Source organism: Trifolium pratense, linkage group LG3 (assembly GCF_020283565.1).
Source record: "Trifolium pratense cultivar HEN17-A07 linkage group LG3, ARS_RC_1.1, whole genome shotgun sequence".
NCBI lineage: Eukaryota > Viridiplantae > Streptophyta > Magnoliopsida > Fabales > Fabaceae > Trifolium > Trifolium pratense.
The window spans coordinates 56449-110894 of NC_060061.1; the positions used below are offsets into that span (position 1 = coordinate 56449).

Below are 54446 nucleotides of genomic sequence, written 5' to 3' on the forward strand. Positions count from 1 at the left end.
GTGTTGTACCAATTTTCACATAGTGTTTATTCTCTGGTTATCGGTTTTGACAACGGCCGTGGTTTTTTCCTCCGGTTTTGGAGTTTCCACATTATATTCTTGTGTTGTAATTACATTATTTTATTTTCTCTATTCCGGTTTTTCTCAACACAAATGATATAGTTTTTCTTTTAAAAGATAAAGATGATTTTTTTTTATGGAACAAGATGGAGATTTTGAGTTTTGAATAGGAAAGTGAAGTTTTACAGAATATATTTATAAGAAAAGGGGATATTCACAAGAAAATTCTTTTACTCAAAAAAATATAGTTTAATGCAAATAATATTAGTCAACTTGTTGTTAAAAAAAGCATGAATTATTGACATATCTTTAGGAGAAACGTGTACGGCTAGGATTGTAACAGAATTCACAATATTATTGGTCGACTGTCACATCCCAACTTCCAACCTCTTTTCATTGGCACACGTACCCTGGTCGGCAGTAGTATGCCATCTCCATTATTATGCTCTTTCTTTTTCTTTCTTAAAATATATTTTTTCATTTCCCTAATTTCTTCATCCTCTTTCACATGAACAAAATCAAAACAAACTGCGTGTATTCTTTACTCCAATTACATTACATTTATTTATTTCATCAATCAATTACATTACATTTGATTTTTATAGAAAGGGAAAAGCTATGCACTTGTTAGTATACTAGTATTTGAAGTATGTTATAAGAGCCCAGGTTGACATAATCTGTATAGAAAATATTAATTAGTATATTCGACACAATTTTAAAAAATTAAAAATATCCATAAGTCCCAGTTTAACTAAAAAAAATATGTTAAAATTGTTAGATTGAACACTATGATCAGAGTTCAAATTCAGATTCTTTCACTTACGCGTATGAGTTTATGATAACTTTGTCATTTTTGTTTATCTACAAAAAAAAGAAAAAAATTAAAAATAATAAAATTATTTTAAAATTCATATAGTCAATATATTTAAAATATAAAAAGCAGTAATTCAAAAGTCTCCGTTTGAATTGACATATTTTGAGTTTATGTGAAACAATTTATGAAAATAAATAAGCTTTTATGAATTATTATAAGCTTTTGAATGTAATATATGAGAAAATAGTTTATAATGATACGATTTTTTTTTTTTTGACTAAATAAAAGATATTCATTCATTCAAATTGATAAGAGTACATCGATGCAATACAAATCAAAATCGCTAAAAACAAAAAGGATGAATCTGCGAACAAACTCACAGCATCCGTGTTAATAGCATCAAACGGCATATTGCAAAAGCCTACATATTTGACTATATTGATACAATAATTTATATCAATGAAAACTTATGAATTAATACAATAATTTATTTATTTACATAACCTATTTTCATAAGCTCAAATAACATAACCCTAATTTTACATAGAAAATTCATCTCACAATAACAAGTTCATCATTGAAAACAAGAAGTATTCCAATACCAATTTTTTTTAATTATTATTAAATTAAGTAACAAGAAGCTAAAAACACAATGACAACAATAAATAACCATAGTTTATTATTACATTCCAGTAAATTCTAACAATATAATAATAAAAACTAAAAGTATAGTACTATAAAAAAAATGTGGCCCTAATGAGTGTGTTGAAAATAAAAAGCTCAAAAAGAGAAAGCAAGAAAGTGTGAAGAGAAATTGGACACTTGGCACATTCACCAAGCTCTTCAAACCAAGGAAGAAGGAACGCAGCCAAACCAATTTTTTTCCCCAAAAACATACCAAATCAGGAAATACCTCAAAATATTATCATTAAAACCATACAATAAAAAAAAAATATAACACAGGTTTGTTATATCTATATACTCTCTTTAATCCTTCCTTTTTCTTTCTCCAGTTTTTTCAATTTCTTTCTTAAATTTTTCTTAAGTTGTTAATTTGTTATTTTTTACCTAAAAAAAAAAAAAACACACTTAGTGTGAGGTTTTTTAGCTGTAGATTATTTCGAGAAAGATATTTTGCACTAGCGTTGAAATTTTTGTCTATTTTGTTATTATCATTATATTCATTTCTTGTAATTTTCTAACACTATTAGGAATTTATTATTAGCTTAAAAAACAACTAAATGCATGTTTAAATTTAACTCCAAAATTGAAATCCACCTGTATCACACTCACAGCAATGGATTAAACTTTTTTAGTTTTTTATGATTTGTGCAATCTTAGCTCAGCTTAGTTCTGTTCTTTTTTAATTAAAGAAAAAAAAAATAGTTAGATGTAAATTTTATTTTTGGTTGAATTTTAATCTTATGTTTGAAATTTGAGGGTTAAGGGATTCAGATTTGAGATTATGGTTGTGTTTTGCTTCAGATTTGAGGAAAATTGGAAGTGATTTAAAAAAGCATGAATTTCAAGGGTTTTGGGAATGATCCGGGGGCGTCGGCCGCAGCAGCTGGTGGCGGAGTTGGGAGGACAACGCCGGGGAATTTTCCACTTGTGAGGCAACCGTCGGTTTATTCGTTGACGGTTGATGAATTTATGAACAGTATGGGTGGTTCTGGGAAGGATTTTGGATCAATGAATATGGATGAATTGTTGAAGAATATTTGGACTGCAGAAGAGGTTCAAACAATGGGTGGTGAAGAAGCTATTAATCAGTTGCAAAGACAAGGTTCGTTGACGCTGCCGCGGACGCTTAGTCAGAAAACAGTTGATGAAGTTTGGAAGGATATTTCAAAGGATTATGGTCCTAATTTGGCTGCACTACAGGCTCAGAGACAGCCAACTTTAGGAGAAATGACTTTGGAAGAGTTTTTGGTTAGAGCTGGTGTTGTTAGGGAAGATGCTAAACCTAATGATGGAGTTTTTCTTGGAAATAATGGTAATTTGGGTTTGGCTTTTCAGCCTCAGCAGATGAATAAAGTTGGTGGTTTTATGGGGAATAATAGATTGAATGGTAATGATGATCCACTTGTTGTTGGTCTTCAGAGTCCTACTAATTTGCCGTTGAATGTTAATGGGATTCGATCAACAAATCAGCAACAGATACAGAATTCACAGTCTCAACAACAACACCAGAATCAACAACTTCAGCAACTTCAACAACAGCATCAACAGCAACAGCAGCAGCAGCAGCAGCAGCAGCAGATATTTCCGAAGCAACCTGGTTTGAACTATGCAACGCAGATGCCTCTGACTAGTAATCAAGGAATGAGAGGTGGAATTGTGGGGCTGTCTCCTGATCAAGGAATGAATGGTAATCTTGTGCAAGGTGGAGGGATTGGTATGGTTGGTTTGGCACCTGGAGCTGTTCAAATTGGTGCCGGATCACCAGCTAACCAGTTATCTAGTGATCAAATGGGAAAGAGTAACGGTGATACTTCTTCTGTGTCACCGGTTCCTTATGTTTTCAATGGTGGTATGCGAGGTAGGAAGAGTAATGGAGCTGTGGAGAAGGTAATTGAGAGGAGGCAGAGAAGAATGATCAAGAATAGGGAGTCTGCTGCTAGATCTCGGGCTCGTAAGCAGGTATAATTTTTTTTGCTTACTGTCTTGTTATTGTGATTTTATTGTTAATCTAAATCTAGCAATCACGGTTCTCTAACTTGTTCAAATGAACACTTATTTGGATGCAAGAAGACTAATTTGCACAACTACTTTTACCTACTGAGAATCTTCTCTAGACTGAAGAACGGATGAAAATCTGTGCTTGTTTGTAACTTAAATTTGTATCTGCAACCTCCATGTACTGGTCTGACCGATACAATTGAATCTCGGCCAATACAGGCTGTAGATTTTACTCCTAGTAACAGAAATGGGAGAAGAGTTCCTCTGGCCTTCCTTTATTGTGAAAATATAATTAATTCGCCACTAATAGAGTTTGGTGACATTGTGAATGTGCAATCATTTCAGAAAATATCAAAAGAATGTAATGGTGATTTGAGTCATGTTATGATTTTACTACTTGGAATACTACTCAATCGGCCATTGACATTCTGTTTTTATCCTCTGTGAACATGCTGTGTATGTGCAGCACAATGGTAATATGATAGCGATCTGGCCTAGGAAAGGTGAAAGATTTTTGACAAGTTACAGTCATGAGAAGTTGTAAAGATTCAGGTTTTAACAAGGTAATGGTGCAGCTGGTTGGGGAACATAACTGCAATTGGATCGTCATAAGATCCATGAAAGCATATATAATAATTAAATACACATTTCCGGTAAATGGATTTTGTGGGAACATGACATGGGAATGAAGTGCAGTTTTGAATTTTTTGTAAAATGTATTAAGATATATGTTGTATTTACTAATTTCAGTCTCACATTTTTCTTTTATTTCAGGCTTATACCATGGAATTGGAAGCAGAAGTTGCAAAGTTAAAAGAAGAGAATGAAGAACTTCAGAAAAAGCAGGTAATTCTTGCAATTGCCGAATATCATAACGAGATGCAAGCTTTTCATTTGTACATGAATTTATGGCTTAAGGTCACTTGCATTAAAACATTCCCTAATCGGCCATTATTTTGAATACTGCAGGAGGAAATCATGGAAATTCAGAAAAATCAAGTAAGTTCAGCTTTCAGAAAAATCATGGAAATCACTCCTTTTTGGTTTTCCATCATTGCATGTATTTGAATTTACCTTAACTGTAGATGTCACAAGTTTTCAAACGACAGAGAGTATTGTCCTTGTGCCCTGTAGTGTTTTGTGACTATTTGGTCAAGATGTCACGAATCATGGTTTCAAGGACAGAGAGTCTTTGCCCTTGTGCCCTGTTTCATGACTATTTGGTCAGGATGTCATGAATCATGGTTTTAGCTTCCTACATATAACATGCTATTTTTTCAATCCTCCACCAACAGCAAATGAGGGTTTGACAAAAGTCACTATGAAGGTAGCATTTTGTCGAAAGCTATGCCAATTAACGCATTTTGGTGTGCTTGTCTTGTCATGTTCAACATAAGATCGGTTGGTTTTGTGTTAAGTAGTGAGTGCTTTATTGAGCCTTTGTCTCTCATAACAGGGAATGGATCCCCTCCAGGGCACTATTCACTGTTTTCTTCTCCATTGTTAATCACAACCATTAAAAATCACCTCTTTCATTTTTTATATTTTTAAAATTCTCATTTGAAGGCTAGGATTTGCCTGGAGGGACTCTCACAGGAGAGAATCCACTCCCCTCATAACATGTTTGATCTTCTGTCATGTATTCAGTTGATGGTTGTAGAATTGATTTGATGGCCATTTTGCATAAAGCTAGTAAGAAACATGCTAAGGGTCTCACAAACCACTACCAGTCCCCTTAAAGAATGATAAAAAAAAATTTCATGCATTAGTGGTTTTGAAAGCTACAGAATAAAAAATTACATTTTTCGAAAGCAACAGTTTTTTTAGCTTCATTGATTTCAAACCATATAAATTAGTTCATCGTGCCCAAAAAAATCAGTATTTAACTATTAACCCATTTCTCGGTGAGATTGCTTTTCTCACATTAATTTTGGTTACATTTCTTTGTTAGTTGTAACTGGTGTGTGAATTAAGGCTTTCGGAATTTCCAAAACTCAGAGTTTAGGATTTCTCTTCTCATGAAATCCCAATTTAGAGAGTATACTTGTCTTCTGTATTACTTCTTGCATATCTATAGCTAACTATTACAATTCTGATTGTTTCGTCATATAGCATGTTGGCCTGCAATTTAGTATTCTCAGCATGAAAACAGTAGGAGTGATTATGTACTAGCCTGTGATGTCGACTAATTTTTTATGAATGTTTTGGCATCTGCTTAATGTTAAACATACTTTTGGAGCATTTTCACTTGTTCCAAATCTGCTTTCTGTTTAAACATATTTTTGGACCATTTACACATGTTCCATAGATGGTCACAACTATGAATTAATACAACCTTAGTTCTGAATTCTCTAGCACTTCGTGAAATCGCAGGTTAAGGAAATGATGAATTTGCAGCGAGAAGTCAAGAGAAAATGCTTAAGACGAACACAAACTGGTCCGTGGTAGATTGAAGATTGAATTATGATTGCTCAGTTAAAAACATTATGTATATACACATAAATACATGTTTTTCTGTAGATTGAGGCTTTTGCAGTTTAGATTAGCACTTGAACACTTTGATGTCTTGCTAACAGTTTGCATAGTTAGGGAGGATATGCACAGTAGTAGCGTGAGAATATGTGGTAGCGTGAGAATATGTTTCAGTACGCGTCCAACTTCATGACACCATTGGTCAGACAATCTCCTGCAGAACACTTTCACTGAATTCAATTCAGTGAGAAGTGAAGCATTTGTTCATCATGTACTTACTTCTATTTAATGCACTACTCATGACTTTGGACCAGTGGTTTATGAGTTTTTATGAGACCACACATTTTGCTATTTGTATCAATATGTTACTGAGTAAATCGAATATTTCATCTGCAAGCAGTATTAAAAATCAGATTGATAACATATTCACTATTCACTGTATCAATAATTTTAAGATACTCCGTACTTCCCTTTATACAACACCTTATGTTTTTCTTTTCGCATAAATCAAGAAAAGTGGGTAGTGAAACCGATTATCCTAAAAGTTTAAGCTGTTGGGATAGAGTTATATCAATGGTTTTATATTATTTCCAATACGCCCCCTCTCGCAAGAGCCTACTTAGGCTTAAAGCGTGGATAATGCATAGGTCCACCTACTATATGCTTAAATTTCACTTCTTTTTAATTAAAAAGTGAGGGGAGCGGGGATCGAACTCTAGACCACTTAGTCATAGAGACTCTGATACCATATCAAATAACCGATTATTCCAAAAGCTTAAGATGTTAGGATAGAGTCATATCAATGTTTTTTATATTATTTCTAACAAATTTAATGTGTAGAGATTCTTAAAAGTTAAAATACACCCTTTGTGTATTAATGCACTAGCTTAAAATTTTCATCTTCCCACATAAAGCAGTAGTATCAATAAGGATATATTATATATATTTTAAAAAATAAAGTGTTGCAGTGATTGGAGTTGCACCATGCACAATTTTTATGAACTGTAGGATTAAAGAGTTTTACAGATCCTATTGTAGACTTAATAGGATTCTGTCTTCTCCCTCCCATATCAGTTTAGTTTCTTCTACGTTGAGTTTGTCCGACCTCAACCTGCTGAGCTAAATCAACTGAATCACCTCGGCCACCCGTTCCACCATCCTTAAAGCCACAAATATAACAAACAATAATAATAGCGAACAATCCAAAATGGCACCCTCTTTCCCCATTTCAATGCCTATGTATAAATCACCGTTGAAGCTTTCTCCGAGTCTCCTACGGGATTTTCTTTATATATCTAAGACAAAAGGCCTTATTTATAATCTTACATACAAAATCGTGAGAATTGAAAACAAGAATATGTAACAAAAAACTAATTACTCCCTACTGAACGTTTTATTATGAACAATGTTGGAAGGGTTTTTGTGCTTCAAATCAAAAGAAAAAAAACACATCAAAAATCCAATGGCAAAGCCATTTGTGAACCTGTTATACGATAGAACTCTGCACAAGTGAGCGAACTATTGAAAATTTGAAAAGAATACTATTTAGGTGCTATAGAACTATACACTCTAATGGTAAATAAAAGTGCTGCACGATACACAACGTACATAATTTGTGCATGCAGACGCAACATGTATTTAGGGATGATATTGTTTTCAAAAGGAAACTTAAAATTAAGGACGGAATGGAGTATGTGCCAAGAAGAAAAAAAAAAATCATAGAAAGTTACAAACTCAAACAACTTGAAAATTTGGGTCACCAAAGTTTCTCTTATATTTAGGACCGGAGAAAATCTTATCTAAACCAAACTGACATCCTACAAGAAAACGTTGCAGCATAGTTGTACGTCTAACTTCAATAATGTGGCTAAACTTTCAAAGGTTATAAACCACAATAACAGACTCATGCGATGAGAAACTCTACAAGGAAATGTAAGTACCCAGAAAGATGTCCTGCAGTACAATCAATAAGTTACAATGAACTTGAAAACAATTACTGCAGCCACCATTCAGGAGTTCTCGTCACAGTAGGGTCATTAGAAATCCCACCTTCGATCCCTGCTCATACTTAAATCCGTGCAGCTGCACTTGCCAAGCATAGAATTAGAGTAACCAATAATCAATGACTGAAATGACCCCCTTCAAAATCTACCAGTGTCCCAACCAGTTTTGCAGCTGTGAAGTCCAGGAATGATGGTAGGCTAATGCACACAATGGATAAAAATTTCCTTATCCTTACAATAGTCAACATAAGCACTATATATTCAATGTCCTCGCAGAAAAGGTCAGTATTGCGTTCTTCTCCTCTGAAGATCTAGCTGGGAACCTACCTCTACTGGGATCAGCCTGAAGTAAATTTTGTGTCTTTCCAGGCGATCGTCTTCCGGTGATCCCTTCCTCTAAAAGATCTTCCCAGGAACCCACCACTAACAGGCTTGCATAAGCCAACATCAACCAAGGTGGTGCAATTTGTCCTTTCAGATGATGACCCCTCATCTAAATAATAGTCAAACAGCATGGCAAGACAATTCACTTGATGGGCCAATACGTGATTATGTTCATTGGCAGGTAGTGTCTTTAGCATGTGTAAGTTAACCTACAATTTAGAAAGGAAAGCATTAATGGGTAACATGTAGGAGAAATCAAGGCAATAGCAATATTTGTGATGATGCAGGTATATTAAGGTTTTTTTCTCTTCTATTTATTTTTTAACCTTTGGACATTTTGGCGAGGGGAAAATGAATTTCAGACTCGCCTTAAGAATAAAAAACATGTGATTATACTAGTCCCATTCCTTGAAGAAATCACATCACAAGATATACAGTCTTAATAATTTTACTGCAGTAACATCTCGAACCATCATTTACTCACCTCCGCTTCTATTGCGCGAAGTTCATTGTACCATTCCAATCCATCATTCTCCAAATGGTTCTCCCCAGAAGGTTTACAGCAAAGACTCAGTGCAAAATGTGGAGGCCTTAGAGGATATTCCATACTGATCTTGATCTGTCAAAAAAATAAAATCTAGGTGGAAATGCCAATAGATCCTTGAATACATTTTGTAGATAAAAAGGGGATGCTTCTTTACCTTAGCTTCTAAATTCACATTTCTCTCAACCACATTGGTTTTACTGCTGAGAACAAGCAAAAATTCCTTCACACCAGATTCCATCCACGAAAGAGACTTTCTGGCAAGGTACTCTGATATGATATTTTCATGTTCACTTTCAATTTGTGCAGGCTCATCAAAATCGCTATCAGTGTCAAGCAAGAAATCAGAACTATCATCAACTTTTTTGAAACTCTGTGACCTAACTTTATTAAGCGAAGGAGTGATACTTTTTGAAATTAAGCTAGCTTGTGTGGAGTGATCAAACTTAGTCGTCTTTGGAAGTAAAGTGGGAAGCTCCCCATCTTCCGTCATACTATCCGGTTCTTCTTTTGTGACACCGGAATTTTCAATTACATCAACATCCATTGATTCCTGAACATGCTCCTCTTTATCAATGATATTCGGAGATGAAGCTTCACCAGGTACAGGTAGGGCTCTTATTGATGACCAGCCATCCAATTTGCACAAAGGAGTGTGCAAAGCCCATGGAACACTTTTGCAGGACAAAACAGGCCACTCAAGCTTTGTAAGTGATTCTAGCTGTTCCCTGTAAGCCAGCCAAATAATTCCACAAATTTTAACTTAAGCATGCCAAATCACATCGATAAGCAAGATACACTAGGGATCCTTGAAAATATAATGGAATTTCTGTAAATGGACTAAAAAAAATCTGACATGCAGCATAAACACTAAAAGGATTCAGAACAGGGAAGCAAACAAAGAAACATTACTAATATGTCAGTAATGAAAACATAATCAAAGCAAATCCCGATAGCAAATCTTAGGTTGATCAAATTACAGTATTTATCTATGTTGACCATCAAGAGAAGGTCCTTGATATTCTAATATTGAAAACATGCTAGAGCCTTGACTCACAGAAGAGCCAACTGAGCTTTTCTCCTCGAGCGAATTCTCTGCAGAATTGTCTGAACTCGGTTCTGTTGGCGATATAATGAAAGACCAGATACAACATCTTCACTCTTGTCAGCGGGAAGCAATGGAGACACCTCAGGCAAGAAATCAATTCCTGCCAGGTGCTGAGCCCATTTGTAAGGACGTGAAGTTCTTTGAGTATTGAATGTTGTAACATCTTGAACAAAGAGTTTAGCTGACTGCATCATCATTGAAATGAAAGATAATAATGAGTTGGAGAATACATCGAAGATGCTAATAGCTAAATGAAAAACATGCCCATAACATGAAAGCACTCAAACCTGGTGAGGAAGCTCAAGTCCTGTATCATTGGGGAATAAATTGCATAAGATGTCATTGTCAGGACCATCACTAGATCCTTCGATTCCAACACATACAATATTCAACTTCACCAGGTACTCAAACTTCAGAGTGATGAGTTTCGCAGGCTTAGGATCAGAAGACTCGTCTTCATACACATGGATAATGATCTTAAGTGGGTGACTTTTGAATAGACCCCCTTGGTCATGGTTCTCCTTGACTTCTACCCTTCTTGGCCTTTTTCTACGTCTCTGACCATCTTCTTCATCATCATGAACATCATCTTCCAATTTGGAACTCTCCATAACAGTGGAAATGCCTGAGTTATAAAAATGAAATCACATCATATTGAATATTATTTTCATCGAGTCAAAGAGAATAACAAATAAAATTATGATTCAGTGTTAAAATATTCAAATGCTTAAGAAATTCTAGAGCCACATAGGGTGCTTGCATAAAAAGTGAAGGATGCACATTTAAGACTAATAATAAACTCAGCAACCGTGGCAGTAATTCAATGTTTGCAATAAACTTCCTTTCATTTACTTGTTATCTTGATGTTAGCATTACAACTACTTATAACTTTCCAGAGCTAAGAATGTCCTGAATAATGCCTTTGCAGTGATACACTGGTTTGAAGTTAAATCATAAAAGAAATGATGTTTATATAAATATAATCCAGTGTCAGATATAAACTGCCAGCGGCAATAGAGCTGGTAACATACAGTGTGTCCAAAGAGTACTAAAATTCATGTATCAGCTCTCACTTACCAGTGTCCTTGTTGGCTTGATTGCGAGCAAAAGCTTGAGCATCTTTCAGGCTTCCTACAATCTCCAGATCAATGGGTTCTACAAAGGCCTCCTTTTGAGCCAATAGCTGTGAGTAAATCACATAAAGAGCTGGCGGAAGCAACTCTGCTGAATGATGCTGCTTTAGTTTCTTTGTATGCATCATTCCTAGTTGGTTTTGAACAGGCAATGATGCTTTCTTGAGAGACTTGAGATGTGAAGGGAGACTTGTCAGGAACTTCTTTCGGTTTGCAATAGTCTCCAAAAGGATTTTCTTTTTCTGTTCCAGTTTCGCATGATGCTTGCAAAGCTCTTTACGCTGATAGAAATATCATATAACAATTGTAAGCATATTTAATGCTATTTGCAAGAAAACTCAAAGAATGCATATTAGCAATGCAGTATAAATGAATGAGCGGGATAATTTCTCAACTTCAAGAGAGCAGAACTAGCATATTTTTAAAGACCACATGATATAAAACCACATTCAGTTTGACAGATAAACACAACACACACTCCTAATTTCACAACAAAATATCAAGTAACTTTTCCCTCAAGATGATAAAATTAATACATTTCTAGAAGAACATAGATATAAAATAACACAAGCACACCTTGCATGTATCCTACAATCCTTTTTACCGCAAGAGCAGTAACTTCTAGCTTATCAATACAAATATTTTGGCAAACACAAAAGCATGATATATTAAGAGGCAGTATAAACTTTTGCCAAAACCCAACTGTTAAGAGTCCTACATTGTATGAGAGATGACTTGAATATGAGTTTATTTATATGTGAGTGCAAATCTCACCTTACAAACCGGTTTTGTAGGGTTGGGTTAGACTCAATCCAAATTCTGAGATGGTATCAAAGTCTCTCCGAGATTCGTTGGGCGACCTCCTATCATGTTTCCGCACATTGGATGATGGATGACTTTAACATGGGTTTATAAGTAAGTGCAAACCTCACATTACAAACCAATTTGTTAGGGATGAGTTAAGCTCGACCCTCGTTGGATGTGAGATGACTTGAGCATGGGTTTATAAGTAAGTGCAAACCTCGCCTTACAAGCCGGTTTTGTAGGGTTGAGTTAAGCCCAACCCAAATTTTAAGACCAACAAACCAATATATTCTCATCTAAATATACACTATATAATGCACACCCCATTTTCAATTATCATCTCATTGTCTAAAATAAAATCAAGCTAATTATGAAATGCCAAATATACTAAGTAGAATTTCACGGCAAAATATCTAATTATCACCTGGTATAGCTCAAAATTGAGCCTCTTGAGCATCAAATTATGAGCATTATCTTTCGACAAAACCGAATCCTTAATATCTTTAGGAGCATCACGAAAAAATTCTTCCTCAGGCACAAGGTCAATGTCAGGATACTTTGACTTAAAGTCCTTACAAGCCTTAATCGCTTTAAGGTAATGACTCTTCTCATAGACCAAATTATGAAGCTGCAGTGTCGTAAAATCCACCGGCGCCTTGGCCCGTTCCGTTTCCATTTTAACACGATCTTCCTCAATCAAAATAGAACGATTCGCCTGAAAAAATTGAGGTTATTGAAATTGTGATTTTAGGTGAATGAATGGTGAAATTATGTAAAACCCTAGGTACCTGACGGAGAGTGATGAAGTGAAGGAACATTTGAGTAACGAGATCTCGAAGGAGTTGTTTAGGTTTAGCTTGTTTTTTGATGGAGAGGATATCGGAGATGATGGATTCGATGGAAGATTTGCTGTTGTGAAGTGTTTCGTATGGTGATTCTTCTTCCGATTGGTTATCTTCTGAGGAATGGGGAGGAAAGGTTTGTTGCTGTTGTTCTTCCTCTGCCATGGGGAATGATCCCTCTTCTATCTCACCGTCTTCCATTTTCACTGCTACTTTTTTTCTTTTCTCAATAATAACCTAAGCCCTCTTCTTCCCCTAAATTCGGTTCTTCAGTCTTCACCTTTTTTTTTTTTAATATCAGAATTAAGCTTATAAAAAAATATTGATTTTTTTTCTAAAAAAAAAAATGTATTGTTTTCAAGAGTTTTATATACTATATTCAATTTTTTTTTTGAGAAAAATATATATTAAATTATTTGACCTACTAAATATCACACCAAAACTTTTAGTAATGATAAAAATGGAGAGAATCTTGATTCATATCTAGTGGTCAGAATATATTTTATGATTTTCATTTCACTACCATCTCTTTTCTTCAATAATCTTGTGCATTTCACTTGATCTCTCCTCAACAATCCTATACAAAGACCTTCCTTTAAATTTTGCAGCCGCACACTCTACTATCCTAAATGGGAGACAGGATTCTTCATTGTACTGTTCACTAGAGAGGATTTGGTGTCCGCTCCATCCTAGTCTTTCATTTACCTTTTAATTAGGTTGACTATACAAAATAATACAATGATTTAATTGTACATAAATTACAATGGGGAGGATCTGCTCTCCCTAAATGGATAGTCATTTACGGTAAAAATAATAATACTACGTAATAGTAAAATCTATTATCCGAATGATGAAGAGAATGACAATCTTTAAAAAAGAATACTCCAAGATATTAACGTAGAGTTATAGAGACTAATATTATCAACAAAAAATTAATAGAAGTTGAGGTTTATAAGAAAAATATATTAACAATAACAGTGCTACTTAATTTAGGAAAAGAAGGACATGTAATATCATTGTAAATTACTTTTACACTTACGTTCAATAAAAATAAAAATTAAGTATTTGGCAATTACTTTTTAAAATGATTATAGGGTAAATAGGGTTTTACCATCCTGCAAAATGAGCGAATTTTGCATTACCCCCTGCAAATTATTTTTTTGTGATTACCTCCCTGTAATATAAAGATTCATTCAGTTACCCCCTAATTCGCCAACTAGACATGTAATCTTTTTTTTATGATGTGGCATGCATATGTGGATTTTCTTAGAATTTTTATTTATTTTTATTATTATAATTATTCCAAATCATTGTTATTTAAAATATAAAAAAAAATAAAAAAAATCTTCATCTCAAATCCCACAATTTTTTTTTTCTCCAAAAAACAACCTTCATATCAAATCTCAGGAAGCAACTTTCATGTCAAATCCCTAAATCGAAAAAAAAAAAAAATCATCATCTCCACAATTCCTCCAATTCAAACTCTTCCTCCACCTCCTCCATAACCACCACCACCAACAACAAACCTAACATAATCAACTCCTTCATCCCTCTCTTTCCTGGTCTCTACCTCTCACGTGTTCATTCCTTTGATCTTGGTGAAGGATATGGGTTGGGTTAGCAATTACAAGTTCAAGAAAAATAACAACAACACATGTTCTCCAAACATCATTAATTCTGATTTAATTATAATTTTTTGGAAAATTAACAAACAACAAAATTCAGATCTGAAAATCGGCGGAAATTAGTGAGAGTGATGCTGCAAGGAAGAGAGATGCAATTGGTGGGAAAGAGAGATGGACGACGGGGGTGGTGGCTGGTGGTGGTGGAGAATGAACTGTGAGATTTTATGTTTTGAGAAACTTATGAGTTTTTTATGGTTTTTGATTTATGAGTTTGAGATTGAATTGATGAGATAAAATTTAAGATTGAAGATGAAGTTTGTTGTTGTTGTTTTGATTTTTTTTTTTTATTGAATGAAAGAATGGGTTGTTGTTGTTTGTTCTTCCCATGAGAGTGGTGAAGATTGTTGATGTTTCTTGCGGTTTGTTTTTCCCCTTTTTTGTTTTTTATTTTTTATTTTTTTAAATGACATAGCTCAATATGCGGCAAAATAAAAATTAAATAAATAAAAACAGTAAAAAAAAAGCCATGTGTAAAAAAAAAGCCACGTATGGTTGCCATGTCAGCAAAATTAAGATTCCAAATCCAAGTTGTCAATTCAGGGGGTAAAACAAAGAATTTTAATATTACGAGGGGGAATCACAAAAAAAAATTTTGCAGGAAGGTAATGCAAAATTCGCCCATTTTGCAGGGGGGTAAAACCCTATTTACCCATGATTATAATATAAACTTATATCATATGGTAATATATGTGAGTGCAGTGTAGACAAAACCAGTGGTTTTTTTAGTCATTTTTTTTCTTCCTTTTTTTCTAACATGAAAAAATGACACGGACTTGTTTAAAAAATATATGGACTGGAAATTATTTGACAAGGCCCAACAATCTTCACAAATTTAGCCCACACAAAGATTTACCCTCATTTTTTTCCACAAGAGACTTTCCACCTCAATTAGATATATTCTTCTTTTTTTTGTTTATAATGAGTGAGAATTGAACTCATGACCTATTGCGTATTACCCAAATCCCTTAATTAGATTTTAGAGTAATGCAAATATCTCATTTTGTCAAAAAAAAATAATATATAGTGTTAACACGCAACTTATATAAATTTGATAGAACATGTATGAATTTCAACCAAAGTGTCGTAAAACTAGCCATCGACCACAACCTAATTAATGATCCCGTTGATTTGGCAAAAGTGTAAAGTTGAACTAAGCAAGAGAACGACCCAATTCATATGCTCATTTGAAGATATAATAAATTTCCACACACCAAGCTAACTAGACGGCAACAATTTTATAGTAGGGAAGGTGGCAATGTTGATTTGGGTTTTATGGAATAATAGGACAAATTGGGTGTGGAACAACACAAAGGAAAGCGGACAACAGCTGGGATACAAAGCGAAATGTTTATGGAACGAGTGGAATGAAGTTCAAAATCTCAGAGGCAGCACGCATGAATGACAACAGTAGGTCCAACATTGGCAGAAACCGTAGTAGCAGTGGTATACGTGTGACGTCGAAGCGGGATTTCACAATGAGGCGGGAAAACAAGCGCATGCAGGTGTGTTAGAGACAGTATGGGGCGATTTGTAATAGCAGGAAGCTCTTGGATTAATGGTGGATGCTCTATAATTTAAGGTGAAGCCATTGCAATTCTTGAAGCCATGAAAGAGGTACAGCAAAGAGGCTATACAAATGTGATATTTGAGACAGATTCCCAAACTGTAGAACAATATTCTATTCATTATATGCATTCCGGTGTGTCGAAATTTAGCTCTATTGTTTGTAAAATTCGACGCATGTTGCCCCATAAGTGTAGCTCAAATGGTAGCTATCAGGACATTATTGGAGTTGTCAGATTTCGAATCCCAGATTCCACACTTCTCCGCATTTAAATGTGTGAGAGTCTAGCCACTAGGCTACTTGACAAAAATAAAATAAAATTTGACGCATGTTGTCATTACGTAACGACTTTGAGGTGAAGTCTATAAAACGACAAGCGAGATTCATTGGAAGTGAGAAACACATTGGAAGTGAGATTCATTGTTCGTCTTTATTCTTGAGTGAAGAGCGAAAAAGTAGAGAAAATGAGTACTATTCTTGAAGAGTATTTGTAATTGTGAGCGTTTTATTGGTACATTTTGTCGAATCTCTCAAAGAAAGAGATTGAGAAATGGGTAGAAACTATGATTGCTCTTGGTGAATAATTTTAGTTAATTTCTTTCAATTCATTTGATCTCTTGTAAACATTATTGAAATAGTGACTCAGATAGCTACTTTCTTTTTAGACGTAGGTCATTGTTGGATCGAACTTGACAACGAATCTCCTGTGTGTTCAATTTTTCTTTACCATATAATCGTTATTTGCTTGATATTTTCGTGCATGCATGCACTTTGATATAGGCATGACAATAAACCTCATATATGTGGGTACTCGCCCAAACCCTACCCGTTTTGACGGAGAAAACTCGAGTTGACTGGGTTTGAGTTCGGGTTTGGGTTTTCCCCGATTTCAAAATATGGGTTTGGGGTAGGTAATGAGACATTGATACCCACCCGAACCCGTCCCCGAACCCGCGCCGTTTATACTAAAATTATATTTTACCTATTTTACATTAGAAACTCTTAAACAAACCATTTTCTCTATTTATTTTTTTATTTAAAAACAATATTGTTGAAACAAAATAATTTTGGATATTTAAGTTCTTTTTTTAATATTTTTTTTAAAAAATATAATCCAAATTCATGTCGAAAGAGGCGTAATGAGGATACCCGAATCCCGTCAGGATACCCGATTCTCTTTGGATATGCGTTTGGGGTATACTTATTGTTGATTTGAACAAAGCTCTTTCTTATTGTTGATTTGAACAAAGAAATTGCGAATTTACGATAATCTCCACTCTAGATCAAATGAAATATATATACTTGTTAGCCTTGCTTCTATATACATATTTTGAAAAGAGATAAAGGCAAAAATAAATAGTGAGAATTTAAAAATATTCATTGCATGTGTGTGACTTTAAATTTCTTTAAAGTAAATAAATAGCAAAACATAATATTATAAAGTGCACATATTAATGTGATAACATATTATATTACAGTGGACCAATTCACAGGTGATCTACTGCATACTTTGAATATAAAAACACTACTACACTGTAACATTGTCTGGTCGAAAAAAAAATGAATTTCCGACGTGGAACTCCACGTAAGATGAAATGGTTGACCAAGCAGATGGGTATCACGTGTCAGGGGTGTTGAGAAGTAACAACGTCATCGCCGTGCCTGATTGTAAACGCAACCAACCAACCACCGCAATCTTGTCAGATAATCACGTGGATTTCTCATGCATCCTAAATCTATGTATTTATTTTGTATTTTACTCTCTGGTATTTTCTACTAGTATTTCTACTTGCTACGTTTACACACAACTCTATGCACTTTGTTGCAGAGACACCTCACAAATCACAATCTCACATTTAGGAAGTTGGCGTGCCCAATCATGCTCTCTCACATTGGAAGAAATTAAATTAATGTTGGATTTTATTGAATTTTTAATGTTGGATTATGTGTTCAAAATCTTCACCACTTGTAAATTTATTTATGTGGATAATCCACTTATAAATTTATTACGTGCATCGAAATATATAAAACATTTTTCATAAGAGCATAAAATTAATTTACTATTTTTTATCAAATAAATCGGATGATTGAAGTTCGAATCCCAACTCTCTGCGTATATAATGCAATATACCTGCCAACTAAGGTAGGTTTATGGGACAAAAAAAAAATATACTTTAATTATTTCAAAAAAAAAAATTATATGGTCACAAATATCTAACTACTCTATTTAACCATATATTCACATAAAATACATATAATTTAATTATTTGAAAATTATACATTTATTTAATTATTTTCATTTTTTACTTTTTATCAAATATGTTTGACTAAATAAAACATCTAAATTTGCATGGACGTTGGACTATATATGCATGAGTCGAGATTCGAACTTCAAGCATAGGCACAAGTGAATTTTTTAGTTATTAAACTACTTGAAAAAAATAATGCAACTAAAATATTTGTGACCACATATTACTCCACTTTACATTAGTCAAAAATGTATAAACCTTAAAAAAGAAAATGTAAAAACCTCAACTTTTTTGGGCCTCTGAAACTTGATTAGCTTGTTTACCGGTATGGCCGTACATGTGTACCCAACTGCGGGAGCCAAAAAAATTTGTGTACCCATGTTCAGCACATTGTTCCCTGCCTCCCTCCTCCAGCAAAATTGTTTGATGAGAAACATAACATTTGATGTATATAAATTTTAAAATATGATACTACTATATTATAATGACATTGTTTAATTCTATATGATTAATTAAAGTAAGGGGTATGTGGATGATGTTAAAGAGTACTTCCGGACACTTATTAAACATACTATAAACAAAAACAAAAGATAAAATTAATGTTAATAAAATAAGTTTTTACACATTCAAAATAAAATTTTCTTATTTATATATTTAAGCTTAATTGGTGCCTGGTGACACTATTTAGCATTTTTCTTAAAATAATATTTAATTTAGAATTTTGCTGACGAACGTGTTCAAGATACTCTTAAAGTAATATTAATTGCATGAGTTTTACACTTTACTAAATAAATACTCGATTGCTTCAAAAAAATAAATAAATACTACTTGATAGAAAAATGTTAACCTATATTCTAAGGACATAAGATATTTAAATATAAATGTTTTATATTAAATAATATGTTAAATTAAATTTGTAAAAATTCAATGAACAAATTCAAATAAAATATTTTTCATTTGACTTAACAATATATCCTAATAACACATATTTCATTTGACTTAATATGTATCCTAATAGCTATATTAATATTTTCCTAAAAAAAAATATAACTCATATCCTCCATTATTTATTCAATCAGCTTGATATCAATCGAGGTATCCTCTATTCATATGTCTTTAGATTATTATTTTTTTTTTTGCAATGAAGATTATTATTATTTTCGTTTCTGCCACGCCCACACTTTTGTTTTGATAAAACTGCCACGCCCACGCTGGCTCCAATATTTTTATTAATAGAATATTCATATCCTCTTTCTACCAAAAAAAAATAAAATTCATATCCTCTTGTATAAAAAAATCAAAATAGGTCTAATAAAATTATGAGGGGAACTAATAATAAATTGGTTCAAGTGGTAAGAGTCTTGATCCCCTTAAATATATGGTCAGAGTTCGATTCTTAGCTCAAGTGTATGGAGAAAATTTGTTTGGGAGAGGAGAATCCATTTTGTGTATCCCACAGGTTTCACGACGAAAATTAGTCATCACTAACGGTGGGGAAGCTTTCGTTTCAATATCATGATAACTCAACAAAAAGAATTACCAAGGGAAAAATAGGTCTAATAAAGCTAGGAATCTGTTGATAGCTACTAAAAATATGTATTGTTTTAAGAAGCCTTTTGAACACAAAATTTTCCAATTCTCTATATTTATTAGGGGTGCTCACGGTTCGGTTTGGATCGGTTTTGAGGCAAAAACTCATCCGATCCAAAAATAAATTCATTTGCGGTTTGGTTCGGTTTTGGATGACAAATAAAAAAAATCCGATTCAATATTATGCGGTTTAATTTGGATCGGTTTTTGGATATCCAAATTATAAATTGTAATTTTCTTTAATAAATATAAATATTATAAAAAACGCTACAAAATAATAGTTTGACATTTTTGACAAAATAAATATTAAGTTTGATGTAAAATATAACATATAATATATTGAAAATTAATATTTTGGAATGACAATTACCAATTATATTCGAAACATATAAAAAGTAAAAAAAATTAAATTAAATTAAACTAACATATAGTATTATCAAAATTTAAAATAGATTAAATTAAGCTAACATATAGTATTAACAAAATTTAAAATGAAAAAAAAGGTTAATGCAATATATATATTTATACTAATAAAAGATAAATAAATATTAAAATATATGTATGCGGTTTTGTTCGATTTGGATCGGTTTTAAGAAATCAATCCGAAATCCGATCCGATCCAGCAGTTTTCACAAAAGAACATCCAATCACATCCAAAAAACTTCGGTTTTTTGCGGTTTTCGGTTTTTTTAATCGGTTTTTGGTATTTATTTGGATTGGTTTGGATTTGAGCACCCCTAATATTTATTATGCGTAAAAGAAAGTCTAGCTACTAAACTATTGAAAAAATATGATAACGTACATAAACAAAAATTAGAGGATAATTCGTCAACAAATCCTAATGGATTGAAAGAAATTCTAAAATTACTAAGTCAGATGTCATAACTGAAGATTGGAGTTCAAACTTCGGTACTCCATTCATTTTATTGCGTGAATTTTCGCCTATCTATAAGGGAATAATCCATTTATGATAAATTAATTAGTATTAATTTAATACACCTGGTTACCACACTAGATCGAGTAGATTAAAGCTGAATGGGCAGGGTTAATTAATTAATGAGAATTAGAATGCATGTTAAACAGGGCAATAGGGCAATATACATAGTTTTGGTACCAAATTATGCAAACATTCTAGATAGACCAATGTGCTAAACCTTTTTTTTGGAACCAATGTGCTAAACCTTAAAATAAAGAGAAAGTACTATTTAATTAATTAATAATTGATCACACGTAGGTAATTATACTTATACATACTAATTAAACCTTAAACAATGACATTTATCATGCATAATGATCAACATTACGACCTTGATAAGGCTTAGGCAATGAAACAGGGAACCCTATTCCAGAACCTGCAACTGTTCTGTTACTGTTGGCTACAGAAGCACGTTCCTGAAGTGACTTAAGTTGTGTCTTAAGAAACTTAACATAATGAACAGCTTCATCTAACATTGATGCAGTATCCATTTTAGTTCCACCTGGTACCATTCTCTGTAATATCCTTATTTTCTCGCTTATTCTTTCTCTTCTATGTCTAGCTGCTATACTCTGAGGATCTTTTGATATCTTCACGTTTCTTCTCTTTGGTGGTTTAACTGATTCTGGATCAATGTAAATTGGTTGCATAGCTGCTATTCTGAATATCATCTCCCTCATCGCCGCCATCGAGTTTCGTTTCTCTGATGGCGACGCTGATGCTGCACCACCAACGTAATGATTCGTATTCGTAACAACAACATCGTTGTTCGAATTCGAAAACATTAACGTTGGTGATGCTTGTTGTAGTTGTTGAAACATGTTGTTATTAGTGAAAGAGATTGTGTTTGTGTTTGTGTTTGGAGATTGTGAGGGTAAGTGAGTGGTGAATGATGAAGTTGAAGACCAATTAGAGATTTGATTAGGAGGGTTATCAATTAAATCTACAAGAGGACGTGTATTAGTAGAACTAGGAGTAGAACCATTACCATAGAGTTGTTGATCTGACGGTGGAAATTGATTGATGTTGTTATTACCGTTAGATGAAGAAAGTTCAGGTAGTTGCATCATCATCATCAACATCATGTCAATCTGATCTTCTGATGATGAGGAGGATGGTTTTAACTGGTTAGAGTCCATTTTAGGGACAAAGAAGTCTTAACTATAAGGGTAAGAGGTAGAAACAAAAGGTGAAGATGGAGGGAAGGAGAAAAAGATGGACAAGTATTTAAAGGGTAACTGGAAAAACAGAGAAAAACAGAAGATGAGCAGAGGAATGGAAAAGCAGACTGTGAATTTGGAGTGAGTGAAGGGGCCGGGTCTGGGTCTCTGATAGATAGATTGGTGAGAAAGAAGAAAGGATAGTGAAAAAATGAATAAAATAGTTATATTGGGAACAGACAATAGCAAAGTAACACTTTTGAGGCGGTGACTATAGACATGTTAACTTGTAACATGTTCATCATATATATAACAGGTAGCATGAGGCAAATATTATGTCATAATATTTTTGTTTATGAATATACAAGTTATTTGCACTCAAGGTGATTTGAATTCGAAATAGAAATTTTTTTCATGTATAAGTTTTTTTTTTTATTAGGTTAATAAATATTATCATCGAATCAAATGCATGTGATGTGATATAATGATCTAATAGTAAGACTTATCGATGTAAAGATAAATACAAGTTTATTATACAAGGTGAAAAGCTTGTAATCTCACTTGTATATCCAAATAAATGCCTATAAGTTTATATGAACATTGATCTTATCACATCAGAATTGACCTTGTTCGGTGTTGCTCTTCTTCCGTTCCGGTGAATATGAGAGAAGAGTTTTGTACCTATAAATGCTCCGACGCTCAAGTTAATAAGAGGTGAAGTTGTTAGGTGTAATCTACCCTCTAAGAATCTAGTTTGGATTGTAAGCATTGGGCTTGTGGCTTGTGCTAGTTAGCTTGCTTGGCCCATAAGCTAAGTGTTGTAACTCCTATATAAGGAGCCTCCCTTGATTGTGAATGAATAGAATGCACACTTATGATCTTAACAAGTGGTATCACAGGCCTGAAAGATCATTTCTCATAACAAACACAGTTTGTTAGTTGTGTGCATAAGAAAAGTTAGTTACAAAACCAGAAAAACGGTTATCTTCATCTTCCTCCATTCTTTCTTGATCTTCATCCTGCGATTCTTTCTTCCTTTCTCATCATGACTGAGAAATATCGTCCTTCAGTTCCCAAATTCGAAGGATATTATGAGCATTGGGTTGCTTCGTTCCAAAGAAATTTGGAATCAGATTGAAGATGGAATCATAACAGCATCACCAAATGCGAATGAAGAACAACTCAAAGCAGCATCAGATAGCAGATTGAAAGATCTAAAGGTAAAGAATTACCTCTTTCAAGCTATTGACAGAGAGATTATAGAAACCATTCTCAATCGAGGATCTGCAAAGGAGATTTGGGATTCTATGAGAATGAAGTACCAAGGCTCAACCAAGGTGAAACGAGCTCAGTTGCAAGCTCTGAGAAGAGATTTTGAGATTCTTGGCATGACTGAAAGTGAGTCAGTTAATGACTACTTTGCAAGAACATTGGCGATTGCAAATCGCATGACAGCTCAAGGTCAAAGAATGGAGACTAGTACCATTGTTGAAAAGATTTTGCGATCTTTAACTCCTAAGTTCAACTATGTTGTTTGCTCAATAGAAGAATCCAATGATGTTACAACAATGTCAATTGATGAGTTGCAGAGTTCTTTATTGGTTCAAGAACAAAGATTGAAATCTCAGGCTGAGAAGGTTGATGATCAAGTCCTCAAAGTAGCTGGTTCTGGGCGTGGTGGAAGCACACGTGGTAGAGGAAGAGGTGGCTACAGAGGCAGAGGGAGAGGAAGAACTGACAGAGAAAATGTTGAATGTTTCAAATGCCATAAGTTGGGTCATTATAAGAGTGATTGTCCAAGTTGGGAAGAAAAAGATGCAAAATATGCAGCCTTTGATGAAACTGGAGAAGTATTGCTCATGGCTCAACAAGATAAAGAATCAATCTTGAAAGATGAGGTATGGTTTCTTGACAGTGGTTGTAGCAATCATATGATTGGAAACAAAACCTGGCTGTTTGATTTCAATAGCAATATCAGAGAATCTGTGAAATTAGGTGATGATTCTAGAATGGAAGTCAAAGGAAAAGGGAATTTAAAATTGTGTATCAATGGAATCACCCAAATCATCACCAATATGTATTACATTCCTGGTCTAAAAAACAATTTGTTAAGCATTGGTCAGCTTCAACAAAAGGGTCTTACAATCATCTTCAAGCATGATTACTGCAAGGTCTATCATGAGGAAAGAGGATTGATTATGTCCACAAAGATGACTGCAAATCGCATGTATGTTGTTCATGCAGCCATCACCATTCCAATGTGCTTGAAAACTTCAAAATTAGACAACAATGAACTTTGGCACTGCAGATATGGTCCTTTGAGCTTCAAAGGGCTCAACACTCTAGTGAAAAAGCAAATGGTAGAAGGCCTTCCTCAATTGAAAGATGAACAAAGCACCTGCAAACATTGCTTGACTGGGAAGCAACACAGGGAACCAATGTTGAGGCAAAATCCACTTTTGATGTTTTAAAGATTACAAACATCTTTAATTATATTTTAAATGATTCTGATCATTTTGTTATCTAACAAGTGCTTTTGAGTGGCATAAGATTAAATAGATTCTAACAAACCACTTGCAAAGTAAAAATCCTGCAAAGCTGTTTCAAGACCATTCTGAGAACATTCTTAGCAGACAGACTGCAGTTTTGCCTATAAGCACGTTTTGGAATAAGTGCATTCTGGTTTTTCAAGTCAACTAAGAACAAAACAAATAAGCACTTTACAATGGATTTATGGACCAAATCACTACAGGAGTTAATCTCTTTTGGGATCAACAACATGTGATGGAAGTATATGCTTTCCTAGTCATATATCATGAAGAAAACCATGAGCTTGATCAATTATGGTATTGGCCAACCAATGAATACATCTGATATAATATCATGGACCAATCACAATGTAACAACCAGATCTGAACTATGAGTTGTATTGTACTTATGCAAAGTACATAATTGGAACATTCTTCAAAGGCTTGTCATAGGAAGTACAATTTTGTCTCATATGCTCTTGTACTATTCCAGCTGGTTTTATTCTCAAGCTAAGGCTACTACTGATCAGCCCTTAGAGCTATTTAACAGCTGCACACCACAAGGAAGGAAGGATGAAGGTTCATCACTTTGGCTGGTGCAGTCAAGACTGTTTCAAGACTGATGCAAGACTGATCCTGCACACAGTTTTTCAAAACCATTTCCAACTGTCATGAGTCCTTCTCTGAGCATCCAAACGGCTATATCTGATACATGACAGTGGAAGGAAGTAAGAAACAACTCATATGTACTTGGTAACAGCTCACATATATTTAGATCTTATGGATCAAAGCCAAATGGAAATCAAGACTGTTCCAAGACTGAACAGAGAATCTGCAAATTATGCAGAAGTTGTCTGCTGCATGTAGAGCACTGAGTAACAGCTCTATTTTGCCCTCTAACTGATATACTTGAAGGCCAAGCTTCAATCTCAAGCAAGCATCTATAAAAGGCAATCAAGTCCAAGGGAAAGAGCAAGGGTTTTCAAGCAATTCAAGTGATAAAAATCTCATTCAATCTCTTTAGCTCTAAGTCCTTTTTAAGTCACTCTCTTGTAACACAATCTGAGTACGAAACCGTGCTTTCATCTAAGCTTCTCTTTTATAGTGAGTCTGAAATTAAGCTTAGAAACAAATCATCTATATTGTAATTGCTCAAGTCAATACGTGACTATTGATTGAGTGTTGTTTGGTCAAGGTGACTAGGAAAGTTCAAAGCTCTAGGAGCTTTGGTAAGTTGTTGATCTTAGGTCAAGATCAAGGTGAATGTGTAAGTCATGGATCTGTAACATTTAAGTGATTCTAGTGGACAAACTCACAGGTGGTGGGGACTGGACGTAACCCAAAGATTAGGGGTGAACCAGAATAACTCTTTGTGTTTATCTTCTTTCCCTTAAACTTTTATTTTCTGCATCTGTTTTTACACAGCACAGATCATTCTTAGAACGATCTCACTGAGCACAAAATTAATTTTATTACTAACCATTTATTTTGTGACTTAAGTTTAATTTTAAAAAGGTTCACAATTCAAACCCCCCCTTCCTTGTGAAAAACTTTGCTACTTCAACCAATACCAAAGTCTGCAAATTGGAGAGCTACTAAGCAGCTTGAACTGGTTCACTCTGATATTTGTGGACCTATAACTCCTCAGTCCAATGGTGGCAACAGGTACTTTATCACCTTTACAGATGATTTCAGTAGAAAAACTTGGACTTATGTGTTGAAAGATAAGAGCAGTGCATTTGATGAATTCAAGAAGTTCAAAATGCTAGTGGAAAAAGAGTCAAAATGTGAAATAATGTGCCTTAGAACTGATAGAGGTGGAGAATTTACTTCAACTGCTTTCAATGAATTTTGCAGTAACCATGGGATCAAGAGACAATTGACCACTGCTTACACTCCACAGCAAAATGGAGTCTCAGAGAGAAAGAATAGAACTCTCTTGAACATGATAAGAAGCATGCTCAGTGGTAAGAGTGTACCAAAAAGTTTCTGGCCTGAAGCACTCAATTGGGCCACATACATCCTCAATAGGAGTCCCACTCTATCTGTCAAAGACATGACACCTCAGGAGGCTTGGAGTGGAAAGAAACCAACTGTTCAACACTTCAGAGTGTTTGGATGTATGGCTTATATGCATGTACCTGATAACCACAGAAAAAAACTTGATGACAAGAGCTTAAAATGCATATTACTTGGTCTAAGTGAAGAATCCAAGGCCTACAAGCTATATGATCCAATAAATAAAAGGGTAATGATCAGTAGAGATGTAGTCTTTGAGGAAGATAAAGCATGGAATTGGAATAATGATACACATCATGAGTCCAATGATATGATAAGTGTTGATGGCAGCACTAGTGAGTCAAATGACAATGAAGAACATAGTGAAAATGAAGAAAGTTTTGAGGATGAAGACATCATTGAAGGCAGCAATGCTCAAAGACATGATCAAGCAGAATCAAGCAGTGACATGAACACAGAAAGTGATGAATTAAGTCCAAGAGAAGTAAGAAGACCAGGTTACTTGAGTGACTATGTTACAGGAGATGAAATTGATGAGCAATTGCAGAATATGATGATTCAAGCAATGTTTAGCACTAGCAATGATCCCAACAATTATGATGAAGCAGTGAAACATGATGTGTGGAGAGAGGCTATGAATCAAGAAATTCAAGCCATAGAAAGGAATGATACCTGGGAACTAGCAACTCTTCCTGAAGGGGCTAAAAAGATTGGAGTGAAATGGATCTATAAAACAAAGTACAATGAGAAGGGTGAGATTGAAAAGCACAAAGCTAGACTTGTTGCTAAAGGCTACTCTCAGCAACATGGAATTGATTACAATGAAGTGTGTTGGATATTTGAATTGGCTTAATTTTGCTAAAACAAATATACTAACAAGATGTTGGATAACATGTTACAACATCATATTTATTCAAGGAAATCTCGCGCATTTATGAGAGCATCTGCTATTTATGGAAATCCACTTAAAGAGCACGCTCAATGGAGATTTGATCTGATCAGGAATTTTAAGGATAAGATAAGACTTAATGGTACAACGGTATGATCACAATTATCCTATAAAGTCCTTAAACACTTTTGGAAAGTTTCTATACACTCTTGATGAAGATCAAATGAGAATCAGATCACCTTTTATGAGCTACAAGGAGCGTCCTATCAGTAATGAAGAAAGTGGAGCGTGCTAGATCATTATATATACGAAGACCAAGCTCAAGACCATCATCTCAATTGAAAAATATTAGTTACACATATTGAGTCTTTATTGAGTCTTTGTTGAGTGTTTTATTGTTTGATTGTAATTCTTGCTTGTGGATTCTATAACACGAGTTAAGAAGTAAGTTTGTTATTTTAAGGTTACTCCTAAGCTTTGAAGTACGGAGTTTACCATGTGTGATTCACTTGAAGCTTTTAAGCAAAAGTGAAGTGTTGTCTTGACAAGTTGTCGCCACATCATTCTTAACATTGTATAATCAACACAGGTTGTGTTGTGTGAGTGGAAGTGAGATGGGATCTCATGTCTAGGAGTTCCTAGGCAGAAGTTGCATGAGTAGTGTCGAGGTTATAAGGCGTAAACCAGGGGTTTGCTGGAGGTCTTAGTGTAAGGCGTAAATCCTAGGGTTTGCTGGAGGTCTTAGTAACTAGAGCTATTAGTGGATTTCCTTCCTGGATTGGTATCCCCCAGAGTAGGCAGTTGGCTGAACTGGGTTAACAATTACTTGTGTCATTTATTTATTTTCTGTCAGCTTTTTATATGTTATATAAGATGTGCCAACAATAGAAAACAACATTATACACAAAGTAGTTGTTGGGACATCTTAGGCAACATCATTCTAGTGATACCAGAATTTCAATTGGCATCAGAGCAGGCACCCTGTTCTGTTATTTTGGGTGAGCTCCAGGGAAAGTACTTTCTGGTACAATGGATAAAGAAGGAGGGTCAGTGTCTAAACCCCCCTTACTGACAGGTCCTGAGAACTATGATTATTGGAAAGCTAAAATGGAGGCTTTCATAAAATCAATTGACAGCAGGACATGGAAGGCTGTGTTACGCGGATGGGAACCACCAATGGTTCTTGACAAAGATGGCAATAAAACTGATGTCAAGAAGCCAAATGATGAATGGACTAAAGATGAGGATGATCTGGCACTTGGCAACTCCAAAGCCTTGTATGCAATTTTTAATGGTGTGGATGCAAACATGTTCAGGCTTGTTAAGAGATGTATTACTGCTAAGCACGCCTGGGAAATTCTGAGAAAAGCTCATGAAGGAACATCAAAAGTTAAGCTATCTAAACTTCAGATGCTCAAAACCAATTTTGAGAATCTCAGAATGAAGGAGGAAGAAACCATTCATGACTTTCAAATGAATGTGCTTGACTTTGCAAATTCGTTTGATGCACTTGGAAAACCTATCTCAGATGAGGAGCTAGTTGGAAAAATACTCAGATCTTTGCCTAAAAGATTTGATATGAAAGTAACAGCTATTGAGGAGGCTCATGACCTTTCAAGTCTAAATTTAGATGAACTCATAGGATCACTTCAGACCTATGAAATTGGTCTAAACAGGAGAAATGAAAAGAAAGATAAGAATCTAGCCTTTGCTTCGAAAAGTGCTGCTGATGATTTACAAATTGAATCTGAAGGTGAAGAAAGCTTAGCTGAGTCTATGGCTATGCTTGGAAGACAGTTCAACAAGTTGATGAAGAAAGTGGATCAAAAGCACAAGCCAAATGGTCGACTCAACAAACAGTCCAGCTTTCAGAAAAAGACAAATGAAGATGAAAGAGGAGTGAAATGCCACGAATGTGAAGGTTTTGGCCATATCAGACCTGAATGTCCAACCTTTCTAAAAAGGCAAAAGAAAAGTCTTGTTGTTTCATGGTCTGATACAGATTCAGAGGAGGAAGAATCTGCCAAATATGTTAATGCTTTAACAGGAGTCTGTGAATCTGATTCAGAGTCATGTGATGAGGAGGTAACCTATGAGGAACTAGCTGCTACTTATAAAGATCTTCATACTAGAAGTATAGAAGTTTGCAAAGCATTAGAGAAACAAAAGAAGATCAATGGTAAACTACAAGCTGAGAAAAATGACTTACTCATAAACATTGATAATCTCAATGCTAAGGTTGAAGATCAGAGTAGTCAAATTCAACAGCTGGAAATGGAGAAGTCTAACCTCCTGTGTAAAGTTGCTGAACAGAATGTAGAAGTAACCAAATTAAATGCTGATCTAGATCAAGTCACAAAAGTGGCTAAAATGATGACCAAAGGTACTGATGCTTTTGAGGAAATGTTACAGAGACAAAACTATGGGAAACCTAAGCCCATTGGTTTTGAACATGAAAGAGTAAAGCAGCAGATGAAGTTCAACAATGCTACTATACATACTCCAATCAGTAGCACGTTTGTGTCAGGAGGATTGTCGCAACATCTGATGGGACATTCTATGCCCAGGTTCTATAACTGGACATGTCATCATTGTGGCAGGAAAGGACACATTAGGCCTTTCTGCTATAGGCTGCACGGATATCCAAGGAGAGTTCGTCAAGAATTCTATACTCCTGTCTTTCCCAATGTTACGACAAGACAGGAATGGAGAGAAAAGAAGAAGATCACAGGTCTAATAGCTCATACATCCTTGAGAGCTTCTTCAAGAGAAACCTGGTACTTTGATAGTGGCTGTTCTAGACACATGACAGGTGTTGAACATTATCTTGAAGACTTGAAGTCATATGCTGCCAGTTTTGTAACCTTTGGAGATGGAGCTAAAGGGGAGATCAAGGGAGTTGGTAAACTTGCAAATCATGGCTTACCAAAGCTAGATAATGTGCTGCTTGTAAAAGGGCTTAAAGCAAATCTAATCAGCATAAGCCAACTTTGTGATCAAGGCATGAAAGTTAACTTCACGAAAGCTGAATGTCTAGTTACAAATGAGCAAGGAGAGTTGTTAATGAAAGGAGTAAGGTCAAGAGACAACTGCTATCTCTGGATCCCTAAAGAAGAAGATGTAGCAACATGTTTCATTAGCAAAGAAGATGAGGTAAAGTTGTGGCACCAAAAACTTGGCCACCTGCACCTTAAAGGCATGAAGAAGGCAATAGCTAAAGAGGCTATCAGAGGACTTCCAAAGCTCAAAATAGAAGAAGGAAGTATATGTGGAGAATGTCAAATAGGGAAGCAGACAAAGATGTCGCATCCAAAGTTGCAACATCTGACCACAACAAGGGTTCTAGAATTACTGCACATAGACCTGATGGGGCCAATGCAAGTAGAGAGCCTTGGAGGAAAAAGGTATGCATTTGTCATGGTAGATGATTTCTCAAGGTACACATGGATTGAATTTCTAAAAGACAAATCTGAAAGTTTTGATGCATTCAAAGAACTTTGTCTTCAACTTCAAAGAGAAAAGAACTCTGCTATTGTTAGGATACGAAGTGATCATGGTAAAGAGTTTGAGAATGCAAGCTTTCTTGAATTCTGCATCTCTGAAGGAATCAAGCATGAATTCTCAGCTCCAATCACACCACAACAAAATGGTGTTGTTGAGAGGAAGAACAGGACAATACAAGAGTCAGCCAGAGTGATGTTGCATGCAAAACATCTTCCATATCAATTCTGGGCTGAGGCTATGCATACTGCTTGTTATATTCACAATCGTGTCACTCTCAGAACTGGAACTTCTACTACACTGTATGAGCTGTGGAAAGGTAGAAAACCAACTGTCAAACACTTTCATGTGTTTGGAAGTAAGTGCTATATCCTATCTGATAGGGAGCACAGAAGAAAAATGGATCCTAAAAGTGAAGAAGGATTATTTCTTGGATACTCAACAAACAGCAGGGCCTACAGAGTTTACAACCAGAGAACTAAGGTAATAGTGGAATCTATCAATGTTGTGATAGATGATTTGACATCTGCTAAAACATCTGATACTGAAGATGATGTTGCAACAACTTTGCCAACATCTGAAGAAGCTGTAGCAGAAAAGGAATCAGATTCAGATGATGAATCAACCATTCCTACACCTCGCCCTGTGAGCAAAGTTCCTTCTATAAGAATACAGAAGAACCATCCCAAGGATCTCATCATAGGAAATCCTAACCAGGGAATTGCTACAAGAAGGACAAATGAAGTGGTTACTAATTCATGTTTTGTATCAAAGGTTGAGCCTAAAAATGTAAAAGAGGCTCTCACTGATGAGTTCTGGATAGAAGCCATGCAAGATGAATTAACTCAGTTTAGAAGAAGTGATGTGTGGGATCTTGTTCCTAGACCCAATGGTGTTAATGTCATAGGCACAAAATGGGTGTTCAAGAACAAGTCAGATGAAAATGGTGTTGTAACAAGAAACAAGGCAAGGTTAGTGGCTCAAGGGTACACTCAGGTTGAAGGACTTGACTTTGATGAAACATTTGCGCCAGTTGCAAGACTGGAATCTATTAGGCTACTTCTTGGTATAGCATGCATCTTCAAATTTAAGCTGTACCAAATGGATGTCAAGAGTGCCTTCCTAAATGGGTACTTACATGAAGAAGTTTATGTGGAGCAGCCAAAAGGTTTTGTAGATCCTGCTAATCCTGATCATGTGTACAAGCTAAAGAAGGCTCTTTATGGACTGAAACAGGCTCCAAGGGCCTGGTATGAAAGGCTGACAAATTTTCTTGTTAGTCAAGGATACAGAAAAGGAGGCCATGACAAAACCTTGTTTGTCAAAGAACAAGAAGAGAAGCTGATGATTGCCCAGATTTATGTTGATGACATAGTATTTGGTGGAATGTCTGAAAAGATGGTGCAACATTTTGTACAACAAATGCAATCAGAGTTTGAAATGAGTTTGGTAGGTGAGCTGACATATTTCCTTGGTCTGCAAGTAAAACAAATGGAAGACACCATATTTGTCTCTCAAAGCAAATATGCGAAGAACATGATCAAAAAGTTTGGAATGGACACTGCAGCACACAAGAGAACACCAGCTGTTACTCATCTAAAGCTAACCAAAGATGAAAATGGCATTGATGTTGATCAAAGCCTATACAGGAGTATGATTGGCAGTCTATTGTATCTTACAGCTAGTAGACCAGACATCACTTTTGCTGTTGGTGTTTGTGCAAGATATCAAGCCAAGCCAAAGATGAGCCATCTTGTGCAAGTCAAAAGGATTCTGAAGTATATAAAGGGTACTAGTGATTATGGGATTCTGTATTCCCAGACCAAGAACTCAACTTTGATAGGGTATTGTGATGCAGATTGGGCTGGAAGTGCTGATGATAGAAAGAGCACTTCAGGAGGATGCTTCTTTTTGGGTGACAACTTAATCTCATGGTTCAGCAAAAAGCAGAATTGTGTGTCTCTATCCACTGCAGAGGCTGAATACATAGCTGCAGGTAGCAGTTGTTCACAGTTGATGTGGATGAAACAGATGCTGAAAGAATATAATGTTGACCAAGATGTCATGACATTATATTGCGACAACTTGAGTGCAATCAATATATCAAAGAATCCAGTTCAACACTCAAGAACCAAACACATAGACATCAGGCATCATTTCATCAGAGACCTTGTTGAAGAAAATTGTGTGGAACTCAAGCACATTGGTACAAGTGAACAGCTAGCTGACATTTTTACGAAGGCGCTTGATGCTAATCAATTTGAATTTTTAAGGGGCAAATTAGGAATTTGCCTGCATGAAGAAGCATAGCAGTTACTGCAGTTGTGGCGTGCAAAAGGAAACCGTTTTCTCTCCCATCAATCAATGCACGCTAATTTAGGGAAATCATTACAAACTTCCCTTAAATACATCATCACACGCAATCAATACACTTTCATTAAAAACCTAATTTCTGATCGTGAACCCTATTCAACTGCTTCTCACTACAATCCTCATCCATTCAACTTCTCAAACTTCAAAAACCTTCATCCAAACATGTCTGAATCTTCCCAAACTACAAAGTCTGGTCGTTCTACTCGATCAAAGGCGAAGATCGATTCCTCGAAGATCATCAAGGACGCCGTCCCTGTTACGACTGTTCGTGCTTCCAAATCCAAAGCTCAAACAAATGTCGCTGAGAAGAAAGGAAAAGAAAAATCTGTTGAGAAAAAAGGAAGAAATCGTCAAAGTAAGTGATGCTATCTCTCCGTTGGGTAATAAATCGAGTAAAGGAAGTTCTAAAAGGAAAAGAAGGGATTACAAATCTAAGTTTTCTCTGTCTATGTCTGATTTGGTTTTTGATTCAAATGTTAACACATCTGAGAAAGCAACTGAAGTAAACCCCAAAACTGTGTCTGATGTTGTTGAAACAATCGTGTCAACCGGAGAAAACCCTAGTCTAGAAAAATTGGGGTCTGAAGCTAAAAAGAGAGATCTTAACTCTATGCCTGTTGATACTGAGATGGAAGACACTCCTACAGAGGTTGAAACGGAAACTGCTAATGAATCACCAACAATTGCTGAGATGATGGCTGAAAAATCAATCCCTGTTGTTACTGAAGAGATTGTCATGCAAGATGTTGAGACATCCTTGAATGAGAATGAAGATGTTGAAACTGTTGAGAAAGAACCTGTGAAAGTTGCTGCTGAAAAAGATGTTGAGACAACTATCACAACATCAGAAACCTCAGATGAAGAGACTGAAATGGCTGATGAAGGAGTTTCTGCTGATGAAGAGGAAACTCAATCTGAAGAGAGCAACCAGTCCATCCCTACAGATGAGCAAGAGGTTGAAGCTGACAAGCCTGCAGAACCTGAGAAAGAAAAAGAGAAAGATGTTGTTGATGTTGATGATTATGTCACCACCAAGACTGCTGAAAAATCAACTGGTGGTATAACAAAGAGATTGAGAAGCTGTACAGGGAAGGCTGTGGCCACTGCAAGTAAGACTCCTGCACCAAGAGTGAAAACAAAAGGTGTTGGACCAGTCAAAGGTTGGAGCAAAGTCCTCTCCCCTCCTGGCAAGAAGAAGGAAACTCTGAAGAGAAAGAAGGAGTCATCTAGTGACTCAGACTATGATGTTGCTGAAGATGTTGTTAACATCTCCTCTGCCAATCCTAAGAAGACTACTGTGAAGAAGGCTCCACAAGGTGTTGAAGAAGCCCCATGTGATAACATCTCCTTCCATCGTGCTGCCTTTGCACTGAGATGGGACTACATTTACCAAAGGAGATTGGCTGTTGAAAGGGAACTGTCCAAAGATGCTCTCAAATGTCAAGACATCTTTGAATACATCAAGGAAGCTGGCCTGATGAAGACAGTCTGTGAGTTCAGTCCATGTTATGAGCTGCTTGTGAAAGAATTTCTGGTGATCATCCCTGAAGAATGTGATAATCCACTGAGCAAGGACTACCACAAAGTTTTTGTCAGAGGTAAATGTATAAATTTCTCCCCTGTTGTGATTAATAATTACTTAGGTAGGTCTGTAGAACCTAAGGCTGAATTAGAAGTTGCTAATGATGTTGTGAGTGCTGAGATAACTGGTGGTAAGGTTAAGGTCTGGCCTACAAAGAAGCTGATACCCACGAGTAAATTGAATGTCAAATATGCCATCCTCAATAGGATAGGGTCAACCAATTGGGTACCAACTAAGCATGCAACCAATGTTGCAACCAACCTGGGTAGATTTATATATGCTGTAGGAACCAAGGTTGACTATGACTATGGGACCTTTATTTTTGATCAAACCATTAAGCATATTAGATCAACAGCTGTGAAGATGCCAATAGCATTTCCATCTTTGCTGTGTGGAATTATCTTGGCCCAATACCCAGACATCAAGGCTGTGACTGACACACCTAAGAAGAGGGAATCAGGTTTTACTTTTCATCATAAGCTTTTTGGTAATCATAATGTTGCTGAACATGTTGGAACATCTGCTGCTGGAGCTGGTGTTATGACAAAAAGGGAGATTATTGCTGGTTTGAAAATTCAATGTCAAGAGATAGATAAACAGCAAGCTGAGTTTGAGGAAAGAAAGAAAGTGCTCTTGAAGATGATTGAAGGATTGGAGGCTGATGAGGTGTCTGTCAAAGCAAGTGCAAATGTGGCTGCTACAGGTGATAAAGAAAATGATGATGAGGAAGAAGGTTATGCTACTGCTACAGATGAGGATGAAGCCTCTGACAGTAGTGATGATAAATAATTTTGTAATCTTTTCAATGTTTTGCTGAACTTTGTTATTTGTTTTTTTTGTGGGCTGTTTGTGCCCTGGATTTTAGCACCTTCTGAGTGCATGGTCTGTACTTTTAATTCTGCACTTTGGATACTTAACTTTCCTGTTTTGGCACATTTTGTGGCTAAAAAGGGGGAGTAGTAGTTTGTTTGTTTGTTTCTGCTACATGTTGTTGTGTCTCTTGTTATGACATGTTTTAAGTAGCAGTAAGCAAGTATTCAGGGGGAGTAAAATTTTGATTACCCTGAGATGATGCACAAGCTGATGAAGTCAGAGGGAGTTTACTACTGAATGGATATGCTGCCCTGATTGGATGAACAGGTGCTAGAAGATGTGCTCCCATATGGCACAACATATTTGATGACATATGACATATGATATATGTTTTGCTCTGATACCACGTTTTTATTTTGCTCGAGGCAATTTGATGATAACTCCGCTGCTGCTGCCTCTGATGCATATTTTTTTCACCTATGTGAAATTTTGTTTAAATGATGCTCTAACATTCCTTCTTTTGTGTGACCATGGTGATTTGAAGGATTGCGCTTTTTATATCTCTCAAAGGTAATGGCCTGAAATTGTTTTAGCCAAAAATTGCCAAAGGGGGAGATTGTTGGATATTTGAATTGGCTTAATTTTGCTAAAACAAATATACTAACAAGATGTTGGATAACATGTTACAACATCATATTTATTCAAGGAAATCTCGCGCATTTATGAGAGCATCTGCTATTTATGGAAATCCACTTAAAGAGCACGCTCAATGGAGATTTGATCTGATCAGGAATTTTAAGGATAAGATAAGACTTAATGGTACAACGGTATGATCACAATTATCCTATAAAGTCCTTAAACACTTTTGGAAAGTTTCTATACACTCTTGATGAAGATCAAATGAGAATCAGATCACCTTTTATGAGCTACAAGGAGCGTCCTATCAGTAATGAAGAAAGTGGAGCGTGCTAGATCATTATATATACGAAGACCAAGCTCAAGACCATCATCTCAATTGAAAAATATTAGTTACACATATTGAGTCTTTATTGAGTCTTTGTTGAGTGTTTTATTGTTTGATTGTAATTCTTGCTTGTGGATTCTATAACACGAGTTAAGAAGTAAGTTTGTTATTTTAAGGTTACTCCTAAGCTTTGAAGTACGGAGTTTACCATGTGTGATTCACTTGAAGCTTTTAAGCAAAAGTGAAGTGTTGTCTTGACAAGTTGTCGCCACATCATTCTTAACATTGTATAATCAACACAGGTTGTGTTGTGTGAGTGGAAGTGAGATGGGATCTCATGTCTAGGAGTTCCTAGGCAGAAGTTGCATGAGTAGTGTCGAGGTTATAAGGCGTAAACCAGGGGTTTGCTGGAGGTCTTAGTGTAAGGCGTAAATCCTAGGGTTTGCTGGAGGTCTTAGTAACTAGAGCTATTAGTGGATTTCCTTCCTGGATTGGTATCCCCCAGAGTAGGCAGTTGGCTGAACTGGGTTAACAATTACTTGTGTCATTTATTTATTTTCTGTCAGCTTTTTATATGTTATATAAGATGTGCCAACAATAGAAAACAACATTATACACAAAGTAGTTGTTGGGACATCTTAGGCAACATCATTCTAGTGATACCAGAATTTCAAAGTGTTTGCTCCTGTAGCTAGATGGGATACCATAAGAACTATTCTTGCAGTTGCAGCCAGTGAGAATTGGACAATATACCAGTTGGATGTAAAAAGTGCATTTTTACATGGAGAATTGACAGAGAATGTGTATGTGGAACAACAGCCCAAAGGTTATCAGAAGAAAGGAGACAAAGTATATAAGCTGAAGAAGGCATTGTATGGACTGAAACAAGCCCCTAGAGCTTGGTACAGCAAAATTGAAGCTTACTTTGGACAAGAGAAATTTGAGAAATGTCCTGATGAACATACTTTATTTGTAAAACAAGATGAAGGAAGCATCCTTATTGTAAGTCTTTATGTTGATGACCTGATATACACTGGAAACAACTCAGAGATGTTTGAAGATTTCAAACACTCCATGAAAAAGAGATTTGCTATGACAGATTTAGGCCAGATGAGATACTTTCTTGGAGTAGAAGTAACACAAGATAAGTATGGAATTTTCATAAATCAGCAAAAGTATGCTAAAGAAATATTGTCAAGATTTGAGATGGGAATGTGTAATATTGTAAGCAGCCCTATTGTACCAGGATGCAAGCTAAGCAAAGATGAAGATGGAAAGCAGGTTGATGCTACCAAATACAAGCAGATTGTGGGATGCTTGATGTATCTACTTGCTTCTAGGCCTGACTTGGCTTTTTCTGTTTGTCTGATTGCTAGATACATGGACAAACCTACAGATATGCATCTCACTGCAGCAAAAAGGATTCTGAGGTATCTTAAAGGTACAATGAGTCTAGGCATATTGTACAAGAGAGGCAGTGAATTACAACTTCAAGGGTGGACAGATTCAGATTATGCTGGTGACATTGATGACAGAAGAAGTACCTCAGGATATGTATTCAAACTTGGCTCAAGTGCTATTTCATGGTCCTCCAAGAAGCAGCCTATAGTGACACTCTCCACAACAGAAGCTGAATTTGTTGCAGCAGCTTCATGTGCCTGCCAAGCAGTGTGGCTGAAGAAAATTCTGCATCAGTTAAGGAAAGATCAGAACAAGAGCACTGTTATCTTCTGTGATAACAGCTCCTCAATAAAAGTGTCAAAGAATCCCATAATGCATGGAAGAATGAAGCATATTGATGTGAGGTATTATTTTCTAAGAGACCTTGTCAAAGATGGAATTCTTGAGCTGAAGCACTGCAGCACAAGTGATCAAATTGCAGATGCCATGACCAAGCCTCTAAAGCTAGAATCATTTACCAAATTCAGAGAAATGCTAGGTGTTTGCAAATTGAGTGATTGAGCTGTATTGTTGATTGATTGAACTGTATTTTTTGATTGTTTTGTGTAGATTAAGGGTGGATATGTTAGGTGTAATCTACCCTCTAAGAATCTAGTTTGGATTGTAAGCATTGGGCTTGCCTATGGGCTTGTGGCTTGTGCTAGTTAGCTTGCTTGGCCCATAAGCTAAGTGTTGTAACTCCTATATAAGGAGCCTCCCTTGATTGTGAATGAATAGAATGCACACTTATGATCTTAACAGAAGTAAGGTTTTAAGAATAAAATATATATAATGTATTTGACTCCTCTACATGAGAGGAGTATATATAACTCTCGGCGCTGGATCAAGACTATTGATGGGAATATCCATGTCATTGATGATTGTCAGAAAACGGCCGAGGAGCCTTGATGGACAGTAAATGTCCATCATTCTGATGTCGGACATTATAATACACTGGCTATGATGTCCATCGACCTGAATCGTAAGATCTTGAGCTGCTCCACAGTTGGGTCATATTCAATGGTCGAAGAGGTTGTGTATATCTGACAAAGTTAAAGTATAATTAAAATTAGTACAGCTTAAAGCATCGATCACCTGAGCAGTTAACAAAATAAAAACCATAAGCAATACAGGCGAAGTTATACTTAATTATATTTTATCTTTTCCTCTATCATCACAAAGTTGTTGAGCTTTCAATTCTTGCGGTTACTAATTTAAGTTTCCTATTTAGGAAAGATCTTGAATTTGAAATTAAAAAAATACTCACATGGTTCTGTTGAATAATACTATGTCAAAGCAGTAGGATTTGCTACGTGCCATGTAGTTGATTATCAAAGCCGTTTTATTATGTATTTTTAATTGTAAGATTGTTTTTCTATAAAGAAAGATCATCATTATCTAAATTGACATGTATTCGAATGTTATTGGGCTGCCCTAGTCAATTCAATCTCTTAGTGATGTAGTTCTTGTCTTCCTGTCCTTTGCTATCACTACAAGCTGCTTAGCACATCTTGTGCTTAACTGCTTAAGGTTAGCTTCTTTTTTCTTTCGAATATACATTATGTCGCAATTATATGCAAAATTATACGCTTTTTAGATTCATTGAATAATTGTGTATCTAAACTATAATAATAGTATAAACTAGATTCATCTGTTATACAATGAATCTAACAAGTGTTATGGCTGGAGGAATACGGATCTGGATTCCCTGCAGCTGGGAATCACACAGTTTTCACGTTATTTTGCATTCCAGCCAGCCATCCATCATCAGACCGGACAGATCAGAACAATTCATTTACAAAATTATTCAAAACGATCTCAGCCACACGATTATGATCTGATAGTCCCTAGCTGTTACAGCGTCCTGCTGTAACAGCAGGAAATCCATTTCCGGAGGAATACATCAGACATATCAATTATTGAATGAATCTAATTTTTTTCCCTAAATGTATAGAAAATAGTTCTTGTCTTCCTTGTAAGCCTGGCACTTCTTGTGCTTAAGGCTAGCTTATTTTTTCTTCCAAATACACATTTTCCTTGAAACATAAGAATAATTTTTTCAATATACTTTATTTAAATTACAATATCATGAGAATTTAGGATCGATATATGAGATGGAAGAGGCTCCACCCATATGCACCAATAAATTGAAAAAATAAATAGAGAATAAGTAGCTTTCTTTGATGCATGAATCAATTTTGTGAGCTAAATATTTTAGGTTATGTAATAACATTGAGTGGAATTATGAGAGTGCTAACTTTGCCTCAAAATTACTTTCTTTTGAAAGAACCCAAATATTGCCCCACACACACGTGCCAGGTGTCAGAAATTTTACCATACCTTTTTAAATGACTAGCTTGGATAGTGTCCAACTTGGAAGTGGGGATCCGTTAGATGCAAATGAGTTGGACACGTGGCAAAAGGTCAGTGCATTATTGATTTACCGTTTTTAATGATTTAGTGCAGTCTATTATCCTTTGTGTGCCGCAGCTACAGCCTAAAATATCTTAGTACTCTTTATAGAATAGTCGTAAAAACTAAAAAATGAAACGCTTTTCCAGATGGATCAGACTCTGATGATGGAAACCTCTGCTTCATGTGCCGGATTTGTTAACGAACTTACCATGCAGCAATACTGAAATTACCTTGCTTTCTTTTCAGTTTCAACCCTATGCGGGAAACCTAGCCACTTTTTACTCTCATCGCTAACTTCATTTGCACTCATCATCATGTATGCACTCTATTTGATAAAAAAAAATAAAAAATAAGGGATAGTTGATAAACTGTTAAATATGTTTGGATCTCATCCCAAAAGTTATAGCTTAAAGGGTGAGGTTGCCCTCACATATTTATAGACTTCACTGAACTCAAGCAATGTGAGATTTCATACAAACCAACAACACAACTACATATTCCAACACCTACCCTCACGCATAGCGTGGTCTTGAATCAAATGTCAGCATTGCAGTCCTTAACCCGACTCTGATACCATGTTAAATATGTTTGGTTTTAATTCCTCAAATGTCATTATTTGTGTTCCAATTGGACTGTGTAGACCCCTCATGGCTCATAATAATGTGATGTAGACGTTGATAAGGTTACAAGTTAGTGTAATCAAATCTAGAAGGGACCCCATCGATTCTTTCATCAAAAAGAAAAAAAGAAGGGACCCGATTTTGGCAAATTCTATGGTACATGTGATAATTCTTAATGTACCGGTACATCAGGTAACTAAATTAATATGTAAATGAATATTTTTTTAAAGGAAATTATTTTTCTTATCATTTAAATGATTATAGTAACTAAATATTATGCATCAAAATTGTCAAAAATATTAAATTTGATATTTTTTTGAATTTTTATTCATCATTATAGTCAATATTGAATTTTTTTCTAAGAAAATATTAGAAAAATTAGTATCATGCTTATAAACAATATATTGTGTTTTTTCTTGTGTTATTATTACTTTTTAAAATATAATAATCGGTTAATAGTTTTTTAATTCATAAAAATAATCGTTAATTTATAAATTTACTGACTTGATGTACCGATACATTCAAATTATTCGAATGTAAAGTATAAGCTCCCCCGATTTTATATGGTACGAGACAATTTGTAATATTGGTCTGTCACTCCCATGCATTAGTAGTATACTTTTGCGGCACATTTGCCTTTGTAGAGGGAGTATTCAATTCAATCCTTAGGAAAAAATCATTAAGATTATCTCAAAGTGGTAAGATTCTTGGTCTCCTTAAGTATGTGATCAAATATCCGATTTATGCGTATGGAGAAAATTTGTTTGAGAGAGTAGAACTCACTTCGTGGCTCATTGATTTGAATATATGGTTTAAATTACTCAATCACTTTTATGTAGTGAAACGATCTCAGGTGTAGATCTAGATGAAACATTTGAGAGCTAGAATTTGATGCAATTACATACAATAAAGAATCCAATTTCAACGACTAACATTTATGGATGGACACACACGAGATGCCACATTATAAAAATAAACCCAATTGAAGTGTATGTTAACATAAAAGACTTACTTGTATTAATTTATTTATAAAGGATAAAATATTAAGTTTAGGTGAATTGAATTTTAAGAGTTATCAAGTCCAAAGTACTTGTAGATTACCAATCAATCAATTTTTACATTGACGAGATCCAAAACTTGATACCAATCTATTATTATGATGGTATTGGTACACTAATTTTTTTTAATGATAAATAGGTATTATATATATATATATATATATATATATATATATATATATATATATATATATATATAAATATATATAAAAACAGAAGTCTAAGTACAAATTAGGAGCACCCTAAGAGGTATCATTCAATCAGAACCTCAAATAACGAGACACCACATCGTTACCTCACCTCGCTTTGCTGGACCAGCACAAAAGAAGTTGCACCTCCCACTCGTAGAGGGAGCAGAGGCTACCAGAATTTTTACCTAAAAATCATTTTTAGGAGGAGAGTTTCAACCTATCTATAAGAATAACAATCGTTGAAGACCCACCGAGAAAGATGTATTGGTACACTAAATAAAAAAGTTAGATTTGTTTGTGCTGACACCAAACTTATCTAAAATTTTCTAAATTCAAAACACAAACATACATACCATAAGATTATATGATATACTAGTACACTATTTATTACTACCATATATATATATATATATATATATATATATATATATATATATATATAAGAAAAACTTTACTTTTTAGATTCTTTAAATGATTGATGTATTCGGTACATTTCTTAGATCATATACATGAATCATACTATGAATCTAAAAATAAAAAAATTCTGATATATAAAATAATAGAGGAAGTATAATGGTCTCAGCTCTGTATCTCTGAAAACAGAGTGCTTACTACACAACAGCATCGCATGCGTGTTTGTGAATTGTGAGTGTTAACTATTGAGATTATTCAAAGAGAAAAGGAGGCTAGGGTTTTCCATTACAATAAACCAAAAAACATTAGGAACAAGAGTTACAATAGAGTATATAAATTAGGGATTATAAAAGACTAAACTACCCCTACAATAATATAATATAACTATTATTTAACATCTCCCCTCAAACTCACGATGTGTTAACATAGAGCATCGAGAGTTTGTCAATCAAGAAACGAAAACGTTTAATAGAATGCGTCTTCGTGAACAAATCAGCAATCTGCAAGGAGGAAGTAATAAACGGCAAAGTAATGGTACCATGTTGAAGATGGTGACGTGTGAAGTGACAGTCGATCTCAATGTGTTTGGTACGTTCATGAAATACAGAGTTGTGGGCAATTTGAATGGCACTCTTGTTATCACAATACATAGGAGTTGGTTCAGAAACAATCACACCCATATCATAAAGTAACCAACGCAACCAAACTATTTCAGTAGTGGTAGATGCCATAGCACGATACTCAGCTTCTGTAGAAGAGCGGGAAACAATATCTTGTTTCTTACTCTTCCAAGAGATAAGAGAATCTCCAAGAAAAATACAAAAACCTGTGGTAGACTTACGGTCAGTAGGATTACCAGCCCAATCAGCATCAGAGTAAGCACGTAACTCTAATGAAGAGGATGACGGAAGCAAAAGGCTCTGAAATTGAGTTCCCCGAAGATAACGGAGAATACGAAGCACGGCTGCCCAATGTACTGTAGTGGGAGAAACAACAAACTGACTAACAACATGCACTGCATAAGCAATATCGGGTCTAGTAATTGTAAGATAGACCAAGCTTCCAACCAAAGTACGATACAAAGTAGGATCTGATAGAGGAACCCCATCAGAGGGAACATATTTCACATTCATCTCTAAAGGGCTGTCGACTGCTCGAGTATCAGAGAGACCAGCTTGCTCAAGAATGTTTGCAATGTACTTGGATTGAGATAAAAGATAACCCTTATGAGAATAGGCAACTTCAATCCCTAAGAAATAGCGAAGAGGACCTAAATCCTTCATTTCAAATCTTTTAGCTAACTGTAATTTCAACTCACAAATCCCATCAACATCATCACCTGTAATAATCATATCATCAACATATAAAGAGAGTATAATACGACCATGAGAAGTTGTCCTAACAAATAAAGCAGAGTCATGATCACTAGAGCGGAATCCAAGAGATCTAATCACAGTAGAGAACTTCTCATACCAAGCTCTTGGAGCTTGTTTCAAACCATATAAAGCTTTCTTCAACTTACATACTTCACCCTGATTATGAGAAACACCAGATGGAGGTACCATATAAACTTCCTCCTGAAGATCACCATTTAAAAAGGCATTTTTAACATCCATTTGAGAAATATCCCACTGACGAACAGATGCAACGGCAATAAGAGTGCGAATAGTGGTCATTTTGGCCACAGGAGCAAATGTTTCTTCATAATCCATACCATATTGTTGAGAAAATCCCTTAGCCACAAGACGGGCTTTGTAACGCTCAACTGACCCATCAGACTTGGTTTTGACCTTGTATACCCAACGAGACCCAATAGCACGTTTTCCTGGCGGAAGAGGTACTATGTCCCAAGTATTTGTCTTATGCAAAGCTGCAAGTTCCTCAGCCATAGCCTTCTGCCAAAGAGGATCAAGAATAGCTTCTTTATAGGACGAGGGCTCAGACAAACTATGAACAGATGTAAGAAAAGAAGCAAAAGAATCAGAATAAATTGAATAAACAAAATCAGGCAATTGAGTAGACTTACGATCACGAGAAGGATAACGTGGAGGTGGTGGTGTTGGTGGTGGAGGTGGTAGAGGAGGTGCAGCAGGAACAACAGTCGTAGGAGGTTGTTGAGTAGCTGATGGGACAAAAGGGACATATGTATCTGGAGTAGCACTAGTACCATCCCTGCAGTTCTCAAAATTACAGTCACTAGACATATCATTATCGACACCGAAAGGATCAATATTAGTTAGTTCAGACTTGCTAGGAGTATGTGTATCAGACGAAAGAGAGAAAAATGGTATGTGCTCAAGAAACACAACATGACGAGAAACATACAATTTTTTACTTAAAGGATCATAACAACGATAACCCTTTTGACCATCCCCATAACCAAGAAAAACACATATGATAGAACGAGGAGACAATTTATTTCGTTCTACTTGTGGGAGAAGAACAAAACAAGTAGAACCAAATACCTTCAAAGAAGAATAATCAGGACTATAACCATACAATTTTTCAAAGGGAGACAAACCTGAGGTGACTGACGACAGAATTCTATTAATAGCATGGACAGAAGTGCGAATTGCTTCACCCCAAAATTCAGTCGGAACAGAAGCAGACAACAAAAGAGAACGAGCAGTTTCAACAATATGACGATGTTTTCTTTCAGCAACGCCATTTTGTTGAGGAGTATCAGTACAAGAAGTCTGGTGAATTGTACCATCATAAGCAAGCAACTCAGAGAATTTATTAGAAGTATATTCACCACCTTGATCACAACGAAAACACTTTATAACAGCATTATGTTGAGTTTTAACCATAGCACGAAACATATGATAAATGTCAAAAAACTCAGAACGATTTTTCATTAGATAAACCCAACAATAACGAGTATAATCATCGATAAATGAGACATAATATCGAGATCCACCTTTGGTAAGAACCGGTGATGGACCCCATACATCAGAATGAACTAAGTCAAAAGGTGCTTTGGACACAGAAGCACTTTTATTAAATGGCAAAGCAGAAAATTTAGCAAGTTTGCAACCGCAACAATCAGAAATATCACTAATTTGCAATTTTCCTAAAGCTCCAGTAGAGGCCAAGTATTTTAATCTAGATGCAGAAACATGACCAAGACGAGAATGCCACAAATAAAAGTTAGAGGATGATAAACTTAATCGAAAAGATGATAAATCAGTGGAAGTAGAAGTTGAGGCTGCAGTATCTGGAACTCTTAGCTCATCCAGAACATAAAGTCCCCCATGTCTACGACCTTTCCCAATCAACCTCCCTGAATGTGGATCCTGCACATGACAATGAGTAGAAGAAAACATAACAGAGTATCCAGAATCACACAACTGACTAACAGAAGCAAGACTCAAAGTGAGATTAGGAATATAATAAACATTGGGAAGAGACAAATTAGATGTGGACACTGACCCAATTCCTGCTAATGGCATAGGAGTGCCATCAGCAGTCATAACTGACATGGATGAAGTATGATTTAAAGACAAAAAAGACTTACGATCATATGACATATGATGTGATGCTCCAGAGTCAAGGATCCATATAGAAGAAATACTTGAACAATTAGAAGGAGTCAAACCTTTAATAGAGGAGACAGATGTTGCATGTGGCTGGGTGGCGAGAAATTTTTGGAACTGTTCAGCAAGATCAAACACTCTTGAAGTAGTCTCATATGGATATACATGATCAATACCAATGCCAACGGAAGAAGGGTCAGTCAAACGAGATATAGCCATATTATCAAACAATCAAATAAACCAACAAACAATTGCTTCAAATGTAGAAGTCCAACCAATCACCCCCAATGCCAAAACTCAACGGAGCCAACTAATAACAAATTCAATAAGCAATATGCAAACCAACCAATTAGGCTTGCTCCTCAATAGAAATATTGCAAAAGAATTGCTTAAGCATTCAAATAAGCCAACACTTACGTAACCTTCCTTCTAAACAATAACTAATTAAATCACAAATTGAAATAATCATGAAAAATCACAACCTAAAGATGTTAATCTCCTTTGAAATTGGCATCGACTTCAAAGCATCATTTTGACCAAAGTGTGCGATCCAATCCAATAGCAAGAGCAGAGAATATCAATTCAAGAAATCAATAAAAATAGCCAACAACAAATACACACTTTTATTTATCTTCAACAAATTGCTAATGGATTAACCAAGCTCTTTGATACCATGTTAACTATTGAGATTATTCAAAGAGAAAAGGAGGCTAGGGTTTTCCATTACAATAAACCAAAAAACATTAGGAACAAGAGTTACAATAGAGTATATAAATTAGGGATTATAAAAGACTAAACTACCCCTACAATAATATAATATAACTATTATTTAACAGTGAGTGCATGCATGATTTTCATCACTCGCAAGTTGGATCATTTTCTATTTGCCTAATTGCGCAAATCATACGCAAATCATAGAGTCCAAGAATGAAGAATATTACCGGTTGTGTTGATGCAATGCAACAAATATTAGAGAGAAAAAAAAAAAACAAGTGTGAAATTTTTTAGTTTGGTAGAACAAAATCTATTGCTGTAAATATTTGTCTCTTAATTTGCTGCATGTGCATGGTTTGCGTCACAGTGTCATGCTTTCGATGTTGCCAGAAATTCCCCATTACATGTTTCTTCATAAAGCTGCAACTACCTCAAATAATTCTCTTACCTCATTATATAAAAAATTTTAACCAAAAATTATCAGGAATTAAATTTGAGTTTTCTGGAACAATTCGTCCTTGAGTTCAATGGATATGGATTCAGTGCAGTCAAAAAGTGACTGCAAGTGAACCATAGCCCTAAGATCTGATCAAAATATCATTTGATTTTAATCAAATGGTAGATATTAAACTGACCGCATGAATGCATGGGTCCTGACTTCATAGAATCCACGACCGAGTCCAATGTCTTCTTTTACGTCAAAAAGTTTAATATAATTGACAAGTTGTTTCATCAATACAACCAATGGTAACTTTGGTGTTCTTCTTCTTATTAGTTATTGCTATCTTCTAGAATTATTTGAATTTTACTACCATTTTCCAAAACATAAAAACAAAAGAAGAAAATAGTGGTCCCCTTGTTCCTTATCTTGCTTCAACTTTAATTTCTTTCTCTCTGTTTTTTTTAGGGTCTTGTTAACATGTGCCCTAAGGGCACATGTTAAGATATACCAAAATAGAAATTCATCATTTAATGATATAAGAAATTTAATGCTTCAAAAGTCAAAATGCACAAATTAGCATTTAATAATTTCTATTTTTGGTTCTTAACATGTGCCTTAAGGGCACAAGTTAACATTCTCCTTTTTTTTTTAGTTATTCTATGTGCAAATCCAGAATTGCTTTCCTTCAACTGCATTAACTTCACCCCAATCACGTGTCAAAATTCAATTATTGGTTTGTTCAATTAAAAAATGAAACCAATTCAAAGAAATATATCTATATCTCCTGCAAAAACTTAATGCTCACAACATGGCGGTTTCTATCATTTTGGTGTACAAAATAGTACTATAAAAAAATTGAATTCTTAAAAAAACATGGAATTTTTCATCTAATATCAAAATACTTATACGAAATAATTCCTACTAGCATTTCTAGATGCAAAATTACTACTAATTATTTTTATATCAATATGTTTTATCATATAGAGACATTGACGATCTCAAGTAGTTTTTCAAGTTAAGAGAATTCGATAAACAATTACATCACTTGGATATAATCTACGACGACAAACTCAAAAATTTCAATTACTGACATCAAAATATTTTTCGAACACATTCTCAACAACGAATATACTCCTGAAAAAATTTATTAGAATCTAAGATAATCACCCTCTTCGTCCTACCTCAAATATGACCCTGGCCGACAACATGCATATGATTGTGGATTCTCGAGCACACTCATTGGATTAATATAGAGAAAAATAATTTAAATAGGAGTTTAGGAGGGGAGTGAAGGGTGACTCTGGACAAAAATAAGAGGAAGTGAAAGGAAGGAAGAGCTTTAGAAAGTGAGAGGAAAATAATTTAAGCATATGTTTGACTTAGATTAGTGTCTTCAAATAAGATTTTTAACTTTTTTTTTTATCTTGTAGAGATCAAGATTTCAAGAATATCACAAAGAGTTATTCACAGAAGCTTTGAGTTTGTGATGTTCTTCGTGCAGAAATGTGAGGATACTCGCCATCGGGGAATCGGACAATTACATGTTGAAAATGACTCTAAAGTCCTTATTGATATGATGATAAAGAAAATTAACACTTTGATGCATCGTATCAAACAATTTCTAGAGTTGAATTGACAACTTTATTTATCTCACACTTGGCGTGATGGAAACTGAAGCGCTTATTGACTATCTAATTTTAGCTACTCTCTAAATTCTTTCAATGTTAATTTTCTTGAGGTTTACCTCTAGAAGCTTCAACGTCTACTTTTTTACAACATCTCTGGAGCTTGCGTGTGCCTATAAATGTCCGTCTAATTTTATAGTTTATTTTGTTTTGGACTTCAATCCTCTTTTATAAAATAAAAAATGTGTCTAACAATATTTTGTATATATTTACCAAGTATAAAATGAAAATTTTGAACATTATATGGATATTTACATGCATATTTCAAACATTGCTAACTATGAAATATTTGTGTGACCACAAATGTCTTTTTACGGTGTATATTAGGGGTGCTCGCGGTGCGGTTTGATTTGGTTTTGAGCATAAAAGTCATCCTAATCGCGAGATAAAAATGCATGCAGTTCGGTTTGGTTCGGTTGGTTTTTAAAAAGTCATCTAAACCAAACCAAACCAATGCGGTTAGGGTTGGTGCGGTTTTTGCGGTTTATCACGGTATAAAAAATATGACAATATTTTCAACTTGTTACAAAATAAACATAGGAATTTTAATTTATTTTATTGTTTACATGATACAATATGCATATACAAAAATTGCATATACATAATAACTTATTTTTAATACCAAAAGTATAGTTCTCGATCGCGTGAAATGATATGTTTTGACAGCCTATTGTTTTATGGACTCAATTTGGGTTGATTGCTAATAGTTGGTAAAGCTAAGTTAAGTATTGCGGTTTGGTTTGGTTTGGTTTTCTGAAATGAAAACCGTAAACCGAACCAAACCGTGCAGTTTGGAAGGAAAACGATATGTGCGGTTAAAACGAAATGCAATTATTTGCGGTTTCAATTTGGATTAGTTCGGCTTGCAGTTTTACTTTTGGATTGATTCAGATACGATTATCCCTACTGTATATTTTAAAAATTTGCGCATCATAAACAACTATTTATGATGCATGACTTGATATTTTTTTTTTCTTTCTTTTTTACCGTGAAAGAATCTATTTACAACTAAGAATATCAACTCTATTTTAACATCCTAATTGTATTGATTCCTTCATTCTAAATGAAATGAATTAGATCTCTTTAAAAAACTAAGAACATCAAAAACAATATTCATATTCACTGCAACGAGAGCTAAAGAAAGAAAGAAAGAAGAGGAAAAATATAAATGTGTGAAAGACATAAAAATGAGGGTATGCTTTTTAAGCGAGTGTCAGTATAGTTGTCAAAATCAGGTAGCCCATATATATTGGGCCTTAAAAGTTAATTCTTATTTGATGCTTTGTTTTCGGACCCCGTGATTCTTTTATAGCCCTCAATGTTCTAATTTTATCCTTGTAAAAAAATTCGATTCGCAGAAATCAAATTTTTTCTAGTGCAAATTAAGATTAAATTTCGATTTCTACAAACCGAAACTTTTTTAAGGGTAAAATTGGAAATTCAGGTGGTATAAAAGAAACACGGGGGTCGGGAGATAAATCATCTTATTTTTTCATTGACTTTTAGTCTGACCCAAAGATCCAAGTTATTTTAGGGATTTCTTTTGGCGCTCTTATGTTTGTCATGTGACTTGCTCGTTTTTATTTTTAACACTTCCGCTACTTAAGTAGCAGATGTTGTAAAAATAAAAAATTTGGGAAAACCATTGTTTGTTACTTGCATATAGAATAAAGTTCGCTACTTAATTACCGAACCGATCAATAGTCAAATTTCGTGGTCTTGCTAACTGGTTAATCTTGACAGATCACTAGTGCGTGACATTGGTCAATGACACGCAAACAAAATTCTACAAATACTTCTCTTTTCTTCTCTCATTCACCTCCCCTTTTCCCTTTTCTTCTGATTTTTCATTTTTTTTTATTTTTAGTTTTTGACATTTTTGTTACCTTTTGTTATTTCATATATAAACGGCAGAATAGTTCGTCGTTAATTTTTTTGATATCATGTATCGAATTCCATATTCCTTCGATGTTAATTTCATTCGTTCTCTGTAACAGACTGATTCGCTAATTAAGTAGTAGACACTTGTAAACAATTCACTACTTAACTAGCGAATTGTACTAGAACCAGAACAGACCACAACATAAATCTTGTAATTTCTTTTTATCTTTGATGAAATTAATGATAAATTAAAATACTATAAAGATATAAACAAGTAAATTATATTTTATATATAAAATAATAACATGAACAGTCATTTACATTTTAGAATGTAACCAAATTACGTATAATATAAAAATGTGGTTGGTCATAATGATCTAATTATTTACACTGAAAAGAAATTTCAGAAAATATTTTTTGAAATTTTCTGCATATTTTAGGGATAGAAAAGAAACATGGGGTGGAAAGAGGAAAATTATAGTTCAAAAAACCAAGCACATATCAACTTGAAACCTGGCCCAAATATAATGTCACTACTGGCTTGGACTATGCCCAATTGTAAGAAAGTTCCCCCCCCCCCCCCCCCCACCCCCACCCCCCACCCCCACAATTCTCTTTTAACTCGGAAAATGTTGTTTTTATTTTTTTCTTAGTGTAAATTTTAGTTGAAAAATAGATTTTGGAATATTCTGCGTTAGAAGAAAAACTTGGGGGAAGAGAATTTTTCCATTTGTAATATATTTCTTAGCCCATGGAAAGAGATTTCCCTATTTTTCATTAAACCAATGTAATTAGGGTCTTTGATTTTTGGTAAGCGTCTGAATGTATCTCTATTCTCTACGACTTAGATCTTATGAGTCAACTATAAGCCTAATCATCGGCAGCGTGACATCAAAACATTTTATATACCGGATCTGATTGGATCTCAAATGCGCAAATCTAAAAATTTAATTGAGAAATTTTTTAAAAGAGTCATGTTAGCAAGTATCCCAAAACGTCCAACTATTCTTATCAATCAATACATATAAAGAGAGCTTTTCTTCAAAATATACATAAAGTGCCAAAGCATGAACAAAGAACTAAAAAAAAAAGTATGAGCCAAGAGGTCCACACAGGCACTATAATGCAACATAGCAATCAACGTGTGCTTATTACTAAATTTTAATTTATTTTCCCCCATAACCACAAATGTTCTTTTTCAGTTGTTGCTCTTTTTCTGGGGTCAAATAAATAAAACTTTAGCGAGCTATTCGATACGGGTGTTTAGAATTTAGCAACACCTCAATCTCAAATGCATTATTAAAAAGTCCAAAACCGAAAGCTTCTTTAAACCACTCACTCACTCACTTTTTTCATCTTCAAACTCAAACTCCATTTCACTACTTTGCTTTTTTCTCTATAGCCATTAACCATATCTGACATTCCACTCCTAATTCCCTTCTATACGTGCATACACACCTGTCACGTGCGACCCTTTAACCTAAAAGGATACCAACTCACTTGAGTTGATCCAGTGATGTTGCCTTGGGACCTTAAAGCGTGCTCCTCTCAAAGTTTTTCAGGTTCGATTCTTCCTGGTGTTCTTTTCGGGGGCTAGTATAGAGCTAAAAAAACATTGGTTTTAATTGAGTCCCTGCAAGTGGACGGTGGAATTGATCCATCAAATTAGTTGATCCTTGAGCTAATATGTTTAAACTTAATACACTACAATATATAAGTCTAAACTTGGTTACATGTTATTTCTCTTTAATTTGGTCTTCTATCATTTTTACATTTTTCACCTCTCATATGAAAAATGAAATTAATATAGATACAAACATAGATATTTCTTATCATGCTTTCTCTGATGTGTCACAGAGTTACTCTGTCTGTGATATTATTAATACTATAGCTCTAGCTCCACAGTTTCATAGGAATATATGTAGTATGTGGAATTATGAATACTACAAATGTACTATACAATGTATGAAAAAATAAATTAAAACGCTAGAGTCAAGGAAAACAATTTAATATATGCTCTTTCTCTGATAATGCAAAGACAAACTTTATGAGACACTTTACCCGTATAGGGTATATAGCAGTAGTGTAATGCGACAAGAAAAAGAAGACTCAACTTAAAAGAGAAAGAATAATAAATTTGAAGGCAAAAAAACACATATAATGTTCAACAACCGGTCAAGTCTCTATTTTTTTTCACTGCCAAGAAGCTACAAGAGTAAAAATTCAAAGACCAATGAGTGAAGGAAAGTGGAATCCGAAGAGTGTGTATAGTGAAAAATGTTACTAATACTTAAAGTAGGGAAAGACAAATGTTTCTGGTCCTTAGAAGTATATAGAAGAAGCCTTGAAAGAAACATTTCACTTACATTTCGCTTTCATGGAATAATTCACATATATGCTTGTTCTTTTCATATCAAACTTTATCAACATTATTATGCATAAGCTCGGACACATACATGAACACCTGACACGACACAAATACTAATATATTGACGCTGATCATAGTTTAAGAAAATGACATAATTCAATACAATTATAAGTATTGTTATCAACTTATCATACGCGTGTCTGATACCGAGACACGTCTAATCTAAAGAGTGTCTGTGTTTGCACATTATTGTTGTTATTATTCTGAATATTTTATGGGTCATGCTAACCGGTGCCCCCGGGGCACTGGTTAAAGAAACCAAAAAAGAAAATTTTAAAATTGAAAATAACACTTTTTAGACTTTCGAGGCGTTGACTGCACAAATTTTAATATGATATTACTATATTTGGTTCCTTAAACAGTGTCCGGGGGCACTGTTTAGCATTTTCCATATTTTATTCCCATATATAAGGGTTATAATTTCCTTGTCTGCATCTGCATTACTGACAATTCATAAATACGGCAAGTATAGACTTATTATTATAAACCCTCTAGCTTGAAAAATGACTATGATAATGATAACAATCTTTTTCCATAAATCATTGTACTACATACTGTCTTGCACCTAAGTACAACTTAATTTATAATCAAGATGACTAATTAACCACAAATCGTACTTCAAAGACAATGGTATTTTTTTTATGAATGAATCAGTCATTTGTTGTCAGCTTCTTTTGTGTTAATACAGTATCATTCAATTGGTCTTTTCATCTAGTTATGTTTGAATTGAAATGCAAATTATTGTGTTATATTCATTCAGCAAAGCCATAGAAATATGACTTTAACTTTTTACCCAATGAATAAAATGGTAAGGTACTACTGTAGTAAGCTCTATGATTTCTGTGTTGTGGTAGCATTAATTAATGTAACTGAAGCATGCAGA

At 34.9% G+C, this 54446-nt stretch overlaps 3 protein-coding genes across 6 annotated transcripts; 1 reads left to right on the forward strand and 2 right to left on the reverse strand.

The window, feature by feature from the left end:
* Nucleotides 1–1610: 1610 nt before the first annotated feature.
* LOC123917340 (bZIP transcription factor TRAB1) lies at nucleotides 1611–6449 on the forward strand. 3 transcript variants are annotated; one of them, XM_045969033.1, is made up of 5 exons: nucleotides 1611–1837; nucleotides 2360–3517; nucleotides 4331–4402; nucleotides 4526–4555; nucleotides 5930–6449. In XM_045969033.1, the coding sequence occupies exons 2-5, from the start codon at nucleotides 2393–2395 to the stop codon at nucleotides 6002–6004; spliced, it is 1302 nt and encodes a 433-aa protein (XP_045824989.1). In that variant the 5' UTR covers nucleotides 1611–1837; nucleotides 2360–2392; the 3' UTR covers nucleotides 6005–6449. The 3 variants fall into 3 exon arrangements, 2 of the variants coding, with proteins under 2 accessions (XP_045824989.1, XP_045824988.1); XR_006812436.1 differs by lacking the exon at nucleotides 5930–6449 and adding an exon at nucleotides 4023–4119 and having other exon boundaries at nucleotides 1647–1837; nucleotides 4526–4557; XM_045969032.1 differs by having other exon boundaries at nucleotides 1649–3517.
* Nucleotides 6450–7538: 1089 nt separating this feature from the next.
* Nucleotides 7539–13438, reverse strand: LOC123917339 (THO complex subunit 5A). Of its 2 annotated transcripts, XM_045969031.1 has the most exons (8): nucleotides 12793–13438; nucleotides 12429–12719; nucleotides 11145–11481; nucleotides 10355–10692; nucleotides 10017–10252; nucleotides 9117–9687; nucleotides 8900–9034; nucleotides 7539–8624 (listed from the first exon to the last, which is right to left on the reverse strand). In XM_045969031.1, exons 1-8 carry the CDS (start codon nucleotides 13045–13047, stop codon nucleotides 8370–8372), a joined length of 2418 nt encoding a protein of 805 aa, XP_045824987.1. In that variant the 5' UTR covers nucleotides 13048–13438; the 3' UTR covers nucleotides 7539–8369. The 2 variants fall into 2 exon arrangements, 1 of the variants encoding a protein (XP_045824987.1); XR_006812435.1 differs by lacking the exons at nucleotides 7539–8624; nucleotides 8900–9034 and having other exon boundaries at nucleotides 9560–9687; nucleotides 9940–10252; nucleotides 12793–13175.
* Nucleotides 13439–21215: 7777 nt separating this feature from the next.
* Nucleotides 21216–22384, reverse strand: LOC123913324 (transcription factor HEC2-like). Its single transcript, XM_045964031.1, has one exon. It carries the CDS (start codon nucleotides 22047–22049, stop codon nucleotides 21216–21218), a length of 834 nt encoding a protein of 277 aa, XP_045819987.1. The 5' UTR covers nucleotides 22050–22384.
* Nucleotides 22385–54446: the final 32062 nt, after the last annotated feature.

What these genes read in the sequence shown, in the direction of transcription:
- LOC123917339 (XM_045969031.1), bottom strand. Translation starts at nt 13,047, where the DNA reads ATGGAAGACGGTGAGATAGAAGAGGGATCATTCCCCATGGCAGAGGAA. An exon ending in TCAATTTTGAGCTATACCAG is followed by an intron (nt 11,482 to 12,428) that starts GTGATAATTAGA and finishes TATTTCTATCAG; the next exon opens with CGTAAAGAGCTTTGCAAGCA. An exon ending in TTCGCGCAATAGAAGCGGAG is followed by an intron (nt 8,625 to 8,899) that starts GTGAGTAAATGA and finishes TCTAAATTGTAG; the next exon opens with GTTAACTTACACATGCTAAA.
- LOC123913324 (XM_045964031.1), bottom strand. Translation starts at nt 22,049, where the DNA reads ATGGACTCTAACCAGTTAAAACCATCCTCCTCATCATCAGAAGATCAG.
- LOC123917340 (XM_045969033.1), top strand. Translation starts at nt 2,393, where the DNA reads ATGAATTTCAAGGGTTTTGGGAATGATCCGGGGGCGTCGGCCGCAGCA. An exon ending in AAGAACTTCAGAAAAAGCAG is followed by an intron (nt 4,403 to 4,525) that starts GTAATTCTTGCA and finishes TGAATACTGCAG; the next exon opens with GAGGAAATCATGGAAATTCA. An exon ending in TGGAAATTCAGAAAAATCAA is followed by an intron (nt 4,556 to 5,929) that starts GTAAGTTCAGCT and finishes GTGAAATCGCAG; the next exon opens with GTTAAGGAAATGATGAATTT.